Here is a 72089-nt window from a genome sequence, read left to right on the forward strand (position 1 = left end):
ACTAGTTTTTATTAAATACTGTATTTAGGTACATCGAAAATCATGTTGGGTTACTATTTCACCACTAGCTACAAAAATTTGCTACTTTTATAACGTCTTTGTTTTATTGTTCTAGTATTCTTAGCCGCTTTTTTATTTCTATAAATTCATAACCTTATTTTTGTTTCTAAATTTCATATTGAATGCGAATATATGAGAGTGTAGTTTTGTTTTGATGATAATTAATGGCTTCACAACACATATTTGATGTCATTACATTCTCCACAAAATCGGACAAAATTTTGTGGAGAATTTTTCGAAAAAATTTCAATTGCAGATTAGGCCCATTTTCGCAAGATAACTAGAAAACGGAGCTACGTGTAATACTTCCTTAAGGATTTCCCCCGTTCGAAGCAGTTTAGATTCCGAAAATGACATTTTTACTATTTTTAAAGATGAATTTTGCAATTTTAGATCTTAGGATAAGTAATACATTCACATGTGAATTGTAGTGCTTGTTTAAATACCACTATGATACTTGTTTATATTTAATATTGTATTTAGGTACATCGAGAATCATGTTGGGGCTACTGTATCACCACTAGCCACAAAATGTTGCTGCTTTTATAACGTCGTTGTTTTATTGTACGAGTATTTCAGATTTTACGATAATTATTACCGTTGCATTTGAAATCTTATGCATATTTAAATAACATGTTGATACTTGTTTTTAATGTAACACTATATTTAGGTACACTGAAAATATTTTTAGGGTTAATATATCTCCACTAACCACAAATCCTTACACGTTTAGTGACATCTTGGTTTAATGGTTCGATTATTTTGTGACACTATTTGATATCTCTTAATTCATAACTCTATAATTGTTTCTATTTTAAAATTTCAAATTGAATGCAAATATATTTTACTATAGTTTCGTTTCGATAGTAATTCATGGCCGCAAAATATATTTTTGAGCACATTACGGTTGCCACATAATCTGAAACAACCCAACCCGTATTAAAACCGGCCCATAAAATTTTTTCCTTTTAATACGCTTTAAATAACACTTTAGGTCCCCAATTGTTTTTCCATAAACATCTTTAATACAATAGAAGGTTTAATAAACCTTAAAACATTTAATACATTAATTAATTGTCCAAACGGACATACACGGCCCGACGAGTTTAGTTTCCAACAAAACCGAGCATGGTGATTTGGGACTACGCTACCCAATTCCTAACCGAGTACAAAAGCAAGATCTTCTAAAGCAACCTAGCCAAGATCTCTAATCCCCATGCTTACCCGAGGCGCCATCACGCGAACCTATAAAAATATCAACAACGAGAGGGTAAGCTAATGCTTAGTGAATGATAATATACTACATACATATATATGTATAAAATGGACACGCCACATAAATATCAAATACCGCATACCTAAGCATCCATCTATAAGGCAACTACACTAAGCATACCGTACGATCTCTAAGCAACAAGCTAAAGATATCAACAAAGTATAAGTTCACCAACGACGATGTGAACAACGCCAATAAGCTACACCCGGAGGGTTAGCTACAACACAACATTACATTAATATATATAACAATTTAAAACGAATAAGGCTAACCCCTTAACCCATTACCGAATACCAAACGCCACAATGAAGATTGGCTGAACTACACGAGCCTTAGTAATCCGAACCCACACGAGATTACTATCTTCACAACATCGAGGTTGGCCGAACTACACGAGCCTTAGTAATCCGAACCCACACGAGATTACTATCTTCACAACATCGAGGTTGGCCGAACTACACGAGCCTTAGTAATCCGAAACCACACGAGATTACTACCTCAATAAGATGACCGAACTACACGAGTCATCGTGAATCTGAACTACACGCGATTCACTTCTCAACATTAAAACCCACGGTCACGGGATTATAAAATCCACCACATCGGGGTCATCCACATCACAACCAAGTGTGATGACGTACACACATAGTGTGCACCTCGCCAAAGGTAGTCAACCAAAAAGGCACAACCGTGCCAATTGGACCTATACACAAGTCCATCAAAACCACCTATATGTGAAGTGAGCTCTATAACCGAGAACCACTTCACCCGACCCGCACCCATCCTACACATACATATACATATAGGATATTAACACTCACCTTGTCACCTTGAATAATGCTTCCAAGTAATCCGCAACTCGTCAACGGAAAGTACCTAATCCATTATCACAAATTCAACAACACACTTAGATTGGATCTACAAACCAACCCAATTCGACACTTAGTGCAATTTCGACCCAAATGCACTTCCAAGGACAAACCGTGCCCAAACTACCCAATAATCACTAACACAAGTGATAATGATCCTAATATGCCAATTAAACCCGAACACAAGTGTTAAACACTTATCGTTCTCAAAATCGCCCATAAACCCTAATTTTGACTCCAGTCAAAGTTAGTCAACCACAAGAACCCTAAAGGTCTCCAAATAATCACTAATCACTAACACTAGTGATTATACACCTTTCTCAAGTCTTAAACATGGTTAAATCATTAACCAACTCAAAACCCGCCTTTAACACTTATAAACCCGAATCTTGGTGTTAATCTTCAATTAACAACTAAATGGGTTCCATCTATGAACATACAAGCCAAAAGCCTCAAATTTGAATGATGAACACGAAAATGAAATTCGGAGTTAGAGCTTACCACTAGTATCACCGTGTAGCTAAGAACGAGGAGAACAAACTTGTCAACTACGCCAAAGATCAAATCCCGGTTCTTCCTTTCCAAAAATCCGTTTGAATCCAATTGGGTGTTTGAGTTTTTGAGAGGAAAATGAAATGAAAAGGGAAAAGAAATTAGGAAATGAAAGGAGTGGATGAGGTTAAAGCCTCAAATCTGGCTCAAACGTGAAAAGACCAAAATGCCCCTCACTTTACCTAAATATTGCGAAAACAGGAACCAGTTCGCCCACATTGCCGCGCCGCGGCCTTAAATGTCGCGTCGCGACATTTGCCTAGGTCTGGGATCATTTTTTGTTGGACTTCTGATCTGATTTCCAGTTAATTGCCGCGCCGCGGCCTCAATTGTCGCGCCGCGACACACAGCGTGATCTGAGTCATTTTCTTGCATATAAGACCTCAACACCCGAACATGTCCCGAACCCTTCATAAGCCTATCGTACATACACAATACACCTATAAATCATATACGAGGAAAACGGGGTGTTACAACTCTCCCCCACTTAGATTCGATCACGTCCTCGTGATCCTAGTCACGAACCCAAACGGACCCACACTCAATGGTCATCGAACATGCATTTCAAACCGACTTCTACCACAAATTCGCTAACCCGATGGTTAATCCAATGACAAATTACACACTTGCTCGCATTCTGAGACGTACAATACACGCAACAACCGAAATCTACAACGATCCCTTCGACAATTCTTCTCAAAGAGTTACCCTTAACAACTAAATCGTCACCCGCGATTTATCAAATTCCACAATTCCGAGCACTAGCACTAACTCAATCCCTCACATCGGGAAAACTCAACCAATCTCGTACCGAGATATCAATTCCTTAGCATACCCTTACCGAGTACGACGCTAAAAACAACCAAGTCTCAACCTAAGGTCAACAACCCGAAGCGATGAAGACCGAACCAAACGAATCTTTACGGATAACACCAATCACTATACATCCCTTGTAGTGTGCAATACGACCAATACGCAACTACCGTAACATCATAACAAACGGTTAAGACCGATAACGCCCAAAACGACTATGGTAACGTTAATCCCAAGGTGTACAAAATAGACTATCGTCACACCCGTAGCAACATGTGAGCGAAACACGGCTATCGCATCACTAATCATACAACATGGTCCTCACGACCCCACCATCGGCGTATAAAACAACCGATAGTTCCCACAACATGGTCCTTACGACCCCACCATTGGTGTATCAAACAACCAATAGATCACACGACATGGTCCTTACGACCCCACCATCGGTGTATAAAACAACCGACAGATCACACAACCCGAAGGCTGGCCAAAAACACACGCGCCTTAGTGAATCCGAACTACACGCGACTCACTACCTTCACCACAACAACAATCGGGATTGGCAGAACTACACTCACCTTAGTGAATCCGAACTACACGAGAGTCACTATCCCGGAGGAATGACCGAACTACACGAGTCATTTGTGAATCCGAACTACACGAGACTCACTCCTCAATACAATGACCGAAACCACACGAGTCATTTGTGAATCTGAACTACACGCGACTCACTTCCACAATAAGATGACCGAAACCACACGCGTCATCGTGAATCCGAAACCACACGCGATCCACTACCATGATGAAGTCAGCGGACCCGAAGATCATGCTTCACCAATCTCAACACCGGATGAAGTCAGCGGACCCCGTCAATTGTCATGCTTCACCGATATAACACCTCGCTCATGATGAAGTCAGCGGACCCCAAAGGTTATGCTCCACCAATCGCATACTCCCATGATGAAGTCAGCGGACCCTAAAGGTCATGCTTCATCAATCACCAATACCATGATGAAGTCAGCGGACTCCGAAAGTCATGCATCATCAATCAACGCCCTTTTGGCCTCGAACGACGAGTAGCGTAACATCGCGCTCTGCTACGCCATAGTGAAACCTAACGGATACCACTAACCATTCACACACTCGAGCAAGAACCACCTATATCAAACATAAACACAAAACAATAATTCTCTAGAAGAGAATCTGACACACACCTCCCTTAACAGAAGGATTTCACCTTGCTCACCAAACACGTCCATTATCTCTCAACGAGATTTACCACATTACCACCTCGGTGATAATTCAAATCCAAACCATAAGTACAATTTATCCGAAATTGTAATCTACCACAAATCGACCAAAACCAGGTCTCGACAACATTTTCCGGATCTACCAAAAGCATCATCTGAAATCTCACACTAAAACTTCCTCGTGCGGGAGTGTAACACCCCCACTTGGAACTACGTCCCATATCCACAACTCGTACAACCATACAATGCTACCAAAGGTAGACTTTACCAACAATTGGGTTCACACGATCCATCACCATATTTTGCTCCCACCTTGAGCATACGAAGGATTTCAACCAATCCTTAAACACTTCGAACGAAAAGTGTACCGCAAATTACACCACTCTACTCTCACAATCATCCAATTGCTTTAGTTTGTCAAATTTCACCCGATCACTCATGTACCTAAGTGTTTCACTTCGGTACCCTAAGTACAATGTAACCGCAACACAATCGGAGTTTAACACCACGCTAGTAGGTATAACAGAGGCACCTAATGTCGCGTCATATAAACTCCATTACCAACATACATCGAGATTCAAAACACTCAATCTCAAGGGTTCCAACCACCCGACGAACCTCACGGTTCATCCATTTCAACACAAAAGCGAACACGTGCTTAACAACCGATACCAAAACCCATTTCCATGACTTGATGGAAACATTTCCAAATACTAAGGAATGCTTGGTTGCACCAAGTCTTATGCCCTTCACCCGACAATCAAACGTCACCGTAGGGTACTTCCATTAGGAACGTCACCCATAACAACAATATGCACAACACAAGGCACTTAATCAACTCAAATTCAAACGACACTTAATAAATAATCAAAGGGCATATTTATTAAAACGAAACGTACCTTAACGTCTCCTTGCCGCACCCGTCCCCGCTAACTTGGGACATTCCGACTTATGATGTCCTTCCTCTTGACAATTGAAACACACCATGCCATCACCCTTTGGCACCGAACATTCCCAAGACTTGTGACCCCTCATGCCATAATTGTAACATCTAGATGCACTATAATCCGATATACCCGTTCGTGTACCATCCGTGCTCACACTCGGACCCTTAGTCCTCTTACTCGGAGCACCATACGAAACAACCCTTCTCTCACTTGAAGGTTCACCAATCTTTGATCGCGTATACGAATCGAAACCTCTAGCCACGGCGAATAATTCCGCAAATGATTTCGCGTGACCCCGGCTAATCTTATTCTTCAAGTCATCATTCAAGGTTCGATAGAAATCTTGCATCAACAAATTATCATTCCCCAAATACTCCAGACAAAAACGAGCCTTCGCCATAAAGGTCATCTTGAGAGTATTTAAATCCATAGAACCCTGTTGCAAATTTCACAACTCATTACGCATTTCCGACAAATCGGCTGAAGTCCGGAACTCCTCGAAGAATTCCTTCTTAAACCTGTCCCACGATAACGCCATAAACGGTTCACCACCGACAAGATCAATCTTACCATCCAACCAATCCTTTGCCCTACCCCGCAACAAACTAGTAGTGAGTCTTGTCCTCTTCTCAGGAGGGCATTCAATAGTACGAAAACACCCTTCGACATCCGAGATCCAAGTTGTGCTTACTAAAGGATCCAGTTTTCCGCCGTACATCGGGGGTTTAGTCCTCATGAAGCTCTTAAGACAATGCTCCATTTCACCACTACTCCGAGATTCGGAATACTTCCTATCCATTTCTTCTCGAAACGCACTCATTTGCTCCGCAACGGTGGCTGCAACTCTAGCATTAAACTCCTCGTCATTCGTATCGATCTCGTTTCGCGTCGTCATTCTAAAGAATGCAAAACGATTAGTCCACGAACGTATAAAACAACACGCACAACACCGCCCCATCTTACTAAACACTCGTCGTACATCACTTGTTAGACAAGATTTGCACCCGTAATAAGGTTTGCAAGTCCTTATTACGCACACACGTCGTCTCAACTCGTTAGTACAATGACCGCCTCGCTCGATGATATAACCAACACAACGACAATTCCACGCGATATAAACACACGCAAGGGAATTATCACAACACAATAATATATTAATAATATCTGCATTACTAATATAACGTTAGTCCACCTATAAAGAAGGCACTAACTATAACCTATTCTGACCCGTTCACCTACAAGTCCCGCAACAATAAGCACACACAAAAGTCTAAGTCTAGGCACCTATCTCAAGTCGCCTAAATCCCTTAGACCATGCTCTGATACCACTTGAAACAACCCAACCCGTATTAAAACCGGCCCAGAAATTTTTTTCCTTTTAATACGCTTTAAATAACACTTTAGGTCCCAATTTTTTTTTCCATAAACATCTTTAATTCAATAGAAGGTTTAATAAACCTTAAAACATTTAATACATTAATTAATTGTCCAAACGGACATACACGACCCGACAAGTTTAGTTTCCAACAAAACCGAGCATGGTGATTTGGGACTACGCTACCCAAATCCTAATCGAGTACAAAAGCAAGATCTTCTAAAGAAACCTAGCCAAGATCTCTAATCCCCATGCTTACCCGAGCCGCCATCACGCGAACCTATAAAAATATCAACAACGAGAGGGTAAGCTAACGCTTAGTGAATGATAATATACTACATACATATATATGTATAAAATGGACACGCCACACAAATATAAAATACCGCATACCGAAGCATCCATGTATAAGGCAACTACACTAAGCATACCGTACAATCTCTAATTAACAAGCTAAAGATATCAACAAAGTATAAGTTCACCAACGACGATGTGAACAACGCCAATAAGCTACACCCGGAGAGTTAGCTACAACACAACATTACATTAATATATATAACAATATAAAATGAATAAGGTTAACCCCTTAACCCATTACCGAATACCAAACGCCACAATGAAGATTGGCCGAACTACACGAGCCTTAGTAATCCGAACCCACACGAGATTACTATCTTCACAACATCGAGGTTGGCCGAACTACACGAGCCTTAGTAATCCGAACCCACACGAGATTACTATCTTCACAACATCGAGGTTGGCCGTACTACACGAGCCTTAGTAATCCGAACCCACACGAGATTACTATCTTCACAACATCGAGGTTGGCCGAACTACACGAGCCTTAGTAATTCGAAACCACACGAGATTACTACCTCAATAAGATGACCGAACTACACGAGTCATCGTGAATCCGAACTACACGCGATTCACTTCTCAACATCAAAACCCACGGTCACGGGATTATAAAATCCACCACATCGGGGTCATCCACATCACAACCAAGTGTGATGACGTACACACATAGTGTACACCTCGCCAAAGGTAGTCAACCAAAACACACAACCGTGCCAATTGGACCTATACACAAGTCCATCAAAACCACCTATATGTGAAGTGAGCTCTATAACTGAGAACCACTTCACCCGACTCGCACCCATCCTACACATACATATGCATATAGGATATTAACACTCACCTTGTCGCCTTGAAGAATGCTTCCAAGTAATCCGCAACTCGTCAACGGAAAGTACCTAATCCATTATCACAAATTCAACAACACACTTAGATTGAATCTACAAACCAACCCAATTCGACACTTAGTGCAATTTCGACCCAAATGCACTTCCAAGGACAAACCGCGCCCAAACTACCCAATAATCACTAACACAAGTGATAATGGTCCTAATATACCAATTAAACCCGAACACAAGTGTTAAACACTTATCGTTCTCAAAATCGCCCATAAACCCCAATTTTGACTCCAGTTAAAGTTAATCAACCACAAGAACCCTAAAGGTCTCCAAATCATCAATAATCACTAACACTAGTGATTATACACCTTTCTCAAGTCTTAAACATGGTTAAATCAATAACCAACCCAAAACCCGCCTTTAACACTTATAAACCCGAATCTTGGTGTTAATCTTCAATTAACAACTAAATGGGTTCCATCTATGAACATACAAGCCAAAAGCCTCAAATTTGAATGATGAACACGAAAATTAAATTCGGAGTTAGAGCTTACCACTAGTATCACCGTGTAGCTAAGAACGAGGAGAACAAACTTGTCAACTACGCCAAAGATCAAATCCCGTTTCTTCTTTTCCAAAAATCCGTTTGAATCCAATTGGGTGTTTGAATTTTTGAGAGGAAAATGAAATGAAAAGGGAAAAGAAATTAGGAAATGAAAGGAGTGGATGAGGTTAAAGCCTCAAATCTGGCTCAAACGTGAAAAGACCAAAATGCCCCTCACTTTACCTAAATATTGCGAAAACAGGAACCAGTTCGCCCACATTGTCGCGCCGCGGCCTTAAATGTCGCGCCACGACATTTGCCTAGGTCTGGGATCATTTTTTGTTGGACTTCTGATCTGATTTCCAGTTAATTGCCGCGCCGCGGCCTCAATTGTCGCGTCGCGACACACAGCGTGATCTGAGTCATTTTCTTGCATACAAGACCTCAACACCCGAACATGTCCCGAAACCTTCATACGCCTATCGTACATACACAATACACCTATAAATCATATACGGGGAAAATGGGGTATTACATAATCGAGATGAATTATGTGGCAAGCGAGCTATAAAAGTGAATTTTGAACTTTCAGATTGTACGATAATTATTACCTTTGTATTTGAAATCTTATGCATATTTAAATATTATTTTGATACTTATTTTTTATGTAACACTGTATTTAGGTACATTGAGAATATTTTTGGAGTTAGAAAATCTCCACTAGCCACAAATCCTTACACGTTTATTGATAACTTAGTTTAATGGTTCACTTATAATGTAACACTTTTTTATATCTCTCAATTCATAACTTTATAATTGTTTCTATTTTTAAATATCATATTGAATACAAATATATTTGACTATAGTTTAGTTTCGATAATATTTCATGACCGCAAAACACATTTTTGGGCACATTACGTTTGCCACATAATCGAGATGAATTATGTGGCAAGCGCGCTATATAAACTTCGTTTGAAAATTGGACCCCTTTTTCGTACGATGACTAGATAACGATGCTATGAGCAAGACTTCCGGAAGGCTTTCTTCCATTCGAAATAGTTTTGACGCCGAAAAAGTCGTTTTGCTATTTCTGAAGGTGAATTTTGAACTTTCGAATTTTACGATAATTATTATCTTTGCATTTGAAATTTTATGCATATTTAAATATCATTTTGATACTTGTTTTTTATGTGACACTGTATATAGGTACATTGAGAATATTTTTGGGGTAAATATATCCCCACTAGCCACAAATCCTTACACGTTTAGTGACATCTTGGTTTAATGGCTCGATTATTTTATGACACTTTTTGATATCTCTCAATTCATAACTCTATAACTATTCTGCTTGAAAATTTCATATTGAAAGCGAATATATTTGACTATAGTTTCGTTTCGTTAATAATTCATGGCCATAAAACATATTTATGAGCACATTACGTTTGCCACATGATTAAGATGAATTATGCGGCAAGCTAGGTATAAAAAATTTGTTTGAAAATTGGATCCATTTTCGCTATGAACAAGATTACCTGAAGGCTTTCTTCCATTCGAAATAGTTTTGACGCTGAAAAAGTCGTTTTGCTGTTTCTGAAGGTGAATTTTGAACTTTCAGAGTTTACGATAATTATTGCCTTTGCATTTGAAATCTTGTGCATATTTAAATATCATTTTGATACTTGTTTTTTTATGTAACACTATATTTAGGGATATTGAGAATATTTTTGGGGTTAATTAGTTAATATGTTCCCACTAGCCACAAATCCTTACACGTTTATTGACAACTTGGTTTAATGGTTTGATTATAATGTGACACTTTTTGATATCTCTCAATTCATAACTCTATAATGATTTCTATTTTTAAATTTCATATTGAATACAAATATATTTGACTATAGTTTAGTTTCGATAATATTTCATGGCCGCAAAACACATTTTTGAGCACATTACGTTTACCACATAATCGAGATGAATTATGTTGCAAACGTGCTAAAATAACTTCGGTTGAAAATTGGACCCATTTTCGCACGATGACTAGATAACGACGCAATGATCAAGACTTCTCGAAGGCTTTCTTCCATTAGAATTAGTTTTGACGCCGAAAATGTCGTTTTGCTACTTCTAAAGGTGAATTTTGAACTTTCAGATTTTACGATAATTATTACCATTGCATTTGAACTTTTATTCATATTTAAAACAATTTCGATGCTTGTTTTTTATGTAACACTGTATTTAGGTACATTGAAAATATTTTTGGGGTTAATATATCCCCACTAGCCACAAATCCTTACACGTTTAGTGGCATCTTGGTTTAATGGTTCGATTATATTGTAACACTTTTTGATATCTCTCAATTCATAACTTTATAATTGTTTCTATCTTAAAATTTCATATTGAATGCAAATATGTTTAACTATAATTTTGCTTCGATAATAATTAATGGCCGCAAAATACATTTTTGAGCGAAAGAGGTATAAAAACTTCGTTTGAAAATTGGACCTATTTTTACACGATGACTAGATAACGACGCTATGAGCAAGACTTCCTGAAGGCTTTCTTCCATTGGAAATAGTTTTGACGCCAAAAAAGTCGTTTTGCTCTTTCTGAAGGTGAATTTTGAACTTTCATATTTTACGATAATTATTAAATTTGCATTTGAAATCTTATGCATATTTAAATATAATTTTGATACTTGTTTTTTATGTAACACTGTATTTAGGTACATTGAAAATATTTTTGGGGTTAATATATCTCCACTAGCCACAAATTCTTACACGTTTAATGACATCTTGGTTCAATGGTTCGATTATTTTGTGACAATATTTGATATCTCTTAATTCATAACTCTATAATTGTTTCTATTTTAAAATTTCATATTGAATGCAAATATATTTGACTATAGTTTCGTTTCGATAATAATTCATGGCCGCAAAATACATTTTTGAGCACATTACGTTTGCCACATAATCGAGATGAATTATGTGGCAAGCGTGCTATAAAAACTTCGTTTGAAAATTGAAATCATTTTCGCACGATGACTAGATAACGACGCTATGAGCAAGACTTCCTGAAGGTGTTCTTCCATTCGAAATAGTTTTGACGCCGAAAAAGTCATTTTGCTATTTCTAAAGATGAATTTCGAACTTTAAGATTTTACAATAATTATTACCTTTACATTTAAAATCTTACGCTTTAAATATCATTTTGATACTTGTTTTTTATGTAACAATGTATTTAGGTACATTGAGAATATTTTTGGAGTTAATATATCCTCACTAACCACAAATCCTTACACGTTTATTGACAACTTGGTTTAATGGTTCGATTATATTGTGACACTTTTTGATATCTCCCAATTCATAACTCTATAATTATTTCTAATTTTAAATTTCATATTGAATACAAATATATTTACTATAGTTTAGTTTTGATTATATTTCATGGCCGCAAAACACATTTTGAGCACATTACGTTTGCCACATAATCGAGATGCATTATGTGGCAAGCGAGCTATAAAAACTTTGTTTGAAAATTGGACCCATTTTCGCACGATGACTAGATAACGACGCTATGAGCAAGACTTTCTGAATGCTTTCTTCCATTCGAAATAATTTTGACGCCGAAAATTCGTTTTGCTATTTCTAAAAGTGAATTTTGAACTTTCAGAGTGTACGATAATTATTACCTTTGCATTTGAAATCTTATGCATATTTAAATATCATTTTTGCTACTTGTTTTTTATGTAACGCTATATTTAAGTACATGCATAATATTTTTGGGGTTAATTAGTTAATATATCCCCACTAGCCACAAATCCTTACACGTTTAGTGACATCTTGGTTTAATGGTTCGATTATTTTGTGACATTATTTGATATTTCTCTATTCATAACTCTATAATTGTTTCTATTTTAAAATTTCATATTGGATTCAAATAAGTTTGACTTTAGTTTCGTTTCGATTATAATTCATGGCCGCAAAACACATTTTTGAGCATATTACGTTTGCCACATAATCGAAATGAATTATGTGGCAAGCGAGCTAAAAATACTTCGGTTGAAAATTGGACCAGTTTTCGTACGATGACTAGATAACGACGCTATGATCAAGACTTCCCAAAGGACTTCTTCCATTCGAAATAGTTTTAATGCCGAAAATGTCGTTTTGCTATTTCTAAAGGTGAATTTTGAACTTTCAGATTTTACGATAATTATTACATTTGCATTTGAACTTTTATTCATATTTAAAACCATTTTGATAATTATTTTTTTTGTAACACTGTATTTAGGTACATTGAGAATATTTTTGGGGTTAATATATCTCCACTAGCCACAAATCCTCATACGTTTACTGACATCTTGGTTTAATGGTTCAATTATTTTGTGAAACTTTTTGATATCTCTCAATTAATAACACTATAATTGTTTCTATCTTAAAATTTCATATTGAATGCAAATATATTTAACTATAGTTTCGCTTCGATAATAAATAATGGCAGCAAAACATATTTTTGAGCATATTACGTTTGCCACATAATCGGGATGAATTATGTGGCAAAAGAAGTATAAAAACTTTGTTTGAAAATTGGACCCAATTTCACACGATGACTAGATTAAGATGCTATGAGCAAGACTTCCTGAAGGCAAATAGTTTTGACGCCGAAATATTCGTTTTGCTATTTCGGAAGGTGAATTTTGAACTTTCAGATTTTACGATAATTATTACCTTTGCATCTGAAATCTTATGCATATTTAAATATCATTTTGATACTTGTTTTTTATGTAACACTATATTCAGGTACATTGAGAATATATTTTTTGGGGTTAATATATCCCCACTAGTCACAAATCCTTACACGTTTATTGACATCTTATTTTAATGGTTCGAATTTTTTGGGACACTTTTTGATATCTCTCAATTTATAACGCTATAATTGTTTCTATTTTAAAATTTTATATTGAATGCAAATATATTTGTGTATAGTTTCGTTTCGATAATAATTCATGGCCGCATAACACATTTTTGAGCACATTACGTTTGCCACATAATCGGGATGAATTATGTTGCAAGCATTCTAAAAAAACTTCGGATGAAAATTGGACCCATTTTCGCACGATGACTAGATAACGACGCTATGATCAAGACTTCCCGAAGGCTTTCTTCCATTCCAAATAGTTTAGACACGGAAAAAGTCGTTCTGCTATTTCTGAAGGTGAATTTTGAACTTTCAGATTTTATGATATATATATATATATATATATATATATATATATATATATATATATATATATATATATATATATATATATAACCACGCAAGCTTGCCTGAGTGGCTACCGAGTTGCCCAATGAAGCACACCATCGGGTTCAATTCCTGGCTATGCCAAATAGTTCAAAAAGAGAGTGTGACTAGAGGGTGCGCATAATGCGCAATTCATCTGGTACCAGGTTTCGCGCTCGGGGGCATGATTACCCGAAGTTTTACCTTCTATGAGGGAGCCAATGTGCTCATTTATAGAAGGGTTTCCTCGTTTACAATTATATATAATTGTAAACGAGGAAACCCTTCTATAAATGAGCACATTGGCTCCCCCATAGAAGGTAAAACTTCGGGTAATCAAGCCCCCCCGAGCGCGAGACCTGACCTGATACCTGATGAATTGCGCATTATGCACACCCTCTAATCACACTCTCTTTTTGAACTATTTAACATAGCCAGAAATTGAACTCAATATATATTGAATGAATGTTTGTGTGTTGTTGAGTCTTTATTGGTGCTTTGAAAGTGTTTGTAAAAGTCTCAAAATGATATATAGTCAAAATGGAAAAGGTGTTGATTTGAGTTAGAATTTTGAAAATCTGGAGCTAGTGTTGTGCGCTCCGCACACCAGTAGGTGCGCTTTGCGCAGTATCGCTTAAAATTGGAACAAAATGGGTTTTTAAAGGTTTGTGTAAAAAAAAAATCAAGTCAAAGGGCGTTTCAATAGTAACCATGCTTGACAAAATAAATATGTAGGACCATGAATACAATCTCATACAAATCAAAGGGACCATCCGTTATATTTTGTCTAACATCAATAAACACATCGAGTTTGAACCTTAAAAACAAAAACAACAACAACAACAACAACAACAACAACAACAACAACAAATTTGATATCAACCAAAAAAATCCTAAAAAATATGTTTTAGTTACGGTAAATAATATATGATACATTTTTTGATTTGTTCTTGTCACAAAATTATTCAAAAAGAAAAAATTTCCTCTATTTTTTTTTTTTTTGGGCAAAAGAAAAAATATATTACTTTTCAAATGGCATACACTAGGCTGGATATACCCAAAGCCCAAAACAAACAATACAATACAAAAACAAAAAACTCATGCTAACACTACAGATTAACAAACCTAGAATTCAAAATTTTCAATTTCCACATAGCAGCAGCCTTCATCACTGCAGGGGACATTTTGACATTGAAAGTCTGCAATTTCATCTGCACATATTTGAAGATTACATCACTTAAAACACTAACATGCCTGCTTTCAATTCTGAACACGCTATGATTTCTTTTCCGCCAAATATAGTATACACTAGCTGCAAATACCAACCTATTAAGAATACTCCAAATATTATTCATATGAGGATATTGAGACATAGCCTGCACAATTTGAGAAAATTGGTTTGGAATCCCCCTGAACAACAGAAACCTCTTCAAATTGTTCCAAACTTCCAAACTATATTCACACTTGAAGAATAAATGGTCTATGGAATCTCTCTCCATATCACAAAATTCCTCTATTGTTAACTCTATTTCATTAAATTAAATTGGTGTCTATTTTAATCATTTTACCTATTAAGTATTTGGATAATCTGGTATTTTCATACACTCATTAACTGATTAACGATATCAAATAAAATAACCCAAACACCATTAGTATATAACAAATTTTGCTATAGCTTATTATTTGATTATATAGAACGCATAATATACTTTTAACACGCATAATTTAAACACCCCCAACTAACCACCTCCATATAACTAAGTGATAAATGTGCTTTCATGTGTGTCAGTAGGTCTCGAGTTCGAGTCTCAATTGGATATTTTTGTAAATGCAATTTGTTTTGCAATTGGTTATGGAGCCCTACGGAGAGTGGCGGAAACAGGTGGCGTGCCCACCTCCACTGGATTTGCAATTTTCTGTATAAAAATATTGGGTTTTTCGATTTTGCCCCTTGTCAAATTTTTTTGCCCCAAAGCCTCCATATTTTGTCCCATAACCTTCAAATTTTGCCCAAAAACCTCCATATTTTGCCCAAAAAACTCCATATTTTATCCAAAAAGTTGCTACAATTTTAAATAAAAGTTCACCCCGGGTGAAAAAAAATTCTGCTTTCACCACTGCCTACAGAGTTTCTAGTTTTCCTTATAACGAATGAAGGAAATGAGTATGCCATGTGACTTCATGAACATGATCGGGTGGATGACTAATGACCCGTTAATAACCTTAATATACCGCCCTAACAAACTTCCCTGATTGGTATTTACCAACTAGCTAGCAGGAGTTGCTAATTGTAAAATTCTAATGAAGTTAGGCCAAACTATGTAAGCAAATAATAAACGGGAAAAGGAACTTAATTAAGATCGATGCCTTCAAACATGCAAGTGATCATAAAGGATTGATTGCATACATATTGTTAGAAAGTGAAAAACCAGTTAAACTTCGCTAACAAAACATTTTAAGTGGTTGGAAAATGATCGCAAACGAATTTAAAATTATCCAATACATTATATTATATACATCTAAGTAAAAAATAGCATCCGTGGACCGTGTTCATGAATAAATGGTGGAAGTGAGTGGTGACTATAATGCACAAACACGTAAATGGGATAAATATGAAGTTATTTTAGTAAGGTATAGTAACATTTTGGGCCATAGGCTTCTCCATTGGCGCAATAAAGGTTGCTATTTTATTCGTAAGACTAGTTATTTAACACTCAACAATCTCATATTGTAAAAAAAATCCACTTGGATCATAAACTATCTTTTTGTGTTTTTTAACCAAAATAAACAAGTTCAAACTCACACAAAAACGACACTTGAACCAATATTAATTACTCCATCATTGAAATGAAATTGCCAAAGTAAACAACAAATTGAACGTGGCATAATAACAGCCGCCATAAAAAATATGATTAAAGACCAACACAACATGCGAAATCTGTCTGTTAATTTATATATTATCAACGGGTATAATTATCTCGTTTTTAAGGTCATAAACCCATAGTCGAACTTGGTATGATATTTTTTTTTTTATAAAAGAATATAATAATAACTTCACTACACCAATTGAAATTTGTATCCATAAAATATGACCATCTGAAATTGTCAATCAATTATGTCAGACTTAGAGTAATACGGCAAGAAAAACATTACTCGTATTATTTACTTACCATGATCATAGTAAACAAAAACGCCTTTTTTCATTTTATGTGACCTTACGAAAAATAACCTGATTACGTACAAGTAAAAACACTTGTTATACTGAAAAACTCAACACGGGAAAAAGAAATTTGTATTCAAACAAAATGAGGTTATGATCCGTATACATCAATAAAAGTATCCGTAAACCACTAAACGTCTGTTGTATTGTAAAACCCTTTAAAGCAAGCGTAAGATTATAGAATCACTAATAAAAAGGTCTGCTGATGCATGTGGAAACCTATTATATATATAATGTAATAAAACATAATTCGATCAACGATAAAAGTCAATGCTCAGATATTATTTTGATAACGTTTTAGATTAAAATAATAAGAATCTCATTATTTACAGGACAAAATATGAATGACTACAAAAAGTGAAAGGACCTTTAAATTTACTACATAAACCACAAAGGGGTTAAATGAAAATTAATTTTAATTAAAGTCAACACCTCATAAAATGTTCTCATTCTTCGATCTCCAAGAGAACTCATTTATTTTAACTTAATGGAGTTAAGTGCAGATTTTTATGGTGTGGGAGCGTTAGTTACATTCGTACTAGTGTTAACTACATGGAGATTTCTGAATTTGGTGTGGTTCAAACCGAAGAAGATCGAAAAAATGTTAAGAGATCAAGGTTTAAAAGGAAACTCGTATATATTCATGTTCGGTGATACTAAAGAGATGGCTCGAATGACACGCGAAGCCAAATCTAAACCCGTACATCTCAATGATTGTATCGTTCCTAGGGTGTTGCCATTCGTTCATAAATATGTCACTACGCACGGTACGTACCCATGGTCCGGTTCATGTCCTATCGCCTTATTTGATACTATGTATATATTAGGTTTGGTAAATGTCAGTTTTACTCTTATATATTAATACGGAGTAATAAGTTTGATTGAATTTATTTAAGAAATAAATACTCCATTATTAAGAATAACAAATATGGTAAAATTGTTCAGTCTAACTAATATGAGTAATATTTAGTAATTATAATTATATTTTATAAGTGAACAATTTTAAAATATATATAAATAGTAAGGGTCGGTTTTTTTTTTTTTTTTTTCTGGAACCCGCGAGTAATTACTAAAGAAGTACTCGTAACATTTATCACACAAACAAATTAATTAAATTAAGTTTATAACGTAGAATTTTAAATGTTCATAAATAGAGAAGAAAGAATGGGCTGCTCAGACGATGGGTCTTTACAAGTACTAGTTTAAAACTAGGAATGGGCCATTTCTGAGTAGTATCAAAAATGGATCGGGTTGGATTGGCCTGCTGGGTTACAGGATATATTGGATCCATTAAAGGGGGTGTCTATGAGATTGCTTATTTAAATAATAACGGAGTAATCCCTTAAAACCAAAAACAACCTTTAAAATCTACCGGCTGACTTGAATGGTATGATGGTGAGATCCAATTTGGTGTACTGCCAACTCAGGTTCGATTCTCACTTCAAGCAGGGCTTTTCCAACCATTGATGGTACTGCCAACATCAATGCAATTTGGAAATGTTGTTAGGATTTTCTCAACCTTCGATGGTACTGTCAACATCGTCACGATTTGGGTTTCAACCTAACGCGTGTGTGGGTAACAAATGAGAGCATCGATGTTGATATCACCGTTCAAAAAAAACATGTTAATTTTTGGAATGTTGTTACTGGAAATAGTTTTATGTGAATTCTTATCTATGTCACTACTAAATCTGATCACATGTTTTGAATAACTGTTGTATAGGTAAAATGTGTTTTGTATGGATGGGGCCAAAACCTATGGTGTATATAACCCAACCTGCTATTGTAAGAGAGATTTTGGCTAATAATTATCAGTTTCAAAGATTACGAAAAGGAAATCCGTTATTTAAGATGCTAACGAGAGGGCTAGTAGATGTTGAAGGTGATCAATGGGTCAAACATAGAAAAATAATCAGTCCAGCATTTCATATCGAAAAGTTCAAGGTTTATACGCCAACCATTCTATATTTTCGTTAAAATGACATGCATTGAATTATTATACATTTTTCTTTGGTAGGATATGGTACATGCATTCTATGTGAGCTGCAATGATATGATGAACAAATGGGAAAATTTGCTAACGAAAGAATCATCGTGTGAAGTTGATGTGTGGCCCTATCTCCAAATAATGTCAAGTGATGTAATTTCACGTACGGCGTTTGGTAGTAGTTCTGAAGAAGGACGAAAGATTTTTGAACTTCAAGAAGAATTGGTGGGGTTGATTATCAAGTCTCCACAATCTACTTACATTCTCGGATCAAGGTGAGTATATTGGTTGGAACAATGACACTAATTAATCATATTGTGATCGAAGTTTTAGTAGGAATTTAATTTTTAAGTCACTTGATTTAATTGAACTACAGGTTTTTGCCAACAAAACATAACAAGAGATTGAAAGAGATAGACCAATTGGTGAAATCTTTGATAAGAAATATTATCGATAAACGAGTTGTTGCAATGAAAGAAGGGAAAAGTAGTAACAATGACCTTTTGGGAACGCTCTTGAAATCAAATTATGAAGAAATCAACAAAGAGGGGAATAAAAACTCAGGGTTAAGCATAGAAGAAATTATCGAAGAATGCAAACTTTTCTATTTTGCAGGACAAGAAACTACAAGAGCTTTGTTGGTTTGGACAATGATTTTACTGGGCCAACACACAAACTGGCAAACGCGCGCTAGAGAGGAAGTTTTTAATGTCTTTCAAGATACAAAACCGGATTTTGAAGGGTTAAATCATCTTAAAGTTGTAAGAAATTTCCATCTTTAACAGTGAAATTATATATATCTTTAGGATTTTGCTAATGACTGTCTAAAGGTTGTCGTTAACATGCATTAAATTATTGTACATGTCGGTTATTAGTCATATTCATAAAAGTGGTTTATCAATATGTACAACATTTTAAAGCGGGACTGTCATTAGCAAAATCCATATTTTTACGTCTATATTGTATTGTTCTATTATATAGTAACTACAATTTATGACAGGTTAACATGATATTCAACGAAGTTCTTAGATTATATCCACCAGGAACCTCGTTAGGGCGAGTAGTACATAAACAAACCAAACTGGGTGACTTAATGCTACCGGCCGGAACCCTCCTTCAAATAAATACAATGCTTTTACATTATGATCGAGATCTTTGGGGTGATGACGTTAACGAGTTTGATCCAAATAGATTTTCTGAAGGTGTGTCAAAAGCAACAAAAGGAAAAACATGTTACGTCCCATTTGGTGGAGGCCCACGTATATGCATTGGACAAAATTTTGCCTTGATGGAAGCTAAAATAATGCTTGTTATGATTCTGCAACGTTTCTGTTTTGAGATATCCCCATCGTACACGCACTCTCCGCACATTGTAATAACACTTCAGCCTCAGTTTGGTGTTCCCTTGATTTTACACAAACTTTAAATAATTTATACATATGTTGTGATTTGTTTAATGTGTATTGTGACATATATGTATGATGCAACCTTTTTGAAATACACATATATAATTAGACCGAATCATAAGAAATTACATTCAGTATTGTTATTCTTACACTTCTAGAAGAAAAAAAATGTGGTGGTATGATGTAGCTTGGTTTAAAAAAGAATTGGTAGATCACTGTCAATAGTTTATCGTATGAGTCTCTTACATGTCTTTCTTTCATGTGTACATTTAGTCTCAGCAAAATAATTTGGTCCCGTTAAAGATAAAATATTGCTGGCCCACCTCCTTTTTAATGTGTTTTTTTTATGTTATTTGTTCAAGATGGTTCGATGTATATAGAGTTCATAGAAGTTCACTTTTTCTGTCATAGTAATGACTAATGACAGTGTACAATTGTTTAGTTAAGAAAGTTCAGTTCTTCATGACAGTCTGTTTTTCGATTCTTCAGTCATTATGTTAGGATTTTCAAGGGGTTGCGATAGCTCCTTTGTTGCTCTCATCCCAAAAAATTCTAATCCGGTGACGCTCAATGAGTATCGCCCGATTAGTCTCATCATATGTATGTATAAAATAATCGTAAAGATCTTGTCTAACCGACTTCGGATGGTACTCCAAAACTCATCAGCATAAATCAATCAGCCTTTATAAGGGGACGACAAATACTTGACGGGGTTCTTATTGCAAACGAAGTTATTAACTTATTCAGGAAGGAAAAGCGCAGGTTATACCTATTCAAAGTCGATTTTGAAAAGGCCTTTGATTGTGTATGTTGCGAATTTTTAGAAGACGTAATGAGGCAAATGAATTTCTCGGATAAATGGATAAGTTGGATTAGAGGTTGTCTCTCTTCGGGTCGATCATCGATTCTCATCAGAGGTAGCCCTATGAATGAATTTTCTCTTGAAAAAGGTTTAAGGCAAGGCGATCATCTCCCTCCATTTCTATTTTTGATTGTCAGCGAAACGCTTAATATTATGATGAAAGATGTTGTTAGTCTCGGTCACTACAAGGGGGTTTCAGTGGGTTGTGATCTCATCCACTTGAGTCATTTGCAATTTGCGGATGATGTCCTTTTTTTAGAAGAGTGGTCAGAAAGCAACACCACCAATTTGATTCATATTTTAACTTGGTTCGGGATGGCTTTCGGACTAAAGATCCATTTTTCAAAAAGCAAGATTTTTGATTTGTGTGTTCCCGAGCCTAGGATTACAAATATGACCCGCCTTTTGAATTGTGCTTCCGGTTCCTTTCCTTTCACTTATTTAGGACTACCGGTGGGTGATAACATGAATAGAATCGGGGCGTGGGAAACCGTTTTCAACAAATTAAGTGAGAAGCTTAGTCTCTGGAAATCAAAAGTATTGTCCATTGGTGGTAGGCTCACCCTTACCAAATCGGTTTTGGGAAGCCTGCCCTTATTTTACATGTCTCTTTTCAGAGCTTCAATTGGTGTAATAAAAAAACTTGAATCAATCCGAATGCGATTCTTGTGGGGGCTGAATTCGGATAGTGGTATGACATGGGTGAGTTGGAATCAAACTTTGAGAAGTAAAACATTCGGGGGTCTTGGTATCGAAAGTCTTCGGGCGAAAAACCTTAGCTTGCTCGCTAAATGGTTTTGGCGCTTGAAAAATGAAGGATCCCTATGGGTGAAAGTCATTAAATCGATCCATGGAACATTTGGTAAAGCGGAAACACTTGATCGCGCCTTGCGGGTTTTTTTAATTAATTTTTTGCTTTCCAAAAAACAAAATCTCCTGAGATATTGTCGTTGAGTGGTTAATTATTATATCATTTATATTCGGAATAATGTGAAGTTTTTATTCATTTCATAAAACAATTATGGTGTAATTTAAAAAAAAAAAAAAAAAAAAAAAAAAAAACTATAGACTTTACGTTAAAATACATATAGTACGCTATATTTTCATTCCATTTTAAAGATAACCAAAAAAGTATGATTTGTCAATTTTTCATCGACGACTTTTCACCTACCAAAAGGTTCTCTAACTAAATGTGTGATTACAAATTTGACAACGAATGGAAGAACAGAGGACACTGACACTTACTTTTTTTCTGTCAATTTGTGTTCACCTTTAACGAAATCTTAGGATTTCTTTCCCTTTCATTTCATAACAAAAACACAAATATGAAAGCTTTATATTTTTTAACTTTGATTTGAATATACATTGTTTGATATTTAATATATTAAAGGTTTTCATATTGCAATAAAATATTTTAACGTCTTTTATGAAATCAATATTGAGCGAAAAAATTCAGGAAAAAAATAGGGCAAAAGGACTCAAACTCTGATTTTTCCTTTACATACGCTTTAACTTACCACTTGTTTTAGTCATTACTTGATATATATATATATATATATATATATATATATATATATATATATATATATATATATATATATATATATATATATATATATATATATATATATATAATCAATCCAAAAAAATTAAAAATATGTCCGTTTCAAATATAGTTATTTGCGTTTTTTTCGTAAAGTTATTTCGAGTTTAATCGTAATGCCAAATAAATTAAACTTGGGGCGGGGAAAAAATCCCGTATATATGTATACATATAATTAATCCAAATTTTTTTTTGTTGAAAAAGCTCCGTTTCGAACATAATTAGTTGCGTTTTATTCGTAAAATTATTTCGAGTTGAACGGTGATAACGGATAAATTTAACTCGTTACAGAAAAAAAGATAAATTATATATATATATATATATATATATATAATCAATCCAAAAAAATTAAAAATATGTCCGTTTCAAATATAGTTATTTGCGTTTTTTTCGTAAAGTTATTTCGAGTTGAATCGTAATGCCAAATAAATTAAACTTGGGGCGGGAAAAAAATCCCGTATATATGTATACATATAATTAATCCAATTTTTTTTTTTTTTGTTGAAAAAGCTCCGTTTCGAAAATAATTAGTTGCGTTTTATTCGTAAAATTATTTCGAGTTGAACGGTGATAACGGATAAATTTAACTCGTTACAGAAAAAAAAGATAAATTTCGATAAAAATTTGGGTGAGATTTATTTAATGTTTATTATATTAAAATTGAAACTTATATTTTGCCCCCTAATCTCTTGCTTATTTTTACTTTTAAACCCTAAAAGTCAACAACTATTACCCCTCATGTTTGAAGCACTTGACACTTCCCTTCCCTTCCCTGAAGAAATGTGTGGTTGTGAGATCAAATGGCCTAAACGACCAAAATCTTGATGAGTATCAATATATATGGTAATAATTATGCAATAATGTTAAATATCATGATGTCCTATTTTAAGTGTGGTATATACGGAGTATTACTTTTCCTTGTGTTTTAAAGTAAGTATATTCAAATTCAATTCAATTCAATTCAATTTTTATTTTATATTAATATTAAATTAAATAGTCTAAAAGGTTTGTGAAACCATAGATGCATTTTATTGGAGAATACTCTCATGCTTACATTGTTTAACTGACGAGTATCTTCAATAACAACCGGATTCGTCTCGGTGTTTTTAAGTCTTGGCTAAGCTGATAAATACTAAAAGCTTCTCAAAATTCTTGGCGGTTTGGGATGAGTTTAATGAAGTATTGTCAAGATAAAGTCTCTTCGTAGAGGGTTGAGATTCGGATTTTGATTGGTTTCTTGGCACTTTTGGATTATGCCTTTACAATGCACGACTTTAGCATAATCTGACTCTTGATTTTACTATTCTTTATTTGCACAATTTGAAAAATTTGTTGATCTTCGCGTGCTAAGTTACGTTGGGTGATTATTTAATTTGTTGGCTTGTGTAAATGGTTGTTTTAGTTTAGGCTCTTTTTAGATTGAGTCTTAATATTGTCCAGTATGTTGAGTTATTTTACATCGAGTTGTCTTGGTCGATTGTAGTTTGGTTGGCAATCAGTTTGTAAGGTCGGTGGTGACTTTTATTAGTTCATTTGAAATGGTTATTTAGCCAGTTGTATTCCTTAGGGCTCTTCAACGGTTGGTTAGATGAATTGTTCCTTTAATCATTTATTAAAATTAATAATCAGAAAATAAAAAATCCGTTGTAGTTGAAGGTCTGAAGATTATGACCGATGATTAATGTTGAAAACCTCTTATGTGAATTTATAAAATTATTTGAATAGTAAGTATATGGTGTTGAAAAGATGTCCAAGTGTGTTGTTATTGGTGCTTGTAGTTGTAAATCACTCTATCACTACACTTGATTTGTTTACTTACTCTTATGCCGCTAACGAGCCCGTTGTCAAATAGTAAATTCACAATCGACCAATTGTCGGGTTACTTTCTTGCTTTCAAAGTCATAAGCAAGAGGTCTCGTATTGTCCAACCCTAAACAAGAAGGTCGAATTGAGGTGTAGGGGATGAATGTAGATAGACCATCTAACCATTGACATGATAAATTCTAGTAAATCAAGAACCATTAAGCGATTTCATGCTTTTAATCCTAATTGGGTAAACTGGCTCGTTTCTCACTCTGTCACTGATATTATTCTCCAACGATGCCCCATGGACAAAGGGGATTGGCTATTGTCCTGCTGCCAGCTACCGGTTAAGGAGGTGAAGTGTAGCTATTCCAGCTATAGTTGAAAATTTCAAATCATTTGATTACTTTAACTACTCATGCTATGGATGTGAAAGCATCAACTCCGTTTTTAAGATGAGAGAAAGTTTGTTACATAAATGGTGCTGACGTGACACACATACAATATTTGTGTAACAAACTTTTCAAAAAAAAAAGAAAGAAAGGGGACTATGTGGCGCACACGCTCGATTTGTGTGCACATTGCCAAATGATTAGGGTCATATACATGTTTTCGTATTGCATGTCGAATGGCCGTGGTAAAGGGATTACATATAACACTACCTTAAACTCTTAAGTCTTTCTTGCTAGTCATCCGGACTGCACACGGGTTGATGAGTCCTGACAATGTACAGATACTCAACTGTTGTACTTTTTTTTTACCACGAGCATCCTTAATTTCGTTGTGTGTAATAAATCTTCATACTTCATCCTTTACTAAGGGCGGAATACATACGAAATTCCCATCATATATTAACGTAGATATTTAGATGTGGTACTGCTAACATCGTCGCAAATTGGATTTCCTTATAACGTGTGTGTGAGTGGCATATGATCGCGAAAGTGCTTAAGTCTGTTCAGATTGGATCATAATCAGTGTGCCTCTGTTCGAGATAGACTGCTCAATGTTGGATCATCTGTTTCGGTAACTAACTGCTGGATCAGACCTCCTATTCGACTTGTAGCGAATGAATTGGACGAGTTATCTCAGTTAGTGGCAACAGTGACACTTGATAGTTCGAAGGCAGACTCAAGGAATTGGAAGTTCGACAACAACGGTCAATTCTCTACAAAGAAACTTACTTGCTTGATCGATGAAAAAACAATTAGTGCAGGTACAAATACTTCCGAGACTATACGAAATAATCTTGTCTCGAAAAAGATTGAAGTTTTTGTATGGAGAGCGAGGAAAAAACGAATTTCGGCTTTGATAGAATTAGATAAACGTGGTATCGACCTTCACTCCGTTCGATGCCCGCTTTGTGATGACGACTTGGAGACGGTAGATCGTTCTCTTATTTTATGCAAACACGCTTTCGAAGTTTGGTCTAAAGTATTCGAGTGGTGGGGTATGAATGTTTCATCTTCGTTAAGTGTCAACGAGATTTTCCTTGGTAACTCAAGTGTTGCGATGTCGGATATTGGTGCTAAAATTTGGTAAGCGGTATTGTGGTCGAGTGGATATCTTATTTGGAGCAATAGAAATCAAATGGTTTTTAATAAAAATTGTTGGACTACTCCCGTGACATTGTGCGAAATACAAACAAAAATGTTTGAATGGATTACGAAAAGAAGCAAAGCAAAGACTATTGATTGGCATTCATGGCTTCACAATCCTCAATCCTTAGTTATTTGATTTGTTACCTAACTTCTTGTTAATTAGCGTGTGAGTTTATGTAATTAGCATGAGAGTCTATGTAATGTGTTTTGCTTCTTTTGTTGAGTTCAGCCATGTTTTGTTCATGGGGTTGTAGTTGTATTGTCCTCTTTGAGTTATATATATATATATATATATATATATATATATATATATATATATATATATATATATATATATATATATATATATATATATATATATATATATATAATGTTGAATGTGAAGGATATCAAAACAAAAGGATTCGGAAAAACAGGGGAGGCGCGCCGCGGCCTTGGAAGGTGCGACGCGGCCTAGCACATGAAACAGAGCATCAGATTTGGAAAACGACTGTCCGGAGAATTGACTTGGAGGCGCGGCGCGGGCACAAATGGCCCGGCGCGGCTTCGTCTGGCGAGAAGTTTCCAAATTTATGTTTTTCTTGTTCTGCAAGGTGTTTTTGGCCTATATAAGCATCATAATGTAACCCTCAGTTGTATCTACGAATTATATCAATAAAATCTCTCTAGTTGGTCCGTGGATTAAAGTAATCGATATTCGATTACATATAACCACGTTAAATCTCGCGTCTTTAATTCTTTTATTTATTGTTCTTTCGTTTGTCGATTGTGGAAGGGTAATTCTCTGGAATTACTCTATTGTTTGGGTCCTATAATCCTTACAATTGGTATCTAGAGCTCAAGGTTTGAGTTGGAAACGATGGCGGAGGACGGTAAATTAAAGATCGAGCGGTTTGATGGTAAAGACTTCACCTTTTGGAAGATGCAAATAGAAGACTACTTGTATCAAAAGAAACTTCACCAACCTTTGTTGGAGACCAAACCCGAAGGCATGAACGATGCCGATTGGATGCTCTTGGATCGTCAAGCTTTGGGTGTGGTTCGTCTTGCACTCGCTAAGAACGTTGTAGGTAATATCATGAATGAAAAGACAACGTTTAATTGTTTGAAGGCGCTCTCCAACATGTATGAGAAACCTATGGTGGCGAATAAGGTTTTTCTCATGCGACAATTGTTCAACATGAAGATGAAGGAAGGTATGAGTGCAAAGGATCATATCAACGAATTCAACAATCTTGTTTCAAGATTAGAGTCGGTTGAAATCAAGTTTTTTGATGAACTAAAAGCACTAATCTTGCTTTCATCATTACCGGAAATTTGGTCGGGTACGGTTACCGCGGTTAGTAGCTCTACCGGTACTACTAAGCTTGCGTATGAAGGAATTAGGGATTTAATTCTCGGTGAAGACACTCGTAGGAGAAGTTCGGGGGAATTGTTATCCGGTTCTTTGTTAAGTACCGACAACTGTGGTAGGAAAGTTGATCGCGGTGTGAAGAAGAGTAAAGGGAAGTTCAAGAAGAGGTATCCATCGAAAGACCGAAGTGACATTATTTGTTGGGGTTGCAATCAAAAGGGGCATTATCAAAGATATTGTAAGAATGCTCCGGTTAAAGATGTTAACTTGACCGCGGAAGATACGGAGGATGCACTACTATGTAGTATTGAAAGTTCGGTGGAGTCTTGGGTCTTGGATTCGGGAGCTTCGTTTCACGCTACACCCACTAAGAGCGTGATGAGGAATTTTTGGGCGTATCAAGGTAAAGTTAGATTGGCAAACAACAAAAGTCTCGAGATTAAAGGTATAGGAGATGTTGTATTGAAGACTACTCTTGGTTCTAACTGGACTTTGAAGAACGTGAGGTTTATTCCTAAGTTAAAGAGGAAGTTAATCTCGGTTGGTCAATTAAATGAAGAAGGTAATGAGGTTACTTTCAAGAATCGCCAATGGAAGGTGATTAAGGGTAGTAATGTCATAGCTCGTGGACATAAAAGGGGAACTCTTTATATGGTTGAGGTGTTTGAAGAAGACACGGTGATTGCTACGGTTGATGTTGGGGCTAGTTCTACTCTATGGCACCGAAGACTCGGGCATATGGATGAGAAGGGTATGAAGGTTCTTAGTTTGAGTGGGAGAATTCCAGATTTGAAAAAGACAGAGCTTGGGTTTTGCGAACCATGCACTTATGGGAAGCAAAAGAAGGTAACTTTTGTTAAATCGGGGAATTCACCAAAGTTGAAGAAATTGGAGCTAGTTCATACGGATGTTTTTGGGCCAACGAATGTAGAATCACATGGAGGTTCTCGTTATTATGTCACCTTCATTGATGACGCCACTCGAAAGGTATGGGTTTATTTTCTTAAAGTTAAATCCAAAGTTTTTGGTACTTTTGTGAAGTGGAAAGCTATGGTTAAGAATGAGACCAATTTAAAAGTCAAGTTCTTAAGGTCGGACAATGGAGGAGAATATGGTAGTCTTGAGTTTAAAGACCATTGTGCAAAGTTCGGTATTAGAATGTTGAAATTGGTACCGGAGACACCGCAACACAATGGGGTCGCCGAACGTATGAATCGTACGTTGAATGAAAGGGCTAGGAGTATGAGACTACATGTCGGTTTGCCTAAGATGTTTTGGGCGGATGCGGTTAATACGGCGGCTTATTTGATTAATAGGGGACCCTCAACACCATTGGGTTTCCGAATTCCCGAAGAATAATGGCTAGGTAAAAAGGTTAGTTATGATCATCTTAGAATCTTTGGGTGTAATGTTTATGTGAAGACCAAAGATATTGATAAAGATAAACTTGAAGCTAAGTCAAAGAAGAGTACGTTCATTGGTTACGGTTCGGATGAGATGGGCTATCGTTGTTGGGATAATGAAGCTAGAAAGGTTATTCGATTGCGTGATGTTACCTTTGATGAAGATTCGGTCTATGGCAAACCGGAAACGGGCAGTCAAAAACCGGATCATGTTATTCTTGATGATGTTTCTCTTGATGATCTTGTGGGTTCTAGTGGGAGTTCGGGGAACAATGAATTGCCGATTAATGGTGATGAGTCGGATCTTGACAATGATGGAGATGGTTCGGATAGCGGTAATAATTTCGAACATAGTGCGAGTTCTAGTGATGAGGAGGCTAATGAAACCGGTCCAACCATACCGGTTGCTCCTATACTTAGACGCTCGACTAGAGTGCCCAAACCTAATCCTAGGTATTCTCCATCAACAAACTACTTCTCTATACCGAGAATGGTTGTAACGACCCAACCCGTTATCCAACCAAAAACGCTTAAATTTTTTTTTATATAAACAGCCCAGTTTCAGACAAATGGAGCGCCGCTCCATATAGGGGCGCGCCACTCCAAAGTGGCATGTCCACTTTCTTTTATGCTCATTCATAAAATACACTTCTTAACACTTTTAAATGAAACAAATTGTCATAACACGTCAATATAAGTAAAACTAAGAACTTCCCACAATAAAATTGAGTTTTACAACACCGGGCTCACATCAACCCAAATTACGACAAAGTGACCATTTCGACCCATTTTAGTTTAATACAAACATAGACCGAGCATGGTGATTGGGGATACGCTACCCAATCCTAATCAAATCCAACAGCACGCCTTCTAAAGCAAACCACGCAAGCCCACTAGTCCCCACACTTACCCGAGCCATCACCTCCACGCAAATCTATAAAAATGTAAACAACGAGAGGGTAAGCAAAACGCTTAGTGAATGCAATAATTATACATATACATATATAATGTACCTACTTGCATACACTTACTCACATACCGTATACATGCTAGCAATATAATTAGCAAACCATCTCAAGCATAAAACTAATAACCTCCAATATCGCAAGCTAGCATAACCAATAGCATATACTCAAACAATATAATTTGCTACACTACAACACATACACAAACCATATGGTTAACCATAAACACTATGGTGCTACTGGCTCATGGTTCACACCATACGTAATGCTATGACGCTACCAGCTCCTTGGTTCACGCCACTACGCATTTGAGTCATACTCTTTTATAGTGCTACCGGCTCCTTGGTTCACACTTAGGCGTTACCGGCTCGTGGTTCACACCTCATTTTATAGTGCTACCGGCTCCTTGGTTTACACTTTGGCGCTACCGGCTCGTGGTTCACACCTCATTTTATAGTGCTACCGGCTCCTTGGTTCACACTTTGGCGCTGCCGGCTCGTGGTTCGCACTTTGATGCTACCGGCTCGTGGTTCACATCATGACAATCGTCACATACATGTTATGGTGCTACCGGCTCGTTGGTTCATACCATAACATTCACAAATAAATACACTATATACATACATGCATAATTATTCCACTCACCTTGGAATGCTCGCACAAGTAGTGTATTATGATCTCCGTCCTCATATCCGAGCAAGCAACCACCTATATCACACATAGGCACAATATGCACATAAATAACAATTCTCTAAAAGAGAACCCGACACTCACATCCCTTAGTCGAGGGATCTCACCCTGCTCGCCAAAACCCGCCCATTTAACACCTAATGGACACAAACCAATTACCACTTCGGGTGGTAATTCAAACCCACTCAACAAAGTACAATTTAACCTAAATTGTACTCGACACCAAATAGACCAAACCTAGGTCTTAACACTAAATTAGAACTTAGGTAGTAATCATTTCAAACATCATTTACACCAAAACCCCAACATGCGCAATATTAACCCATATTGCGTTTGACCACCTTTGACTTATGTTAAAATACAATTTTAACCCAAAATCACTGATAACTCCAAAATTATACAGCATTTTTATAACATTTTGAGGAGTTATCTTGTTATTTTAGAGTCATTTTAATACCAAAACACGTTAAAATGGGTAAAAGGGGGAATAGGTAATTCTAATATTTTGTTTGAGTTATGTGCAAAACAGGAACAAAAACAGTGAAAAAAATAAAGAGATGAGAAATGAAGCCGCCGGCCTAAGGACTACAAAGCCGCCGGCTTCCCCATGGATTCTAGAATGTTCCTGTTTCGTTCGTAAAATATGCTAAACTTGGAGCCAAAGGAAAAGTAAAGCAAAGCCACCGGCTTCACCCTGATGCCGTCGGCTTTGAAGACACGGTTTCTCGACTTGCTGATCAAGTTCAAGTAAATAAGGAAACAAAATCAAAGAGATTTGCCAGATAAGTGAAGCAGCTGGCTTAGCAGCAAGTCGCCGGCTTAATGAAGGCGGTTACGTGTTTTTGGCTTAAAGATCACGATTTGCTTGGAGAGAAAGTCACTGACTCAGGGAAGCCGCCGGCTTCACCCTGAAACCGCCTCAATGAAGCCGCCGGCTTGGTTAGCCGTCTTAAAATATTATAAATAGAGGATTAGGTCAGAGTTTTTATCATCCAGTTCAGTTTTTCATATTGTTCAAAATTCAAGAACGAATTAGTTAGGTCTTTACTTGTGACGCCCCGTAAAAAACCATCGTGTACGATTTGTCAACAACAGGATCTTTACACGGTCGAATACTACATGCTATTTGAAAATCAGTTTTGCATTGATAAAAGATAGCGTTTACAAAAGATAACGTGACACCAAGGTCGTTACAAAGTCATTATTTGAAAATAACATAAACTACGAATGCAAAAGAAAAGTTCCATGATTGAGACATCTATAAGTAATGCAGTGGAATTCTAGCACAGCAGGTCCTTAACAGCAAGTTTAAACACCAAGACAGCAAGTCTAAACAGCGGAAGCAACAAACCTCTAAGCACCTGAGAAAACATGCTTAAAAACGTCAATAATAATGTTGATGAGCTATAGTTTAAGGTGTAACAGTAATGTAAGGTAGGCCACGAGATTTCAGTGCTCCAAACAGCTTTTCAAAATAGTATGAAAAGTATATGTTTAACCGTGGGAACTTGGTAACTAACTTAACGTTTATTACCCCCTAAAAGTACACTTGGCGAGTGCGTATGTTTACGAAGTATTAAACACCCGTTAAATGCTAGCGCGACTAGCCCGAGTGGGGATCTCAAACCCTATGGATCCATATCTAAGATTCACGTTCACCGGTTCAAAAACCAATGACTAAACGTTACCGAGCTAAGGGGAAAGTTTATGCCGTTATATAACCCACACATATATAAAGTTTAAGTACTCGTGCCTAGTATGTAAAACGTAAAAAAAAAAAAAGCGCATGTATTCTGATAATGCTAAAAATGAACATATATTTCATAGCATTATTCCTTAAGAAAGACAAGCTTTTAGTTGCAATTGTCCTATTTACAAGTGATATTCTGTTAAATAATAAAAAGTGAAGACAAAAGACAGATTCGACGAATTGAAGACGCAAACGACTAAAAAGCTCAAAAGTACAAAATACAATCAAAGAGGTTCCAATTATTGATAAGAAACATCTCGAAATTACAAGAGTACAAGATTCAAAACGCAAAGTACAAGATATTAAATTGTACGCAAGGACGTTCGAAAATCCGGAACTGGGACCAGAGTCAACTCTCAACGCTCGACGCAACGGACTAAAAATTACAAGTCAACTATGCACATAAATATAATATAATATTTAAATAATTCTTATAATTATTTATATATTATATAATATATTATAAACCGTCGGCAAGCTAGGAGCCAAGGCTGTGTGAGCTGGAAATACGAACTCCGCGTGTTGCGGAGTTTGAAGGCCAAAAATGCCGCGAGTTGCGGAGCTTCCCTGGACGAAAATTCCTATAAAAGGCAACGCATTTTGATCGTAAAAATATCATATAATCTATCTCTCTCTCAATATATGTAAACGTATATATATATATATATATATATATATATATATATATATATATATATATATATATATATATATATATATATATATATATATATATATTATATTTTAATTTTAATTTTAATTTTAAATCCTAATAATAAGGGTATGTTAGCGAATGTTGTAAGGGTGTAAGTCGAAATTCTGTCCGTGTAACGCTACGCTATTTTTAATCATTGTAAGTTATGTTTATATTATTTTCATTAATGTCTCATAGCTAAGTTATTATTATGCTTATTTAATACCGAAGTAATCATGATGTTGGGCTAAAAATACTAAAATTGGGTAATTGGGCTTTGTACCATAATTGGGGTTTGGATAAAAGAACGACACTTGTGGAAATTAGACTATGGGCTATTAATGGGTTTTATATTAACTAAACAATACCTTGTTAATTTAATATACAAACTTATAATTCGACGTATTTATATATAACCACATACGCTTGACTGGGTACGGTGGGCGGGATATCTATAAATACCAATAATTATTCATTTTACCGAACACGGAACTGGATTAATAGTTAATAGACTTGTTGAAACAGGGGTGAATTACATTCAAGGGTAATTGGTGTAATTGTTAACAAAGTAGTAAAACCTTGGTTTACACGCAGTCGATAACCTGGTGTATTCATTAAACAAAGTATTAAAACCTTGTTACAATTCGAATCCCCAATTAGTTAGAATATTTGACTTCGGGAATAAGAATAATTTGACGAAGGCTTTCGCTCTTTATATTTATAACTGATGGACTATTATGGACAAATCCGTATGGACATATTAAATAATCCAGGACAAAGAACAATTAACCCATGGGCATAAAACTAAAATCAACACGTCAAACATCATGATTACGGAAGTTTAAATAAGCATAATTCATTTATTTTATATTTAATTTCCTTTATTTTATATTTAATTGCACTTCTAATTATCGCACTTTTATTTATTGTTATTGTATTTAATTGCACTTTTAATTATCGTACTTTTTAATTATCGCAATTTTATTTTATCGCACTTTTATTTATCGAAATTTCATTATCGTTATTTACTTTACGCTTTAAATTAAATCTTTTATTTATTTAATATTTTACATTAGGTTTTAACTGCGACTAAAGTTTTTAAAATCGACAAACCGGTCATTAAACGGTAAAAAACCCCCTTTATAATAATAATAATATTACTTATATATATTTGTATTTTTATAAATTAAAAGTAATATAGCGTTAAGCTTTGTTTAAAGATTTTTCCCTGTGGAACGAACCGGACTTACTAAAAACTACACTACTGTATGATTAGGTACACTGCCTATAAGTGTTTTAGCAAGGTTTAAGTATATCCATTCTATAAATAAATAAATATCTTGTGTAAAATTGTATCGTATTTAATAGTATTTCCTAGTAAAATTTAATAGTATTTCATATACACCTCGCATAACTATCAAGTATTTTTGGCGCCGCTGCCGGGGAACTTAAAATCTAGCTTAAACGCCGGTAACGCAACGCTAATATATAAATAAAAAAAAGATTTTTATTTTTAGTTTACTTTTATAAAAATACGTTTCTGTAAAAATACGTTTTAAATATTCGAAAACATAAAAAGAAAACAAAAATATAAATATTTTTAAGAGTTTGTTAAATATTTAAGTTTTATAAAGTTTCTTTATTTTTATTTTATAAAAATATAAGTTTTATTTAAATATTTTGTGTTTATTTAAAACGTAAAATAAAAAACCAAAAAGAAAAAAAATATATATATAAATCTATTTTTAAGATTTTTATAAAATTATAAAGTATCTTATTTTTTTTAAAACATAAGTTTTTATTTCATTTATATAAATATTTTATTTAATTATTAAAAAAGAAAATAAAAAAAAAAACGAAACCTGTCGAAACCAGCCTGTCATCTGAATTTTCATATCCCGCGACTCGCGGAGTTTGAAGAAGAAAATACCGCGACTCGCGGAGCCGTCTGACACGGGCACACAGCAACCCTAATTTGGCATTTATTACGGAGTTTTAATTATTATTATTAATTAATTAATATTTAGGGTTAATTAATTTATTATTTAGTTTAAGATTTAATTAATTTGTAATAATTATTTTTAATTAGTTTTATTTATATATATAAAATTAATAGTTTTATAAAATAAATTAAATAAAAATAATATTTTTTATAAAAATTGTACTTTTTACAACTTTTAGTATATTTTTATATTTTGTCCCTTTTTATTCGTTTTAGCGTAATTTTTGTATTTTTCGCTCGTTTTTAGTTTTAAGCTTAGTTTTTGCCATAGTTATTTTTACTTTTAGATTTTTAGGCTTTGCCGTAAAATCTCTTAAGTACTTTTTCTTTAGACTAAGATTTAGGTGCTTTAGAATTTTGCGACGCCTTTTTAAGTTTTAATACCTTTTTAAGTTATTGCCATTTGGGATATAGTTTTACTCGTAAGCTTTAATATTTTTAGACGCAACTTTTAATTTTTAGTTTTTAGTTCCTTTTTAAGTTTCAACGCACTACTTTCTTATTTCTTATTTTTATTTTTCGACGCCTTTTACCTATGTATCAATTATCACTCCAATTAGTAATCTCAATTTGCAATTTTAATTTTAAATTAGTGATTGTAATAACGTTGGGTTAGTCGAGTATTTTAAAGTTTCATAGTCACTCTTTTTCTTTCTTATTTTTCGACGCCTTTTATTTTTCAACCCTTTTCTTTTTCGACCTTTTTCGACGCACTCTTTTTCTTTCTTATTTCTCGCAATTCTAGTTTTAGGACATAGATTTTTATTCTATTTCTTATCTAAATTTCTTAAAATTACGAAAATTTATTTTAAGTGGTTAAATTGATAGACATCAAAATTTTCTGGTTCGTAGTAATAGTTGGATTTGTACGTGGACCGGGTTATTGGAGCCAAACAGTACTCAATTATATTGAGACCAAACGAATCCTGCCCCTCTTCTGCATCTTTTGGCTATTCGAAACGTGGGCAAAATCAGAAAAGTCTATTAATTGGATAACTTATATAATTTTTCTTTCCTTTTAAAAACTAATAGGATATTCAGTGAATGCACCGAGCAAGACGTTCACCACCTTTTGTACGTTCACCACCTGTAACTCGATCAAGACATCTAGCTAATATTACCGCCATTGATTTTTCTTTAGAATCGTCATCCAGTCGACCAAGTACTCCAATTCAAATTTTCGATAATCCATTTTTTGAACCCGACCTCACAATTGAGAATCCGGAGAATATTCAGGGACAATTCATAGATCCTGAACCATTATTTTTTCCTCCGGAACCACCAATCATTCAAATAGAGATTGTTGAGGAACGAACCATTAAATCAGAATCCTCTAGTGATTCAGATTCAACAAATTCAATTATGGAGAATCTGGAACCTTTAAGTATGGAAGACCGAATGAGAGCTAAACGCACTAGCCAAGGTCACGCAATTACTCATCCAGACATTAATGCGCCAGATTATGAAATCAAAGGACAAATTCTACATATGGTGACTAATCAATGCCAATTTAGTGGTGCGCCGAAGGAAGATCCAAATGAACATCTTCGTACCTTTAATAGGATCTGCACACTATTTAAAATCCGAGAAGTTGAAGATGAACAGATATACCTCATGTTATTTCCCTGGACTTTAAAGGGAGAAGCCAAAGATTGGTTGGAATCGTTACCTGAAGGGGCGATTGACACATGGGACGTTTTAGTTGAAAAATTTCTTAAACAATTCTTTCCTGCATCTAAAGCCGTAAGACTTCAAGGAGAAATTGTTACGTTCACACAGAAACCGAATGAAACTCTATATGAGGCGTGGACTAGATTTGGAAAGTTATTAAGAGGATGTCCGCAACATAGTTTAGACACCTGTCAAATAGTACAAATATTCTACCAAGGATGCGACATCACTATAAGGAAAGACATCGATATAGCAGCTGATGGTTCTATTATGAAGAAAACCGAAAATGATGCTTATAAAATTATTGATAACACAGCTTCCCACTCACATGAGTGGCACCAAGAAAAAGATATCGTTAGATCATCTAAAGCAGCTAGAGCCGATTCTAGTCATGACTTAGATTCCATTTCCGCAAAGATAGATGCTGTCGAGAGACAAATGGAAAAGATGACTAAAGATATCCACTCAATACGAATTAGTTGTGAGCAGTGTGGAGGACCACATTTGACAAAAGATTGTCTTAGTATTGAACTAACAATGGAACAAAGAGAGAATATTTCATACATAAACCAAAGGCCTGGAAATAATTATCAGAATAATTATCAACCGCCAAGACCGATTTACAATCAAAACCAGAATTATAACCGAAATGTTCCATACAACAACCAACAAGGTCCTAGCAATCAATAAGTATCCAATAATACTTACAATCAGCAAAGACCTAATTTTCAAAACAAACCACCACAACCCGATGATAAAAAGCCGAATTTAGAAGATATGATAACGAAGCTAGTTGAAACTCAAACGCAGTTTTTCACATCTCAGAAACAAACCAATGAAAAAAATGCTCAAGCATTTAGAAATAAACAAGCTTCTATTCAAAACTTGGAACAACAAGTAAGTAACCTAGCAAGGTTAATAGGTGAAAAAAAACCGGGAAGTTTACCTAGTGATACAAATGCAAACCCCCGGAATGAAACAGCTAAAGCCATTACCACAAGAAGTGGTACAACACTTAAACCACCTGAAATACATGTAATTTCTGATGAAGCTATTCCTGCTCCACAAGAACCACAACCTGATCAAGATAAGGAAAAAGAACCGGTAGTCGAAAAGGTTAATGAAGATAACACAGTTAAGGATAAACCTTATGTTAAACCATACCAACCACCACTTCCTTACCCGAGTAAAATGAAAAAAGAGAAACTTGAAGCCGAGCAATCCAAATTCTTGGATATGTTTAAACAGATAAATGTAAATCTTCCTTTCATTGATGTGATTTCAGGAATGCCTAGATATGCTAAATTTCTAAAAGATCTAATCACAAATAGAAAGAAAATGGAAGAACTCTCGGCCGTTACTATGAATGCTAATTGTTCTGCAGTGCTGTTGAATAAGATACCAGAAAAACTATCTGATCCAGGAAGTTTCACAATTCCATGTTTTCTGGGTAGTCTTAGTTCAATAGAAGCATTGGCAGACTTAGGTGCTAGTATAAATTTAATGCCGTATTCACTATACGCTAAACTAGACCTTGGAGAATTGAAACCAACAAGAATAAGCATACAACTAGCCGATAGATTAATAAAATATCCTAGAGGGATAATGGAGAACATGCTAGTTAAAGTTGGTACTTTAGTATTTCCAGTAGATTTTGTTGTTCTGGACATGGAAGAAGATTCTCAAGTTCCTCTCATATTAGGAAGGCCATTCTTAAACACGGCTAAAGCAATGATAGACGTGTTTGGTAAGAAACTGACCCTAAGTATAGAGGACGAGAGTGTTACCTTTTCAGTTGATAGAGCAATGCAACAATCGCAATCTGCAGATGATACATGTTATTATATTCAAACTATAGATTCACATGAGAACTATTAGAAGAATTTCCAGAATTACAAGGAACAGGAGAATGTTCTTTAGGAGAAGGAACTGAACAAATTGATGAAACTGAAATGTTAGCTACACTAATAGCTAATGGATATGAACCAACAACAGAAGAAATTCAAATGCTAAAAGAAGAAGACAGATATCGATATAAATCATCAATAGAAGAACCTCCGACATTAGAGTTAAAGCCACTTCCAAACCATTTGGAATACGCTTATTTACATGGTGAATCTGAATTACCTGTAATAATATCGTCTTCTCTTACTGAAAATGAGAAATCTCAACTCATTTCTGTGTTGAAAGCTCATAAACCAGCCATTGCATGGATGATTCATGATATTAAAGGCATAAGTCCTTCGTATTGCACACATAAAATCCTTATGGAAGAAGGTCATAAAACGTATGTGCAACGCCAACGAAGACTAAATCCTAATATGCAAGATGTTGTTAAAAAAGAAATAATTAAACTGCTAGATGCAGGTTTAATTTATCCAATCTCTGATAGTCCATGGGTAAGCCCAGTTCAATGCGTACCTAAGAAGGGTGGCATGACTGTCATTACAAATGAGAAAAATGAGCTTATTCCTACTAGGACTGTAACAGGATGGCGTGTGTGTATTGATTATAGAAAATTAAATGACGCCACCAGAAAAGATCACTTTCCCTTACCTTTTATTGATCAAATGTTGGAAAGATTAGCCGGAAATAGTTACTATTGTTTTCTTGATGGTTTTTTCGGATATTTTCAAATTCCAATAGCACCCGAGGACCAAGAAAAAACCACATTTACGTGCCCTTATGGTACTTTTGCTTACAAACGCATGCCATTTGGACTTTGTAACGCCCCTGCAACCTTTCAAAGGTGCATGATGGCGATTTTTCACGACATGATAGAAGAATGCATGGAAGTTTTCATGGATGACTTTTCAGTCTTCGGTGATACATTTGAAACATGTCTAGCTAATCTTGAACGAATGCTTATTAGATGCGAACAATCAAATCTAGTATTAATTGGGAGAAATGCCATTTCATGGTTAAAGAAGGCATCGTTCTTGGACATAAAATTTCAAAGGAAGGAATTGAAGTGGATAGAGCTAAAGTAGATGTAATTGCTAAACTTCCACATCCCACCAATGTTAGAGGAGTTAGGAGTTTTCTAGGGCATGCCGGTTTTTACCGACGTTTCATAAAAGATTTTTCTAAAATTGCCACTCCTATGAATAATCTCCTAGAAAAGGATGCTCCATTCATCTTTTCAGATGAATGTATCAAATCTTTTAATATTCTTAAAGAGAAACTCACTAATGCGTCGATCATGAGAACACCAAATTGGAATCTACCGTTTGAACTTATGTGCGATGCAAGTGATTTTGCAATGGGAGCTGTTTTAGGACAAAGGATTGAAAAACGATTTCAACCTATATATTATGCTAGTAAGACGTTACAAGGAGCACAAACGAACTATAAAACTACTGAAAAAGAACTCCTTGCTATTGTCTTTGCTTTTGACAAATTTCGATCATATCTCGTTCTAGCTAAAACGGTAGTCTATACTGACCATTCTGCTCTTAGATACCTATTTTCGAAACAAGATGCCAAACCACGATTAATCCGTTGGATCTTACTCTTACAAGAGTTCGATATTGAAATCCGAGATAAAAGAGGAGCAGAAAATCTCGCCGCTGATCATCTTTCTCGTCTTGAAAATCTCGAATTAGAAGTTCTAAATGAATCGGCCATACAAAACAACTTTCCTGATGAATATCTATTGAAGATAGATTATAATGAAATACCATGGTTTGCAGACTATGCAAACTACTTAGTATGTGGATTCCTTGAAAAAAGATTATCGTACCAAAAACGAAAGAAATTCTTTAGTGATATAAAACACTATTTCTGGGAAGATCCACATCTGTTTAAAAGTTGTCCAGATGGAATAATACGCCGATGTGTATTCGGAGATGAAGCTAGTAAAATCTTAAACCATTGTCACACAGGACCAACAGGAGGGCATTATGGTCTCAACTCACAGCAAGAAAAGTTTATGATGCTGGATTCTATTGGCCTACAATTTACAAAGACGCACACCTTCTTTGCAAATCCTATGATGCTTGTCAAAGGGCCGGAAAAATAAGTCAACGTGATGAAATGCCACAAAATGTCATTCAAGTATGTGAAGTATTTGACATTTAGGGTATTGACTTTATGGGTCCATTTCCAAAATCTCATAATAATCTCTACATTCTCGTAGCCATTGATTATGTATCTAAATGGGCGGAAGCACAAGCTCTCCCAACTAACGATGCGCGAGTTGTAGTCAATTTTTTAAAACGTCTTTTTGCAAGGTTTGAAACACCGAAAGCTTTAATAAGTGATCGGGGAACTCATTTCTGTAACAATCAACTTGAGAAAGTTCTTAAAAGATATGGAGTAACTCATAAAATCTCCACCGCATATCATCCACAAATAAGTGGACAAGTTGAAAATACCAACCGAGCTTTAAAACATATTCTAGAAAAAACCGTAGGATCAAATCCAAAGGAATGGTCCATTAAGTTGGAGGATGCACTCTGGGCTTTTAGAACAGCCTACAAAACTCTAATTGGAACCACACCTTTTAGACTCGTTTATGGAAAAGCATGTCATCTTCCAGTAGAAATTGAACACAAAGCATTTTGGGCTTTGAAGACATGTAATCTTGATTTACATGATGCTGGACGTCTACGGTTAAGTCAATTAAACGAATTAGGAGAATTAAGACATGAAGCATATGAAAATTCGTTAATCTATAAGGAAAGAACAAAGAAATGGCATGATAAAAGAATAAGAAGTTCAAAAGAATTTAAAGAAGGAGACAGAGTTATTCTTTTCAATTCACGATTCAAGCTATTTCCTGGAAAATTGAAATCAAGATGGTCTGGACCATTCATAGTCAAAAGAGTTTTCCCATACGGAACAGTAGAATTAATAAATTCAAATGGGATTGAATTTAAAGTTAGTGGTCACAGAGTTAAACATTACATACATGGTCCGATGGAAGTTGACACTGAAGTTAATCATAATTTCACCACCCAAGAAAACCTTCAAAATGAAAACATAAATATGTTATCAACAACATATGAAAAATCAAAATTGGAATATAGGGAGGAGTCAAATTTGAGTGATGAAGAAGAATTCTTATACAAACCTCCCATTCCAAGAAACGAAGAAAAATGTGAACAAGAAGTTCAAATAGAAGTGAAAGAACCAAGAAAAGAACACCCGAAAAAGGTTTACAAACCAACTCGACTTACTAAAGCAGGAGACCCGGGTGAATTTTACATTTCTTGCTTGCTTAATGATGGTGCTCTATATAATGGACTCGCAGATTTAGGAGCAAGTGCAAATATTATGCCTCTTTCCTTATACAAAAGATTAGGCATGTGTAAATTAAAACCAACCAAAATAGGTATTCAATCATTTGACCAAACCATTAAACACCCGGTTGGAATAGCAAATAATTTACTTGTTAACGTAGGAAGTTTGACCTTTGTTGCAAACTTCATAGTGATTAATATGGAGGAAAACCTTGATATTCCTCTAATTCTAGGTCGCCCATTTTTAGCAACCACCGAGGCATTCATTGATGTAAGAGAAGGTAGAATGACACTTCGGGATGGTGATACATCGATCACCTTTGTGAACCGAAAGTTTAGATCTCTACCAACCAAAACTGTTAGACTAATAAAAACGCATAAGTGTGGGGAAGATGAAGAAACACTTAATAATGATCCAATCACAAAGAATACCGTTGATGATACGAAATTAGATGAACCCATTTTTAACAGTTCAACGAAGAAACTTTATAAACGGATTCACGATGCTAAGATTAAGGGAAACTTTAAGTTATGTAACCAATTAGTATCCAATTTATCGCCAAAACAAAAGGCGATGTTAGTTGAATTTGTGAAAGTTACGAAGGAAATCAGCAAATGGATTGAAGTAAAAGTCAAAGATATACAAGTTGTTGATGATTCAATTGAAAATAATGTTAATCACAATTTCAACTAAGTGTAGGGAGGTTTATGTATTTCTGTTAGAGTTAGATTTTCTATTTTCGTGTATTTCTCGAAAATGGAACCCGAATGGTCTTTCCCTAGCAGACCCTAAAGAACTAGTCTTCTCCCCCCATTCTGAATTTTTATTTTTTTTAGGTTTTTACGAAATGAAGACTTCCTGTGAACTAAACCATGGTCTAATGCTACACGCTTTGATCACTAAACGTAATAATGACACACTTCCGAGTGAAATAGTATCATTAATCAGAGGTAAATTGGACGGAGTAAGAAAAGAATCCAGATGCGAAGATAATAAGTCACAATTTGGTAAAGGAAAATCAAAATCCGCAGCGAAAAGAAGAGCACGACACCTTGAAAAATGTCACAAATGCGGAAAATGGTCACACGAAGGTAAATGTTCAAATAATCAAACCTATTCAAACACCGAATTTGTTACTTTATGCAGAGATGGACCGTTCATATGTTTAGAAGAAAAAACATTAAATGCTCGAGGTTACGCCTATGTAGCCATGGAAAATCAATTAGTCCGACTATCTTATGAGTGGGCTAGAGCATATCACTAAGAATACTATTTCACAGGTAAGTATGTACAGTTTTTTTATTTTTATTTTTATTTTTAACCTTTTGATAATAAACGCTAATTTGTTCGCTATAAAGTATTAAATTGGTATTTGATGAAATTAGGTCTTGCGACCGAAATTGTTAATATCATACAAAAATTTATTACATCACTGCGAAATTTAACGTTTATTCTTAAGGTATAAATATCTTTAATCAATCAACCCAAAATATTTTAAAAATTCGTCATGAGTTAAATTAGGTCATGGAACCGAAATTACTTTACCGAAAAGAGGGGCGCATATTTTTGATAATATTTGATTGATTAAAGTGGGATAAAAGCCAAAAAGATTTTTAATTTTATTTTTACCATGTTTTTAAAATTAATATATAAAAATTAAATTAATATTGTAAACTTCTTTAAAATTGTAAATATTTGAAAAATTAATCTTTTTAATATAAGTTTGTATGTATAAAAACAAAAATATAATATAAGTTTGGTGTGAATTTTTAATTTTATGCATTTTAAATTTAAGCTTGGTGTGAATTTTTAATATTAATTTTGAATTTTATGCATTTTTAATTTAAGTTTGGTGTGAATTTAAAAACAAAAATTTACTTTATTTCGCTAAATTAAAAATATGATTTTTAAAAATTCGTCGTGAGTTGAAGACTAGGTCTTTGAACCGAAATTGCTTTACCCAAGGGAGGGATGAGAACTTTTATTATCATTATTTTTAATCTTATTGAATTAAAGTATGCCAAAAACATTAAAAAAACCCAAAAATCTTAGCTTTTAAAACAACCGCTACAAAAAGATAAATTTTAAAATTTTATCGAGGAACGGACTAGGACATCGATCCGAAATGACCTCGTCCTAAATAACAAAGGAAACAAAATTTTAAAATTAATTACTTAATTATTTTATAAGTTAAAGATTGTTAAAAAAAATAAAAAAAATAAAAAATAAAAAAAATAAATTGCCGCGACTCGCGGAGTTTGAAAGAGTTAAGTGCCGCGACACGCGGAGCTTGCAAAATCCAGAAAAAATAATAATAAAAGGGCCAAACAGATCAGTCCCCAAACACCCACACCAAAATATACTGCGAAAAAACCCGAAAAACACACACAAAAATCGAATTTTTTGGCCATTTTTCATCAAATCTTTTATAAAATCATGTTGAGAAGGATGCTATCAAGGAATTACTCAAGGAAAACGGTAAATTTCTACATCAAAACACCCTTTAATCCGAAAATTAGTGTTCTTGAGCAATTTTATACCCAATTCGATTTTGATGCTTTTTAGTGTAATTATACTTAAATTGTTTGTGTATTATGCTTGTATAACCTAGATTGATGCTATTTAACATGATTAGAAGCCTTAAACTTCAAATTTTGAGTAATCTAGGGTTTGTGTTCTTGAGCAATTTGGGGCTTTTTGATATAAAAAGGTTATGGCCGATTTTTGTCATGAATTATTGCTAAATTAAGTAGTGTAACATGTTTAGGTAGTTAAATGATCCAAACTTTGAGCCTAAACATGATTTTTGAGAATTAAAGTGGACTTTTTCAAGTCTAAAATTCATGAACTTGATTTTTGAGAGATAATGCCATTTGAAACTTGTTTAATTGCTAATAATGATTATTTTGACATGTTATTTGAGTTGAATGCTTATGAACTTGACGAACATTTTCGTATATGCTTATTTGAAAAAGTGTAGATTTGATAAAAATATGAAAATGAGCATAAGTTTGATATAAATTGAACATGTCATTGTAATTATTTTGATTGATGATTTTGCTGACACTAATGCATATTTGGATGCACAAAAATTTTGTTTGACGTGTTTTGCAGACTGAAAGGGGTGAATCTTCATCCCAAGCTCGCAATGCTCCTCCTGAGAATGCGGAACAACAGGATGTCGATAACCATTACAAACAAGATATACATCATCCAGTTATGATATTTTCAGATATGCACGTGGAAAATTTGCACCCGAACTTGAGATTAGACAGACGTTGGATAGATTATCCAAAATACCAAAGGGGCTTGCATACTCTTCATTCTAAAGTTGTTGAAGTACCTAGGGTAATAGAATGGGGACCATTAGAAGCTGTAGAATTGGTCGAGCCAATTAGAGAATTACTTACACAGAGGTATGGTAATTCTACTTTTAACGATTGGGTACGATTATTCAACATGCGTAGACCTGTATATAAAGTATGGTGTGAAGAATTATTGTGTAGTATAGAAATAAATGATCGGGTAGCTAGTTTAACCGATCGATCTTTTATTAGATTTTTGTTAGGAGGTTCGATGCGCCACATGTCTCTACTAGACATGGCTCAGGCCTTACGTATATATACGCCTGAGGAGCTAGCATCTGCCGATTGTCGAGGGTTGATATTAAATGGTAGGAGGATAGACGAAAGTTTTGATACGCATGGTGTATGGAGTCAAATGACTAGCCATCACCGATTTAAAGGGGGAAATTACTCTTATTTGGATATAGATAGAGCTGAGTTAAGAGTAATTCACAGGTTTCTAGCGAACTCGATTACACAGCGAGGTAAAAATAAGGAAAAGGTAAATGAGCAAGATTTATTTTACCATATGTGTATTCGAGACCCACAAAGCGCTGTAAGTATACCTTATTGTGTGGGTTATTATTTATCAGCTATGGTTAGGGGGATGAGACCGCACAGTATAATAGGAGGTGGTATATTTATTACATTAATTGCTGAGTATCTCGATGTGGATATAAGTAGGGGGGATTATTAATCGAAGAACCAGAACCGCACGATACAATTGGTTTAAATGTATATCATGGTGCTAAGGTTTTGAAGAGGAGAAATAACGCCGCAGTAGCATATAATGGAAGGCATCCACAGGTTGAGAGAAATCAACAGCCAGGTAATGTGGGAGGGGGAAATAAAATGACAGAAATGCAAAGGTTTATAGCTTCGCAAGAGTATGAAAATGCTAGACATCGAGCATTTGAAGATTGGCAAGTTCATCAAAACCAAATCATAGCTCATTGCCAACATATAGGTAGAAACTATATTCCTACTCCAATTCCCATATTTCCTCCCTGGTCTATAGAGATGCAACCACCGTATCCTACTTATAACCCAGCTGAAGCATTTTATAACACATACGGTTATGCATGGAACCCCTACTGGTACCAGTAACAACCCTTGTTTATTTAGTTTTATTTATTTTATTTTTGTAATGTTACTACATTTAACACTTATGTTAATATTGTAACAGTTTTTATAATTTTCTAACTTTTATTTTTAGATTTTAATAATTTTTGAATGTGGGGTAATATACCAAACTTCAAAAATATGTATATATGTTTGCAGTTTATCTTATGTACACAACAGGGTAAAACAACGCATTTTCAAAGACTGGCATTAAGTTCAGCAAAAGCAACTAATTTTGACGACAAGATTAAAAATAAATGTGATGTAACAACAAGACGGAATGAACAAATGATGTGTACCATTTCTCATTCAACACAAACAACGATATGTTTGGAAACTTTGGTAAAATTTAATCATTTTTCTATGCTAATCACCCTCAATAATTCAAATTGTTACTGATTTCTTGCAAATGAGGGCATTGCAAGATCTTAAGTGTGGGAAGGGGTTAAATTCTTTCGGATTTTTAAAATTTTTACTTTATACACTTGGTTACCATTAGAAATACTAGTAAAGCAGTAGTTGTATTAGAATCTAGTGCTCTCTGATAATAAAGAACAGCCCTAGTCTTATATACTGACTACCCAATTCTAGTAAAATTTTTCAAAATTTTCAATTAAATGAACTCAAAATCATGTTTATACATATTTATGAATGATAAAACTAGGTGTTAACACCGAAATTATTGTTACCTCGGAAAGGACATAAATTGAGAAACAAACCAAAATGTTAGAATTCATTTAAAATGGAATAGAGGACAATAAAAAGGAAAATAAAAGCCAAGTGTGGGAAAATTTACTAAGTTATTTTAAACATATGTCACATATTTTTAAAGATACAAAATACTTTTGCTTTGGACTAAACTAAAATTTTTTACCCGATTTACTGTAAGAAAGATGGATCTACACAATGAATCAATTCCATCATTAAAAGGAAGTAAAGTCTTCCGAAAAAGAAACGCGCTTTTTGATTTAGGTCATGAAGTTATCGTCCAGACCAGCTGTAGGTTGACGAAAAATCTAGAAAAGTCATCACTAAAATCAGCAGGAAATCCACGGACCTCAGCATAAAACAGGGTCACCAAGTGGTCAGACTTATCCTAACCATGAGAGGATCTTTCTCGTAAAATGGGGAGGACGCCGTGCAAATTAGCTAGATAAGACTAATGAATCAGATCCCCAGAAAGGATAATCTCCTTAAAGATCAAAAATCAGCTTTTAAGACTGATATTACTCAATCCTTGAGATTGACCTTAAAGATTGAGAATTCAAACTCATGGAATTCAATGATATCTAAACTCGAGCTTGAACGAGAAAATATTTTGATCAAAATTACAAACCGATTTGTTTTCTAAAAACCCATTTTCAATGCGTTCATTACCATTGAACGTAAAATCCTAGGAATTCACCTGGAATTCATTAGGTCATCTGAACCAAATCGGGTGTCAACTGTAAGAACGTTGGTTGCATAGTATGGTCAAAGACAGGACCTTGTGCCAGACCGAAAAATTATAAGGGTGAGCTTTACTATTGCTCCTACCAAGGATAGTAATTGCGTCCGACACGTTATAGACCATAATTAAAAGCATGTCAGGGGACATTGCCTTAACAGTTGCTTGTTCAACGCTTTCCTTTATAACCGGACGGTAGTTTATCGAAAGGTAATATACGGAGCAAGTATACTGGACGTGTTGTTTTCCTAATACAAGGTTAGCAAGTGGGTGACACAAAACCATAAGTTTTGAGCTAAAATTTTCAAATCTGAAACCCACAAAACCTACAAAAATATTTTGCAAACACCCGTGAAGGGTTATTCCGGAAAACTTATCTAGGGTAAAAGCTAGATTTAATTTTCAAAAGATCAAATGTTTTCATAAAGATCCAATTTCCTTAATGGATCTAAATTTTTATAGTCATGTGGGACTGTAAACCACATCGTTACTACCATTGTTTATACCGCCGTAAAGAAATTACTGATGTACAAAGTGTGAAGAATAAAGAAGTGATTCTAGTATTTCAAAGACTATATTGCTTGAGGTCAAGCAACGCTCAAGTGTGGGAATATTTGATAATGCTAAAAATGAACATATATTTCATAGCATTATTCCTTAAGAAAGACAAGCTTTTAGTTGCAATTGTCCTATTTACAAGTGATATTCGGTTAAATAATAAAAAGTGAAGACAAAAGACAGATTTGACGAATTGAAGACGCAAACGATCAAAAAGCTCAAAAGTACAAAATACAATCAAAGAGGTTCCAATTATTGATAAGAAACGTCTCGAAATTACAAGAGTACAATATTCAAAATGTAAAGTACAAGATATTAAATTGTACGCAAGGACGTTCGAAAATCCGGAACCGGGACCAGAGTCAACTCTCAACGCTCGACGCAACGGACTAAAAATTACAAGTCAACTATGCACATAAATATAATATAATATTTAAATAATTCTTATAATTATTTATATATTATATAATATATTATAAACCGTCGGCAAGCTAGGAGCCAAGGCTGTGTGAGCTGGAAATACGAACTCCGCGAGTTGCGGAGTTTGAAGGCCAAAAATGCCGCGAGTTGCGGAGCTTCCCTGGATGAAAAACGCATTTTGATCGTAAAAATATCATATAATCTATCTCTCTCTCAATATATGTAAACGTATATATATATATATATATATATTTATATTTTAATTTTAATTTTAATTTTAAATCCTAATAATAAGGGTATGTTAGCGAATGTTGTAAGGGTGTAAGTCAAAATTCTGTCCGTGTAACGCTACGCTATTTTTAATCATTGTAAGTTATGTTTATATTATTTTCATTAATGTCTCGTAGCTAAGTTATTATTATGCTTATTTAATACCAAAGTAATCATGATGTTGGGCTAAAAATACTAAAATTGGGTAATTGGGCTTTGTACCATAATTGGGGTTTGGATAAAAGAACGACACTTGTGGAAATTAGACTATGGGCTATTAATGGGTTTTATATTAACTAAACAATACCTTGTTAATTTAATATACAAACTTATAATTCGACGTATTTATATATAACCACATACGCTTGACTGGGTACGGTGGGCGGGATATCTATAAATACCAATAATTATTCATTTTACCGGACACGGAACTGGATTAATAATTAATAGACTTGTTGAAACAGGGGTGAATTACATTCAAGGGTAATTGGTGTAATTGTTAACAAAGTAGTAAAACCTTGGTTTACACGCAGTCGATAACCTGGTGTATTCATTAAACAAAGTATTAAAACCTTGTTACAATTCGAATCCCCAATTAGTTGGAATATTTGACTTCGGGAATAAGAATAATTTGACGAAGGCTTTTGCTCTTTATATTTATGACTGATGGACTATTATGGACAAATCCGTATGGACATATTAAATAATCCAGGACAAAGAACAATTAACCCATGGGCATAAAACTAAAATCAACACGTCAAACATCATAATTACGGAAGTTTAAATAAGCATAATTCTTTTATTTCATATTTAATTTCCTTTATTTTATATTTAATTGCACTTCTAATTATCGCACTTTTATTTATTGTTATTGTATTTAATTGCACTTTTAATTATCGTACTTTTTAATTATCGCAATTTTATTTTATCGCACTTTTATTTATCGCAATTTCATTATCGTTATTTACTTTACGCTTTAAATTAAATCTTTTATTTATTTAATATTTTACATTAGGTTTTAACTGCGACTAAAGTTTTTAAAATCGACAAACCGGTCATTAAACGGTAAAAAACCCCTTTATAATAATAATATTACTTATATATATTTGTATTTTTATAAATTAAAACTAATATAGCGTTAAGCCTTGTTTAAAGATTTTTCCCTGTGGAACGAACCGGACTTACTAAAAACTACACTACTGTACGATTAGGTACACTGCCTATAAGTATTGTAGCAAGGTTTAAGTATATCCATTCTATAAATAAATAAATATCTTGTGTAAAATTGTATCGTATTTAATAGTATTTTATACCCCTTAGCTTTAACCATCATATTCTCAGTCCCAAAATAGTTAAAGTAAAAAGGGATGCTATAACTCACAGTGATAAGAGCGGTAAAGTCGATAATGAAAGTATGCAAGTAGTAAGTCGGTCCGAAAGGTCGTTGAAACGACCCGTCCATATTACTATAAACGCAGTACATTATTCATTGGTCCCATAGCGAGGTATTTGACCTCTATATGATACGTTTTAGAAAAATATTGCATTCATTTCATAAAAATCAAACCATTATTATACATAATGCATGTTTTAAACAAGTGAGCGATTATTTAAGAAATAATCCCCATGATACATCGGTTTCCAAATACTACATATGTGACATAACAATCGAATATAATACATGACAAGGGTTTTATTGAATGCAATACTTCATTTAAATAAAAGCATGAGACTCCATGCACAGCTTGCTCAGATAATGCAACAGCGGAAGACTTTCTTAAGGACCTGAGAATAAACATGCTTAAACAGTCAACACAAAGGTTGGTGAGATATATAGGTTTAGCATCGATATAAATATAGACCACAAGATTTTCATAGTTATAAATATATGTACACTGACAAGTGTATAAAAGTATTCTATAAGTTGTTGAGCGCTTCGGTAACCATACTTAACCATTAATGTGGCATATTCCCTTTATTATGAAATCTCCCTACACTGTACCAAGTGTAGTAAAAATGAAGTACTATGCAACCGTTTACGATACTAGAGCGACTAGCCCGGTTGGGGTTGTCAAACCCGATAGATCTATCAATAGGATTCGCGTATACATGTTCTTACAACATGTAAATATTAGTTACCAAGCTATTAGGGAAGATATGCAAAGTGGTACAACTCAACGTAGAATATATTTTAAGTACTTGTGTCCATGGCGTAAAACATAAAATGCATGTATTCTCATTCCAAAATATTTGTAGAGTTTAAAAATGGGACTATATACTCACGGTAGTAAAAGTATATTAATAATAAGTTTTTAAATTATTAAAAATATGGTCGTCGTCCTTGGATTCACGAACCTATAATAATAATAACGATTCAGATAATAATACATGTGAACAAAATTAATATAGCAAGTTCATATCATATATTCAATCACATGTGATTGTTTAAGTTTATATTTTCAATCACATGTGATTATTTATATTTTCAATCACGTGTGATTATTTAAGTTTATATTTTCAATCACATGTGATTATTTAAGTTGTCAAATTTAGTAGTCCAAAATAGTCCGAAAAGTCCAATAGTCCAATAATCGATATATATATATATATATATATATATATATATATATATATATATATATATATATATATATATATATATATATATATATATATATATATAATCTTAGAATTACCCCACGGCGTATTGTGTACGTATTGTCTTGCATCAATCCAGAGATGTATTGTATATGTATTGTCTTAGAATTAACTAAAACGTATTATGTACGTATTGTCTTAGGATTTATCAAAACGTATTGTGCACGTATTGTCATGGAACGTACCAAGATTATTATATATATACAATCTCGAAATTAATCAAGATTATAATATTTTGTTATACTAATGATAACATGTCCAAATATATATAGGATATAGGAAAAGTTAACAAGGATATGGTTAATATAGTTTTTATAATATAAATTTCATCCATACCACGTTAATTTTAGCAGGTTTTGTTTTGCTCGCCAAATATTTATTACAACTCCGTTTAAAGTGAATCAAATTGCTATGGATTCCTTAAGAAGTAAATTTTACAAAACCAATTCGAAAAGTTCATCCCAAGTAGTAATTTTTAGAGCTTTACCCTCTTTTTGTGTCGATGGACAGATTTGGAAAAATCCCAGCATCCACCCCATATACGATTTTTGATAAAATACTTCCACTTTGTCTAAAATCATGAAAAAAATACTGGAAATCTTATTTACATATATTAACATATTCCAAAGTCTTAGTCTCGAACTCAAAGTCTGAGATAGGTTTTTAATTCCCAACCCAAAACAGCCCGCTTTTTACTGAATGGAGATTAAAAGATATATGTTAAGTTTCAAGGTGTTCTTCATATGTACAAGTTATAAGTTCTTATATTAACTTAATATAACATCATAATACATATAAATAAGTATTATTAGAGTTAAGTTAGAAAGATTAGATTAGTTTTTCAAACAAGTTTAGAATCAACTAAACTATGTTCTAGTTTATAAACTCTTATATAGATAGCTATAAACATATGAATTGAACAAGAGTTGAAGTAGAGTTTTTACCTCAAGTTTAGAATATAAAGTTGCTGGAAAGAAGTAGTAGAACAAAACTTGAGAGAGTTCTTGCAAGTGTGTGTGAAAATTGGAAGTAAAATTTGAAAAATGAATGTGTAAAAATGAGTTAGAAATGGTGCTTATTTATAGGCTTGAAAATTTGGCTTTTAGTGAAAATATCTAAGATAAGTTAAAATGTATTAAGTCATGGATGACATATTAAATTGATTATATCATGGATGACATATTACACAAATAATTGCAGATTTCTATTGGTATATACTAATAGTAAATACTTCTAGAAGCTGTGTATAATACGGGTAAAAATACCGTATGAATGCGAGTAGAATTCTTGAGAAAATTGAACTGAAATACGAGTATAGCTATCCTTTATATGTATTGGTATATTATAAAGTGTATTCAATACTTGTAAGGATGTATTTACACTCGTAATACATTATATGTAAATACATTTTAACATAAGTTAATTACGTCGTTTAAATAGTAACATATATATTGTTCAAAAACTCTTTAAATTAGTAGTATGAAAATATATATACAATACTTTGTTAATATACTTAATGAGATATTTAATTATCATATTTTCAAGTTAAATATATATATAAATCCATATATATACACAATAATTAAACAATTAAACAATTAAATCAAGTTATGACGTTCGTGAATCGTCTGAATAAAAGGGTGAACAAAAGCTTGTGTAAAACTCTTTCCGAAGGTTCAAGATTTATTAAAAATTCATTCCTTATCAAGTCGGAATTATATAAAGATTAAGTTTAAATTTGGTCGGAAATTTCCGGGTCGTCACAGTCGTCAACCTAAGTCAAAGGTTACTAGGTCAGTATGTTATCCTCATAAGTTCTAATAGTGCATAAAATAAGTTTAAGTGTCATCATCATCATCATTCATCATCATAAAAGCTAAGTAAGTTTGACAAGAATAGAGATCGAAACAATAGGCTGACTTCGGTCAGCTGCTACGAACTCTATAAAAAACTAAAAGACGCATAATCAGTGGCTATGGCTCCGTATATGAGTCCCCTAGTTGCTGACCAATATCCAGAACCAAACTCATCTTCGTTTGACCGTGGCGACGGTTTAAGTGCGAGTAGGTCAGAAATTTCAGCACAACGTTAATAGGGTGTAGTGACTTTCGGAAGGCCATAAATCCTAAACCGTAACTCGGATTAAGACGAGGTCTAAACGGAAAATCATCTACTCGAACCGAACTAACTGAAAATTAACTTTCCAGTAGACCAAGTGGTCTGATCAGATCCCGAAAACAGTAAGCAAGGTGCTCCAGTGGGGTTCTTAGTGCTTGATGCTCATCACGGTTCTCATCCTTGATGATTGTAGCTTCAAGTGTACAACTCGTTGATGGGTTAGCATCACCTTGACCAAGATTCTACCATCAACATACAATATGTTAAGACCAAGTAAGAACACAACTCATTTAAGAGTCTTAGATGGATGATGAACCAAGGTTACATCATATTCTTAGTCTTAACACAATTACAAGTTACATTTACAACTAAAGCTACAAACTTTACTTCAATCAAGCAAGTATGAACATAATCTAAGTCAAATGAAGTAATGGAACCCTAAGCTAGAGAGCTTGGATCCCTTTCACACAAGTTATAAGGTCACAAAGCTAGAAAGCTTGAACCTTTAGTGTTCTTGAAGAACTTGAAGCATAAAGATTAGATCTTTAAGTTACATGAAGACCATAAACACAAGTTTTGATCTTTATAACAAAATAATGAGATCATAAGCTAGGAAACTTAGATCCAACAAAAGATATGAAGATTCAAGCTATAAAGCTTGCATCTTGGTTGTTCTTGAAGATCTTGAAGCATAAAGCTTGGATCTTTAAGTTACATGAAGATTACAAACACAAGTTTGAATCTTTATAACAAAATAACAAGATTAAAGTTAAAAGATATAGATCTACAAAGTAGGTGAAGATTCAAAGCTAGAAAGCTTGAATCTTCCATGTTCTTGAAGGATTCAAATCAAAGTTTGAATCTACAAGATGTAATCAAGATCAAAGCTAAAAAGCTAGACCCATGATGATGATGATGATGAATTTGTGAGAAAGAGAGGAAGAAGAAGAAGAAAAATCAATACTTACACTTTTTAGAGAGAGAAAGAACTAGAGAAAGAATTAGAGAGTGAGTGTGTGTGAATTACAAATGAAAGCAAGTGTAAAATGGATGGAATAAGGCTTGTATTTATAGGTGAATGAGGTGAGGGGAGGGGGGTTTGGCCGTGATTTTTAGAGGGGGACAAGGGAGACCAACTTTTGCTTTTTGGTTAATGGTTGTCTAAAGTTGGTGCTTATGTTAGGATCCCATGCAACATTAAGGATAATACTTGACATAAATGCTAGCATGTTCCCTCTAATAAATGGAAATTTGTCTTACATAATAATGGGTCACTAGCTATTAATAATTGGGCTAATTAAATAGTCCACTAACTAGTGTAGGGTGGGCTAAGGCCCAACAAGGTAGAAAGTCCAACAAGACTAACTAGTAAGCATAAGAAAATTACTACGCGTAATTAAGCATCTAAAAACCCAAGTAATTATTATTATGAAATAATAATTAAGATTTCGTAGTCATAATATTCCGATTATGACAAAAATTAAACGTGTACGCAGTACGCAGTTTGTTCGTAACGTCAAGTGACACTAACGGTCATAAAGGCTTCCGGTGATCAAGTTAAGTATCCTACGTACTTAAAGGTACGTTTTAATATAAATGAAATAAGCCATGTGTATAAAGATTCCAGAGTATAAAGTAGCACAGTACGCACAAATACGTAGTTTCGCAAAAACACAAGGCACAAAAGCAAGTCGAAAAAGTCGGGTCGTTACATTACCCACCTGTTAATAGAAATTTCGTCCCGAAATTTAAGCTGAGGCAGGTGTTGGAGTCGGGAAAAGGTGAGGATACTTCTGCATCATTTGATCCTCTCGTTCCCAAGGAAACTCGGGTCCATGTTTGGCATTCCATCGGACTCGGACAATTGGAATTTTATTGTGCTTCAAAGTCTTAACCTCACGGTCCATGATTTTGACAGGTTCTTCCACAAAGTGGAGTTTTTCATCAATCGTAAGTTCCTCCAGTGGTATAACAAGTTCCGGTTCAGCAAGACATTTCTTCAAATTCGACACGTGAAAAGTAGGGTGAACTGCGGTCAACTGAGTCGGAAGATCCAAATGGTAAGCAACGGGTCCAACACGCTCCAAGATTTCTAAAGGACCAATATATCGCGGGTTTAACTTTTCGCGCTTTCCAAAACGGATCACACCTTTCCAAGGTGCGACTTTCAACATTACACGGTCATCCACGTTGAATTCGAAGTCTTTACGTTTAAGGTCGACATAACTCTTTTGGCGATCACGGGCCGCCTTAAGTCTCGCTTGAATTTGGACAATCTTCTCGGTTGTTTCATGGACTACCTCGGGTCCGGTGATTTTCTTTTCGCCTACTTCGGCCCAACAAATAAGATAACGGCATTTGCGACTATACAACGCTTCAAAAGGTGCGGCATTAATACTCGAATGATAACTGTTGTTGTAAGAGAATTCAGCTAGCGGAAAATATCTCTCGCAAGCCTTTCCGAACTCAATAACACAAGCACGCAACATGTCCTCTAAAGTCTGAATCGTTCATTCGCTCTGACCGTCGGTCTGTGGGTGATACGCGGTGCTCATGTCGAGACGAGTTCCCAAGGCTTCTTGCAAAGAACGCCAAAATCTGAAGGCAAAACGGGTATCGCGATCTGAGATAATCGATAAGGGCACACCATGACGGGATACAACCTCTTTGATGTATAGTTGAGCGAGTCTCTCCATCGTATCCGTTTCCTTCATGGCTAAGAAGTGTGCTGATTTAGTAAGTCGGTCAACGATAACCCAGATGGTATCATAACCGCCTACCGTCTTTGGTAACTTTGTAATGAAGTCCATCGTTATCCTTTCCCACTTCCATTGCAGGATTTCCGGTTGTTGAAGTAATCCAGATGGCCTTTGATGTTCGGCCTTAACTTTCGAGCAAGTCAAATACTTACCAACGTAAGTTGCAACATCCTTCTTAAGATTAGGCCACCAATACTGTTCCCTGAGATCGTGGTACATTTTACCAGCTCCTGGATGAATCGAATACCGTAACTTGTGGGCTTCGTCTAGAATAAGGCTCCGTAGATCCCCATAACTAGGTACCCAAATCCTTCCGACAAAGCATCGGAGTCCAGTCTCCTTAACCTCGAATCGTGAAACGAGAATTTTCAAGTGTTCTTTAGAAATATTCTCCTCTTTGAGAGCCTCATCTTGGGCTACTCGGATCTGGCTATTGAGATTTGAATGAATGATGATGTTCAAGGCGCGAACACAAAGAGGTACCATCCTCTCCTTCCGGCTCAGGGCATCGGCTACAACATTTGCCTTTCCAGGATGGTAACGAAGTTCACAATCATAGTCGTTCAATGTCTCGATCCATCGTCGCTGCCTCATGTTCAGTTGTTTCTGATCGAATATGTGCTGGAGGCTTTTGTGGTCGGTGAAGATGGTACTTTTAGTTCCATAAAGATGGTACTTTAGTTGACAAGAAGCATAGGCAATAACCTTCGATCTTTGCATCAATACGCAACCAAAACCATTTTTCGAGGCATCACAATATATGACGAAATCATCACTGCCTTCAGGAAGAGATAACATAGGTGCTGTAACACCCCGCCAAAATCGCCACTGACGCGGATGTTAACTCTGGTCCGAGTGTTCGGTTTGACTTCTAAGTATCAGCAGAGTTCTACAGCGGAAGCAAAGTATCTAAGTACCTGAGACAAAACATGCTTAAAAGTGTCAACCAAAATGGTTGAGTGAACAACATAGGTTTAATAATCATAACAAGTTTTAGACCACAAGATTTAAATAAGCGGTTTAATCAGTTCGGTAGTAGTGCTGGTGTATATGATATCCATACTAACCATAAGTTACCCTAAACACATCACGTTCGTGTCATTCATCGTTATTATGTATCCATTGACCAGCGGTCATCCGGATAGAGACATCACCCTCAATAGCGCTATCATAATAACTAAGCTTACCAAATTCTAGTAATTAACGATATCATGGTAGGGATTAAGCATGAATCAAAGCATGTTAGCAACAGTTTGAACTGATCAAAATAAAGTTTGAGTACTTGTGTCTAAGCGTAAAACAGTTTAAAAGCAAGCATGTGTCTCACCCCAAAGTTATAAAACAGTTAAGAAATAGTAAAAAGAGGGGCTATGAAGTTCACCTTAATAGCAGATAGATATTCCACGCAAGTTATATGATCGGAGGGTTGAACACGGAGATCTCAACCTAGAGATATTATGTTCGATTAGTTAATGTCTAATAGACATAAAGTTTGTTTATTAATATAGCAAACTATATTAACAGTGACCGTTTTCGAGAAAAGTTATATTTATATAAGTGATAATATACTTAGTGTACTTTAGTGTTACTATGTAATTAGGTGTGTAAGTTATAATAGTATTAGTATCTAGTTAATCAGCTATTATGTATACTTGCTCATTATATGTTACATAGATAATATACACCTATGTGATACATACATATATATTCTTTATTCATTATTATTCATGTATGTATTCATAACTATATGGTATATACGTACTAGGTGTAGGTGTTACATATAGATCAGTGTAAGATGATACGTATATATACATACTTATTACTTTTATTATTATGTTTACTAATCGCATATAACTTACATAATGCACATTCATTCATTCTTACACACGTACATATACATACATATATACATATACATATACACGAATGTATATATTTACATATACACACACACATATACCTACAATGTATACATGCACACACGTATGTATGCATGCATGCATGCACGTATACCATGATCATAAATATTTTACTAATCCATAATCATAACCTTTTATCATAATCTTAACATAGTAACATTCACATGAGATCATAAGCCTAATAATTATTCATAACCTTCATTATATCTTTAATCAAAATCTTTATCTATTTTCATTAACTAGCTTATTAGCTTTTCACATAAAATCATAAACTTCATTATCTTTTATCCATATTTCATTAATTCTCCTACCTTCACCTACATAAAATCATAATCATAATACTAGTTCATACCTTTTTACCATCACCATTATCTTTATTACTAATAATCATAATCTTACAACTATTATCATTTTCTAGCTTATTAATCAAAACACTAATCTTTCATTATAACTAATTAATCTCCTAGCTTACTTACATAAAATCATAATCCTTTAATCATAAATCTTTATCATAATCAAATTCTTATAATTACACTTTTATCATAACATCATAACCTACTTCTATCATTATCCTAATAACATTACCCATCACTATATCATAATCTTCTTGTTAACTTGACATGATTAACATCATTAACAATACATTTATATTCTTATTATTATGATCATGCATCCTTTATCTTTAACCATATCCATATCAATATTTACTCATGATCTTAACTTATTAATCATATTCATTATCATTATCCCCATTCTTATTAATCTTCAACACAATCTCATTAATCAACTTTTATCAATCTTTTTAACTTATTCATAATACTTCATAATCATACATAGTTCATAATACTTTTAATCTTATTCATACATAAATATTTTAACTAACTCATGTCATTATTATTATTATTCATTAACTTATTCTTATTAACAATGATACTTAAAGTAAATAAATTATGAGTAACATGAAGCTAGGGTGTAGGGCTACCTTATGAAGATTAAGTCTAAGATTGATGATGAATGTGGTGCGAACAGGAAAACAGAAACCAGCTGCAACTTTTGACCCAAAACAGATGGGTTTTTGAGCTCATTACACACGACAGCAGTAGCAAGAGATCAACAGAAAAATGCAGCAACAATAGCACTTCTCTTGGGCTGTTTTGTTCACGCACACAGTAAGGAAAACCAGTAAGAACCAGGCAGCAAAAACAGCTACACAGGTCGATCTTAGGGCTGTAACAGGTGGTGACACAGCTGCAATATTGCAGCCTGCTGGGTTTTTAAAAAAAAGAGCAAGAAAACAGCAACAAATTCGACCCAATTGGGTATGTTTTACTCGACAGAAACAGCAAGAAAAAGCAGCAAAACAGGAGATTAAAGGGACTGTTTGGGTGTCGAGTTTACAGCAGAAAACAAGCAGGTTTAATGGAGGTTTAGAGGCTGAGTTTGGTGGCGAAACAACAACAGGAGAATAACAGGTATTTTAGTCGATTGCAAGAGGTTGTTTTGAGGGTTTATCTAGTCGACAAAAAGCAGACTGGATGGTGTCTGATTTAGTCGACACAATTAGAGGGAAAACAGGAGATTTAGTCGACAATGTACAGGCTGGATATTAATTAGTTTGTGATGCAGTTTAGGGAATTCATGAGGGTTTATATAAGCTATTTGAGTTTCCTAATCCTACCCAAATTACTTGAAGATTAAGGACTTGAATTAGTATTGAACTAGGATTGTTAATGCTTAAAGATCAAGTTGTTTCCTATTTTATTTCTTTTAATTCTATTTTATATGTCCTAGCCGAGATTTTATGCTAATACATATTGTTTGCTTATTTTTTTTTATAAAAAAATGGCATTTTTATTTATTTATGTATTTTATATATATATATATATATATATTTTTTATAATTAATATTAGGGTTACATTTTATTTAATTACTAACCCCTAACTTTTATTAATTTTCTTAAGTTCCAATTAGTTTACATAAATTCTTATTTGTTTAAATCTTATAAATATTGTCACATTTTAATTTATTATATATTATTTATATTATTTATTTAGTATTTGGGTTAGGGTTTAATATTCAATATTAAATGCTATTAGGGTTTCGTATTTAATGTATAGGGTTAGGTTTAGGGTTTTATATAATATTAGGGTTTTAACAATACTTACGATCATCTAATGAAAGCATAAATGTTCGTTTGTCGAAATGGATAACAACCCTAATGATGATGCACAAAATATGACATTGAAACCCTAAGGATAACTTGGTAAATTCAGATGGGAAAAGTGAGGGTTGTTATAGGTGCGGTGGTCAATTTCTGCTTCAAGTTTTGTAATGCTGATTCGTGTTCTTTTTCCCAAACGAACTTCTTCCCTTTGTGAGTCAGCGCAGTCAAAGGACACGCAATCAGGTAGAAACCTTCAATAAATCTTCGGTAGTAACCGGCAAGACCTAGAAATTGGCGGATGTGAGTCGGAGTAGTGGGGGTTTCCCACTTGCTGATAGCTTCGATCTTTGCAGGATCAACTTTGATACCTTGATCACTCACAATATGACCCAGAAATTGGACTTCCTTCAACCAAAATTCACTCTTGGAGAATTTGGCATAAAGTTGCTCTTGTCTCAAGAGTTCCAACACTAGTCGAAGATGTTGTTCATGTTCTTCTTCACTTCGAGAATAGATGAGGATATCATCTATAAAAAACGATAACGAACTTGTCCAGATATGGCTTGCATACTCGATTCATGAGATCCATAAACACGGCAGGTGCGTTGGTTAAACCGAATGGCATCACGAGAAACTCATAATGACCATAACGGGTTCTGAACGCAGTTTTCATCACATCGCTCTACTTCACCCTCAATTGGTGATAACTGGATCGCAAATCGATCTTGGATTAAATGCTGGATCCTTGCAGCTGATCGAAAAGATCGTCAATTCTGGGGAGGGGATACCGATTCTTAATCTTCAATTTGTTCAGCTCACGATAATCGATACACATGCGGAAAAATCCGTCCTTCTTCTTCACGAATAAAACAGGTGCGCCCCAAGGCGAAGAACTCGGTTGGATAAATCCACGATCTAGCAATTCCTGCAGTTGACTCTGCAACTCTTGCAGTTCGGAAGGTGCTAGTCGATAAGGTGCGCGAGCTACGGGTGCAGCTCCTGACACTAGATCGATCTGGAACTCCACTGCTCTCGGTGGCGGTAATTCAGGCAATTCTTCCGGAAAGACATCGGGAAATTCGTTCACAATTCGTACATCATTGTAACACCCCGCCAAAATCGCCATGGATGCGGATGTTAACTCTTGTCCCAGTGCTCGGCTTGACTTCTAAGTAACAGCAGAGTTCTACAGCGAAAGCAATATATCTAAGTACCTGAGACAAAACATGCTTAAAAGTGTCAACCAAAATGGTTGAGTGAACAACATAGGTTTAATAATTATAACAAGTTTTTAGACCACAAGATTTAAATAAGCGGTTTAATCAGTTCGGTAATAGTGCTGGTGTGTATGATATCGATACTAACCATTAGTTACCCTAAACACATCACGTTCATGTCGTTCATCGTTATTATGTATCCATTGACCAGCGGTCATCCGGATAGAGACGTCACCCTCAATAGCGCTATCACAATAACTAATCTTACCAAATTCCAGTAATTAATGATATCATGGTAGGGATTAAGCATAAATCAAAGCATGTTAGCAAATAGTTTGAACTGATCAAAATAAAGTTTGAGTACTTATGTCTAAGCGTAAAACGGTTTAAAAGCAAGCATGTGTCTCACCCCAAAGTTATAAAACAATTAAGAAATAGTAAAAAAGAGGGGCTATGAAGTTCACCTTAATAGCAGATAGATATTCCACGCAAGTTATATGATCGGAGTGTTGAACACGGAGATCTCAACCTAGAGATATTATGTTCGATTAGTTAATGTCTAATAGACATAAAGTTTGTTTATTAATATAGCAAACTATATTAACAGTGACCGTTCTCGAGAAAATTTATATTTATATAAGTGATAATATACTTAGTGTACTTAAGTGTTACTATATAGATAAGTGTATAAGTTATAATAATAGTAATAGTATTATTCTTTAATTAATCAACTATTATGTACACTTACCATTATATGTTAGGTATATATTTATACCTATGTGATATATACATATATATATTCTTTATTATTATTATACATGTATGTGTTCATAACTATATGGTATATGTATATATTAGGTGTAGGTATTATATAGATATATATAAGTGTAGGATGATACATATATATACACTTATTACTTTCATTATTATATGTACTAACCTATTATAATACACATTCATCATACATACACACGTACATATACACACATATATACATATACATATACATATACACGTATGTATATATTTACATATACACACACACACACATATACCTACAATGTATACACGCACATACGTACGTATGCATGCATGCATGTATATCATTATAACCAACATCACATAAAATCATAACCTAATAACTTCATCATAAACAATGATTATAACCATAATTTATATCCAACGTCCTAATCTTATTAACCTTATTATCTAGTTTCTTTTTAAATACATCATATCCAAAACCTATGATCATAGTTATATCCATACATAAAATCATAGCTTTTATTCACTAAATATTTTCTAATTTATCTCATAATCTAAATCACAATAATAATTATCCATATTCATGCTCTTTAACCATAACTTTTATCATCACCTTTTTAACTTATTAACATAACTCATAATTCCTAATCCTTTTAGCCATAATACTTTCGGTTTGGCAAATCTTAATCTTATTACTAATCATTATTCACTCACATAAAATCATAATCATAATCTCATACTAGTTCATACCTTTTTATCACCATCATTATCTTTATTACTAATAACATTCATGATCTAGTTTATTAATCACTAATCACACATAAAAACCATTATTAATTTACTTATCCATACCTAATCATAATTCAACAGGAATTCATTAACTAGTTCAACATAACCTAATGCTTTTATTTCATTATTCACGTTATACATAATACTTAATCAAAATCTTATAATAACACTTTTATCATAATACTTGTAATTATTATTTAAGAGGTTTAAGTAGGATTAAACTGGGGTTTATAGGATACCTTAACAAGAGATTGAGATCAAGAAGATGTTGAATGTGAACTGAATCTGAAACAGAAAACTAGCTAGGAAAATTCGACCCAAAAGCTTGTTCTTGGGTCTGTTTTATCTCGACAGAAAAATAGCAAAACAGCAGCAACAATGACGACCCAATTGACACGTTTCTTGGACTATTTTCAACACGCAGAAGCAGCAACTAACAGGAAGAAAAACGCAGCAACTAATCTCAATCAAACAGCAGCAGAACCAGTCGATTATGGTGCTGTTTAGGTGGCGAAACAGCAGCTGTAATAGCAGCAGGATGTCGACTATTATGGCTGTTTTGGAGTGCTGAACAAAGGAGAGAAGTGCAGGCTCGTGGAGGACTGTTTTGGAGGAGTTAAAGTCGACTGCAGGCTGAGGGTTTAGAGGTGATGGTTGTCGATTAAAAAGGCTGCAGGAGGGCTGTTGTGAGGCTGCTTTTGGTAAACAAAACTAGAGGGAAAGGCTGCAATATAGTCAACCAAAAATAATGGGAATGGAAGGGTTTTGTTTGTGGTTTATTTTTGGAATGCAACATGTGGGTTTTATAGATGAGTGTACATGAATTATAATCTTATTAGGATTCTAGGAAACTTGATGCTTAAGAACTTGAGTTAGATTAGGATGCAAGTAATTAGGAATGGTTTAGGATTTGTAAAAGCTTAATGACCAAGTTTATATTTCTATTTCTTTTATTTAATCTAGCCAATTTTTTTTATTTAATTATACATGTATTATATATTTTTTTCTCGAAAATTATGTATTTATAATATATATATATATATATATATATATATATATATATATATATATATATATATATATATATATATATATATATATATATATATATATATATATATTTATATATATATATATATATATTACTTTTTTTTTACTTTTATTTATTTATTTATATTTTATCCATGACCTTTAATTAAATGTTATATAAATGTCAGATTTTATTACATATAGTTTATAAAATAAATTTAGTATTTGAACTGGTGTTTATAAGATTAGGGTTAATATTATTAATTTATTATTAGGGTTAGGGTTTAAGTAATAAATACGATTATTTAATACAAGTTTCAATTATGGTTCATTAATCGTATATGGATAACAACCCTAATTCGAATACACAGGATCAGACAATGAACTCTAAAGGAAATCTGGTACATCCGGAATGGAAAAGTGAGGGTTGTTATAGTACCTCCCCGTTAATTAAAACTTCGTCCCGAAGTTTCAGGAAGACTTCTCGAATGCATCAGCGGGTGAGAATAGATGTGGATATTTCCGTTTCATCTGGTCTTCACATTCCCAGGTATACTCGGGGCCTCCTCGTGAATTCCAACGGATCTTAACAACAGAAATAGAGCTTTATTTCAAACGTTAAATCTTACGATCCATAACTTCTTTAGGTTTTTCGGTGAAGTGCAATTTATTATCAATGCGGAGGTAATTTCAAAGGAATAATATGAGTGTCATCTGACTAGGTTTTTCTTAAAAGAGATTGTGATAATTTAGTCGTGCAAGCATTTCGGTAAGTTAGACACCTGAAATGTGCAACAGACATTACTAAGTTTATTTGAAACCTTGAGCGTTTATGTCGCCATTAGGGCAGACAGTCATAGAGGAGTACTTGGAGATCACAGTCATAAAATTTGATTTATGGCTTGTGTTTGTTAGATATGTTACCGACTTCAAATTCCGGAACATAACCATAGACATGATACCTTTGGTTTTCAAGAAATATCTAATGTGAATAGACGAAACCAGATTCCAGCTGAGGAGTTACTAATCAGGCTTATATGCAAAGTAAGCCATAATTATTAAGATGCCCTCAAAAATGGTCTTGTGGAAAAGATATTGTCCAATATATTACCATACATGTGAACTTATCCTTGGAAGAAATCTTGGAGGCACACAGTCGAATGTAACTTTATGATTATGATTTCCGTTAAGTCAAAACAGAGGTCGAACCCTTATCTAGGATAATCATCTAGTTGCAACCAACGAAGGGAGATATTTGGAGTACACAAATAAATGTCATATACATTTAAGGTAACTCCTTTAAAGAAGATAGCGAGGATTATAAATTATATTTCTGACAGGAAACTGCACGAAGGGTGTGATATTTTAACGAGGAAGAAGTTCTCGCACAGATGGCAAGTCAATCTAGGATTCACTTATGAGTTTAAGTGCGGATGAGAAGAAATGGGAATCATTGGGTATAAGAATAGTTTTCACTTGGTGAGAAAATCTCAAAAATGATTTCTTCTACCACAAAATATAGAATTATAGAATTGATGTTCACGAGGGTGTGGTGGTTTAACCGTGAGATATTAGAAGTAAAATCTTCTCAACGGTCAACCTCAAAAAGGGAAAAGTTACTGAGAACATAGAGTTTTAAATGATGAACTCAATGGTAAGTTTCGATGGGCAAGGGGAATTGTGATTACTACATGGTGTAGAATAATACGAAAAATTTTTATATAAATAAGCAATGAAAAATTTATAGAAGTTCGAGTCGTTTAAGGTGACAATTTAAAAAGGAAACGAAGTTCTTAGTAAAACTAGAGTTATGTACAACATGTACTATTTTAATTAAAATATCTTTTGAATAAAAGAATTGATTTGGAAAAGTGAAAGTATAATTTTATATGTACTAGTCAAAAATAAGTAAAGGTACATTTTATTTATATAAACATATAGGATTTATAAAATTTACATGAATGGAAGTAAATAAATTTATTCTATAAAATTTTGAGAAGATCGCACAGTAAAACAGTGTGTGTAAAATTTTGGTAACAGAATTTTCATGTGTCGGAGGTTACGAGTGGAAAAAAGATCGATGAAGATCGGGTGAAGGTATTTTGAAAATTTTGAGTTACTTTTAAGCAAAAATGTTGTGTGGTAATGAAATCTATTGTATTTAAATGCGGTTGTTGGCATAAGTTTTTGGAATTTAAAATGTTCATGTGTGAAGCTATTGCTGTCAAGTGAGATATGAAATGTAGAGTTTGAGAACGTGATAATGTCTTCTTTTGAATATTCAAATGAAAATCTTGAGAATGGTTGTCACTTATCTTCGACAGGTTTCCTAATGGGTTTATGAAAATCTATACTAGGATCGTAATTGCAGATAACACGAGGCATGCTTCGAAAAGTTTCGGGGGTGACACTTCAGGTCATTTAGGAACATGCATCCTTCCTTCCAGCAGGGATGTGATAATTAGGCGTCAAAGAGATAAGTTGCTTAAGAAAGAAAGAATGCTAAGCTTTACAATTTGTATGGCATAGGAGAATTTGTTAATCTACTCATGAGTATGAGATAGATAGTTTGGTTGAAACGATCTCTTCGTATATCTATAAATCAGATGATAATTACCCTTCATGTAATAACATCGAGATGTATAGAAAATTTTTATTTGATTCACTTTCTATTCCATATTTCATGATATTGGAATTTTTATATGAATTACCATAATATAATCACGTCGGCCAAGCGTCATTATATTTCACTAATTCATATTTCCATTCCAAGGTCACTCCATAAGGTCAGGACACGTGATCAAACTTAGATAGTTGACGTGGGATGGTTGAGTCGTGAGTGACATCCCTTCGCGTGAGTCAAAGAATACTTTGAATCACAATGGCGAAGTTGGGTCATAAGGTATATATGGATATGATAACAATCACATACTAACCGATCCTTTAGAGTCGAGATCCGGCAAGATGATAGGGTTTTGGCTTGACATCCTTAGGAAAGGATACAGAATATCAACAGAGGTAAAAGCAAGTAGTAAGATGGATTGGCAGTATAAGGGAAAGCACTTAAAACTAAGGCAGGAAAGGTTATAGACCTAAAGATTGCTAAGGTACCCATATAAGGCACACGTAGAATACAATCCTGGTTCTTTATAACAAGCCTTGGCTATCCTAAATTACATAATGAGATAGGTAAAGATTTTGAATGGTATAGGAGTTCTAGGCATAACAAATATAAGTGCACATAATCTAGAATGTAATGCAAATAATCAATGCAAATGAACAACTCGGTTATAGACTAGACTCACTAATGCATCCTAACTATTCATGTTAGTCACACTAATGTAACCTAGTACCCTATAACCAGAGCTCTGATACCAACTGTAACACCCCGCCAAAATCGCCATGGAAGCGGATGTTAACTCTGGTCCCAGTGCTCGGCTTGACTTCTAAGTAACAGCAGAGTTCTACAGAGGAAGTAATATATCTAAGTACCTGAGACAAAACATGCTTAAAAGTGTCAACCAAAATGGTTGAGTGAACAACATAGGTTTAATAATTATAACAAGTTTTTAGACCACAAGATTTAAATAAGCGGTTTAATCAGTTCGGTAGTAGTGCTGGTGTAAATGATATCGATACTAACCATTAGTTACCCTAAACACATCACGTTCGTGTCGTTCATCATTATTATGTATCCATTGACCAGCGGTCATCCGGATAGAGACATCACCCTCAATAGCGCTATCACAATAACTAAGCTTACCAAATTCCAGTAATTAACGATATCATGGTAGGGATTAAGCATGAATCAAAGCATGTTAGCAAACAGTTTGAACTGATCAAAATAAAGTTTGAGTACTTGTGTCTAAGCGTAAAATGGCTTAAAAGCAAGCATGTGTCTCACCCAAAAGTTATAAAACAGTTAAGAAATAGTAAAAAAGAGGGGCTATGAAGTTCACCTTAATAGCAGATAGATATTCCACGCAAGTTATATGATCAGAGTGTTGAATACGAAGATCTCAACCTAGAGATATTATGTTCGATTAGTTAATGTCTAATAGACATAAAGTTTGTTTATTAATATAGCAAACTATATTAACAGTGACCGTTCTCGAGAAAATTTATATTTATATAAGTGATAATATACTTAGTGTACTTAAGTGTTACTATATAGATAAGTGTATAAGTTATAATAATAGTAATAGTATTATTCTTTAATTAATCAACTATTATGTACACTTACCATTATATGTTAGGTATATATTTATACCTATGTGATATATACATATATATATTCTTTATTATTATTATACATGTATGTGTTCATAACTATATGGTATATGTATATATTAGGTGTAGGTGTTATATAGATATATATAAGTGTAGGATGATACATATATATACACTTATTACTTTCATTATTATATGTACTAACCTATTATAATACACATTCATCATACATACACACGTACATATACACACATATATACATATACATATACACGTATGTATATATTTACATATACACACACATATATACCTACAATGTATACACACACATACGTACGTATGCATGCATGCATGTATATCATTATAACCAACATCACATAAAATCATAACCTAATAACTTCATCATAAACAATGATTATAACCATAATTTATATTCAACGTCCTAATCTTATTAACCTTATTATCTAGTTTCTTTTTAAATACATCATATCCAAAGCCTATGATCATAGTTATATCCATACATAAAATCATAGCTTTTATTCACTAAATATTTTCTAATTTATCTCATAATCTAAATCACAATAATAATTATCCATATTCATACTCTTTAACCATAACTTTTATCATCACCTTTTTAACTTATTAACATAACTCATAATTCCTAATCCTTTTAACCATAATACTTTCGGTTTGGCAAATCTTAATCTTATTACTAATCATTATTCACTCACATAAAATCATAATCATAATCTCATACTAGTTCATACCTTTTTATCACCATCATTATCTTTATTACTAATAACATTCATGATCTAGTTTATTAATCACTAATCACACATAAAAACCATTATTAATTTACTTATCCATACCTAATCATAATTCAACATGAATTCATTAACTAGTTCAACATAACCTAATGCTTTTATTTCATTATTCACGTTATACATAATACTTAATCAAAATCTTATAATAACACTTTTATCATAATACTTGTAATTATTATTTAAGAGGTTTAAGTAGGATTAAACTAGGGTTTATAGGATACCTTAACAAGAGATTGAGATCAAGAAGATGTTGAATGTGAACTGAATCTGAAACAGAAAACCAGCTAGGAAAATTCGACCCAAAAGCTTGTTCTTGGGTATGTTTTATCTCGACAGAAAAATAGCAAAATAGCAGCAACAATGACGACCCAATTGACAAGTTTCTTGGACTAATTTCAACACGCAGAAGCAGCAACTAACAGGAAGAAAAATGCAGCAACTAATCTCAATCAAATAGCAGCAGAACCAGTCGATTATGGTGCTGTTTAGGTGGCAAAACAGCAGCTGTAATAGCAGCAGGATGTCGACTATTATGGCTATTTTGGAGTGCTGAACAAAGGAGAGAAGTGCAGGCTCGTGGAGGACTATTTTGGAGGAGTTAAATCGACTGCAGGTTGAGGGTTTAGAGGTGATGGTTGTCAATTAAAAAGGCTGCAGGAGGGCTGTTGTGAGGCTGCTTTTGGTTGACAAAACTAGAGGGAAAGGCTGCAATATAGTCGACCAAAAATAATGGGAATGGAAGGGATTTCTTTGTGGTTTATTTTTGGGATGCAACATGTGGGTTTTATAGATGAGTTTACATGAATTATAATCTTATTAGGATTCTAGGAAACTTGATGCTTAAGAACTTGAGTTAGATTAGGATGCAAGTAATTAGGAATGGTTTAGGATTTGTGAAAGCTTAATGACCAAGTTTATATTTCTATTTCTTTTATTTAATCTAGCCGATTTTTTTTATTTAATTATACATGTATTATATATTTTTTTCTCAAAAATTATGTATTTATAATATATATATATATATATATATATATATATATATATATATATATATATATATATATATATATATATATATATATATTACTTTTTTTTACTTTTATTTATTTATTTATTTATATTTTATCCATGACCTTTAATTAAATGTTATATAAATGTCAGATTTTATTACATATAGTTTATATAATAAATTTAGTATTTGAACCAGTGTTTATAAGATTAGGGTTAATATTATTAATTTATTATTAGTGTTAGGGTTTAAGTAATAAATACGATTATTTAATACAAGTTTCAATTATGGTTCATTAATCGTATATGGATAACAACCCTAATTCGAATACACAGGATTAGACAATGAACTCTAAGGGAAATCTGGTACATCCGGAATGGAAAAGTGAGGGTTGTTTTAATCATTCACACTCTTCACCTCAGCTTCTAACGTTTTCACATGTGCTAAAATAGCAAGATATCCTTTCTTCATGATCTTTTGTGCTTTCATGCAACTAATGAGGTTCAGCTTCGAACTAAATCTCTCTCCATAAATAATCAGTGGCTCACCATCTCCATGGGGTATACGAAGAGCTTTATCTCCACAGATAATGTCAGCCCTTACTTTGGTCAACCAATCCATACTGACAATCACATTAAAGCTTCCTAATTTGATGGGTATCAAGTTAATCTCGAAATCCACACCAGCTATATTGATAATAGCTCCTCGGCCAATTTGGTCAACTTTCTCAAGTTTTCCATTGGCAACCTCAACAAGCATACTCTCCTTTAAAGGAACTAACAACCAATCTATCTTAGAACAAAAGTGTCTACAAACATAGCTTCTATCGGCACCAGTATCAAATAGGACAGAAGCTAATAGATTGTTGATAGTGAATATACCTGTTACCAACTCGGGGTTCTCACGGGCATCCCTTGCGTTCACATTGAAAGCTCTTCCACGCACTGGCCCACCATCCTTCTTCTTGTTGGGACATTCATTCCTGAAGTGGCCATGTTGTCCGCACTCATAGCACTGCCTTGGCCCAGTAGGGTTTGT

The 72089-nt window shown here is 34.2% G+C and overlaps 2 protein-coding genes across 2 annotated transcripts; both read left to right on the forward strand.

Moving 5' to 3' along the window:
- Positions 1-17866: 17866 nt before the first annotated feature.
- LOC139858189 (cytochrome P450 CYP72A219-like) lies at positions 17867-20792 on the forward strand. Its single transcript, XM_071847043.1, has 5 exons — positions 17867-18146; positions 19103-19323; positions 19397-19641; positions 19743-20127; positions 20367-20792. Exons 1-5 carry the CDS (start codon positions 17867-17869, stop codon positions 20790-20792), a joined length of 1557 nt encoding a protein of 518 aa, XP_071703144.1.
- Positions 20793-21604: 812 nt separating this feature from the next.
- Positions 21605-60495, forward strand: LOC139859266 (uncharacterized). Its single transcript, XM_071848063.1, has 4 exons — positions 21605-22528; positions 26016-26575; positions 29651-29730; positions 60197-60495. Exons 1-4 carry the CDS (start codon positions 21605-21607, stop codon positions 60493-60495), a joined length of 1863 nt encoding a protein of 620 aa, XP_071704164.1.
- The last annotated feature ends 11594 nt before the right edge of the window (positions 60496-72089 follow it).

Source organism: Rutidosis leptorrhynchoides, chromosome 7 (genome assembly GCF_046630445.1).
Source record: "Rutidosis leptorrhynchoides isolate AG116_Rl617_1_P2 chromosome 7, CSIRO_AGI_Rlap_v1, whole genome shotgun sequence".
Taxonomy (NCBI): Eukaryota; Viridiplantae; Streptophyta; class Magnoliopsida; order Asterales; family Asteraceae; genus Rutidosis; species Rutidosis leptorrhynchoides.

Bases quoted from the DNA above. Each gene is read 5' to 3' on its own strand.
- LOC139858189 (XM_071847043.1), top strand. From the start codon at position 17,867: ATGGAGTTAAGTGCAGATTTTTATGGTGTGGGAGCGTTAGTTACATTC. The intron at 18,147-19,102 runs GTACGTACCCAT...ACTGTTGTATAG, and splicing joins TAAATATGTCACTACGCACG to GTAAAATGTGTTTTGTATGG. The intron at 20,128-20,366 runs GTAAGAAATTTC...AATTTATGACAG, and splicing joins GGTTAAATCATCTTAAAGTT to GTTAACATGATATTCAACGA.
- LOC139859266 (XM_071848063.1), top strand. From the start codon at position 21,605: ATGAGGCAAATGAATTTCTCGGATAAATGGATAAGTTGGATTAGAGGT. The intron at 22,529-26,015 runs GTTTTTTTAATT...GATCATAATCAG, and splicing joins CACTTGATCGCGCCTTGCGG to TGTGCCTCTGTTCGAGATAG. The intron at 29,731-60,196 runs GTAATAATTTCG...TCACGCACACAG, and splicing joins TGGAGATGGTTCGGATAGCG to TAAGGAAAACCAGTAAGAAC.